This window comes from Maylandia zebra, linkage group LG3 (assembly GCF_041146795.1).
Source record: "Maylandia zebra isolate NMK-2024a linkage group LG3, Mzebra_GT3a, whole genome shotgun sequence".
Classification (NCBI taxonomy): Eukaryota; Metazoa; Chordata; class Actinopteri; order Cichliformes; family Cichlidae; genus Maylandia; species Maylandia zebra.
Window position 1 is genome coordinate 10,706,564 of NC_135169.1, and position 72,089 is coordinate 10,778,652.

The 72,089-nt window shown below is 42.7% G+C and overlaps 1 protein-coding gene, 2 long non-coding RNA genes and 1 pseudogene across 3 annotated transcripts; 3 read left to right on the top strand and 1 right to left on the bottom strand.

Annotated features, from left to right (window-relative positions):
- The first annotated feature begins 11,426 nt into the window (after nucleotides 1-11,426).
- LOC112431172 (uncharacterized) lies at nucleotides 11,427-12,170 on the top strand. The gene is made up of 3 exons (XR_003022390.2): nucleotides 11,427-11,607; nucleotides 11,838-12,000; nucleotides 12,081-12,170. It is a non-coding gene; the product is annotated as an uncharacterized LOC112431172 (long non-coding RNA).
- Nucleotides 12,171-19,709: 7,539 nt separating this feature from the next.
- Nucleotides 19,710-22,670, top strand: LOC112431176 (complement C1q tumor necrosis factor-related protein 3-like). Its single transcript, XM_024799731.2, has 4 exons — nucleotides 19,710-19,906; nucleotides 20,102-20,173; nucleotides 21,913-22,047; nucleotides 22,145-22,670. Exons 1-4 carry the CDS (start codon nucleotides 19,825-19,827, stop codon nucleotides 22,426-22,428), a joined length of 573 nt encoding a protein of 190 aa, XP_024655499.2. The 5' UTR covers nucleotides 19,710-19,824; the 3' UTR covers nucleotides 22,429-22,670.
- Nucleotides 22,671-50,077: 27,407 nt separating this feature from the next.
- LOC112434543 (histone H1 pseudogene) lies at nucleotides 50,078-56,207 on the bottom strand (annotated as a pseudogene).
- Nucleotides 56,208-64,083: 7,876 nt separating this feature from the next.
- On the top strand, nucleotides 64,084-64,791 carry LOC143416950 (uncharacterized). The gene is made up of 3 exons (XR_013097186.1): nucleotides 64,084-64,335; nucleotides 64,537-64,626; nucleotides 64,735-64,791. It is a non-coding gene; the product is annotated as an uncharacterized LOC143416950 (long non-coding RNA).
- Nucleotides 64,792-72,089: the final 7,298 nt, after the last annotated feature.

Here is a 72,089-nt window from a genome sequence, read left to right on the forward strand (position 1 = left end):
CAAAGGAGTGAAAGGGTCAGACCCTTACGAGCACACAGAGTGGACAAAAGACGTTAGCGTGCTGCCAACTTTCACCACGCTCAGATTTATAATCATACGGTTCTTGGAGTGAGTGCATACACTCATGAAGTTTAGTAACTTCAGGTCACTGCAACAAGCCCAGGTACAGTTTACCGACGGATGGGTACAGGACCTTGAAATGCACCGTGTAGAACAAAGACCATCGTACGAACAAAGGTAAGTTTACCAGTCTCACAAATCATCGTCATATTTTATTTATTACGGGCATATAATATGATAACGATATTTTAGCAGTTCAATGATAAATGTATAACATTAATTATGGTGGGGGTGAAAAATGGCTATTTCACTCGATGCACTCCAGCTGACTTACTTTGACGACGTACTCAGAGTTTGGCGGCTTGAAAATAGCCAAATCTTGCACCCAGCCATTTGTAAATTGGATGTGCGCCTCCAGTGACTTGTAATTGCGAAACTGGTTCGCAGTGTAAGCGCTTACTCCACAAACAAGATACGTGAAGATATCGGGGTAGGACAGTGGCGGTAAGTCGTCTGGGTCTTTACTCCACCGCCGTATTTCATATGGGTCCAGATTTGCGATGCACTCTATTTTTTTCAAGTACCGCTGCTTCGCCTCTGGACGCAATCGGTCTCTATACCGTCCGTTTTCTTTTGAGCTGCTTTTAAGCATGTTTCTTGTCGTCGTCGTTCCAACACAGTGTGTTTGTTTTGATTCGTAGACCCCGAAAATGGAGCTGCGCTTCCACAATGCATTGCGGCGTGATGTCAACTCCAAAGCCCTATTGTGTCAGGACAATTCACTATTTATGCACAATAAATAAAGGAGCATAGCGCGACCATTTCTGTTCAGCGCCAGACTTGCCTGTAACCTATATCACCAATTATGTTAAGAAAAATTACATATTAACTACAACAGCAGACTGACCTTTGTGGGAATGCTTGGAGCAGACTAACCTGTGAGCTGGAGTGTTCTGGGACGTTATATTTGGTATATCCAGACCATCCGTCGGCTCTTACTTCGGAAACATGGCTTAAAAAATTTCTCTTCAACGACGTAATCCGATAAAAAAAACGATCTCTTTACCCGTCGGCTTCCCGTGGCTGTCATGCGACCGGCTATTGCAGTTAATAATACAACAGCTTCTTGACATTTTTTGGGTTTCTTATTATCGCTGTGTAACTGAGTTCAATTGAAAGCCTGCGTGCGCTTGTACCTCTTGCCACAAGTTCCCAGAATCCTTTGCGGTTTTACCCCTGAATGACGTCACATTTTCAATCTTTATCCTGGTGGGCCGGTCTCTAGTCAAAATGCCCGGGCCGATTTTTTTGTCCCAGTCCAGCCTTGTTTATAACTTGCATAGTTCACATTTCTGTATAGCGGTATATCTCAGATTTCTGTATAGTTTTTATTTCATATTTATATCCTGTTCATAGCCTGTACATATAGTCAGTGTTGGGGAGTAACGGAATACATGTACCAGCGTTACGTATTTAAAATACAAAATATGAGTAACTGTATTCCGTTACAGTTACCATTTAAAAAGGTGGTATTTAGAATACAGTTACTTTGTTGAAATAAATGGATTACACTGCGGTACTTTCCTGTTTCATTTTGTCGCGGGTCAGGACTGTTTGGGTTTTGTTTGACAGCTACGTTCTGTTGTTCCAGGCGGCAGTGTTACAGTTGCCATGGTTACAGGGCGACGCTCTCTCTCTCTCTGCGACTGTGTGTTTCCTGGGTGAGAGAGCGCCTTTTCGTTGTTGTTGTTGTTGTGCTAAGCTAACAGGCAGAATGCTACAAGCATAGCTCTAAAGAATGTAGCATCATGGGCAGTGTAGTCCGTGCTGCAGGGAGAATGGACTGCCATACACGTTATGTGTCTGTGAGCGCGAGGAGGGAGAAAAAGGGGAGTGGAAAGGTACGAGTTGTCGAGGAAAAACGGGAGCTGGAAGCATGTAAATATAATAATAACCACTGCAGCCAAGAAGAGAGCCTGACGAGCCCAGCTGTAAGTAAGCTATTAAGACTCGACTGTACACCGTGTTCCTGTTTTCCTCCGAAAACAATAAGTTCCGTTGGAGCAGCCTTTCAACGCCTCTCTCTGTCTCTTGCAAGAAAAGTTGACCCACACAACAAAGTAAAGCTATTTTTCGGCTACGAGCCGACAGGGACCCCGCCGTATTAGTCAGAGGTCCCTTTACTACAGTTCGGAGTCGCGGACCTTCAGTAACAGTAATAAATCACACGGCAATAGTACATTCATGTTGTTGTAAAAAGCATGATAATATATTAAGTAATCCAAAGTATTCAGAATACGTTACTGTCATTGAGTAACGTAACGGAATACGTTACAGAATACATTTTGGGGCATGTATTCTGTATTCTGTAATGGAATACATTTTAAAAGTAACCTTCCCAACACTGCTTATAGTTATAGCATAGTCACAACATACTTCATACCGTGTACATTATAACTTACCATAATAGACCCATTTCTGTAATATACTCACATATCTATATTATTGCTAATATATATTGTAATATATCTATATCACTAAAGCACTTCTGGATGGATGCAAACTGCATTTCGTTGCCCTGTACCTGTGCATGTGCAATGACAATAAAGTTGAATTCTATTCTATTCTATTCTATAATAGTCCAGTAGACCAACTCCCTCTCTTGCAAGCTCCTCTTCCGTTCCCTGGATCCTGGAGACTCTCTTGTTCACAATCGTGAAACACTAAATCGCAGCTGCGCTACCTGGCTTAGCTCAACGTTCCAGCGCTGGCTGTCATCCAACCAATAGGTCTGCTTCGGGATGGCAAATGATTAGTAGCAGCTGGCGAAGTGATTAAGCACACATCTGGCGACTCCAGCGCGGGACACTCCTCCCGGGTCAGCTGCCGTTCCGTGCCACAGTACCCGGAAGTACATGTTCCCACATCACAACAAAGAACACACACACTGGGCGGAGAGGAGAAAACCGCACACAAAGTGCACACAAACACAACCCAAACTGGCAGATCGACCGGTGAGGACCTTCTGGCCATGACAAAATGAGCAGATGAAACAACAGCCGAGGGAAAGATGTATTGTCTGGTAGTAGTAATGTTTTCTAAGTGGGTAGAAGCATTCCCCACAAAAAGTGCAGACAGCAGTGCTGTGGCAAAAGGCCTCCTGTCAAAAATCATTCTCGGGTGGGGTATCCCGGGGAAAATCACAAGTGACAGTGGCACTCACGTTGTGAACCTGACATTAAAGAAAATCGGCGAGCGACTAGGTTTTATTGATCCCAGTTCTTTTATTCTTCTACTGGACAGAGAAGACGCGACTCAGTGTGGTCAAAGTATTTATAATCATTTTATTCAATCATTATCTTCCGGAAGACAGATGTGCACAGTGCTAAGCATCAGCAGATCTGAAGAGCCGTCCTTGTGTGGCAGCACGAGGTGGGAATAAAGTAAATACTGTTCACAGTTTAAAAGACAACGCCACCCTGGGAATTTCACCCAGAGAATACTGGAAGTAACACTAATCACCAAGAAGGCAGTTAGGTTCGCTATACTCAGTACAGAGTAGGGCTGAACGATTATGGAAAATAATCTAATTGCGATTTTTTGCCCCAATATTGCGATGCGATTATTTTTTAAGGTCTTTGTCTTCTGTATTATTAAACAAAGACAAGCAATACATCATATAGTATGGCCAATACTATATTACATTAATTTTAAACTGTTCTTTCCTGGAAGACAGACCTCTGTTATGATGACATGAGGTGATGCATGAATTGATGACTGACATTTTTATTTAACTTCTTCAATCACAACAGTATATTTGAACATACACAATAGTTTATTTTTAGCTTACAAACATCTGAGCATAAAGTGCTGACAAGGAACCCTGGTGTAAACATTAAAATGAAAGTCAGTACAATGTGCAGATTGCAGAAATATACATAAACAAAATCAGTGGCTTTACCACACTCAGTTTTTCGACATCTGTGAACTACTAGACAGTCATTCAATTAAAAAATAATATTAAATAAATAAAACTAATAAATAAAAAATACACACATCTTACTGATCTCTGCAGTCAGTAACATTACACATAAAGTGCAAACATAATAGCAATTGTATAAACACACACACAAACACGCCTTTAAATTAAAACTGGCTGAACATCTTGATTATCTGCAGTAAGTAACAGCAACACAGCACAAACTAAAGTGCACAATGAGTACGGCTCAGCTAGCCATAATCATCCTAGCTCACAGGTTTTTTGCTAGGAAGACCAGCATATCTACTTTTGCTGGCTTTAAGGATGAGCGAGTGCAGGTCACTATATTCCCTCCAGTGCTGAACAGACGCTCTGAGGGGGCACTTGTGGCTGGCACACACAGATATTTGCGGGCCATCTTGCACAGTCGTGGAAAGTGAATGTTGTGCACCTTCCACCAGGCTAAGGGATCATCCTCTCCGTCAATGACAGGGGTCAACAGGTAACTATTCAACTCTGCCTCTACGACATCTTCAAGTGGCAGAGGCAAAGCTGAAGAGGCCGCACTGGTTTTAAAAAGACTACCAATAGTCTTCTTTGCCTTTCCCCCAGAGGCCTGTGCACTTGGAGAATTTTGAGCAGTTTCAGTGCGAGACCTCTTCTCCTGCCAGATGGGAAGAGAGACATTAGTTTTGCAGTTAGCTTATATATAAATATTATGTGTTTGAGGAAATATAATTTTCAAGGATTTACCTGATTATGTGTACGTCTAGCCATTTCCACCATTCCTGTCTTCAGTCGGGCCTTAATGGCAGGAAGGTTGTCTGCGCTGATGTATTGCGTTTTGAACCTAGGGTCCATGAACGACGCAACATCCAAAAGCTCCTGGGTGTTGAGGTCACTATACTTGTCGTTGAGGTATGCCAGGACCTTGGTTTTAATTGATGTAGTCAGATCAGTGTCCTCAGCATCTTCAGCCAAGACTGATGTTGCCAGAAGATGGAGAACTGGCTTGAGGTAGGAGATGCTCACATACTCTTCTCCAGAAAGAGCATCAGTAAATTCGGAGAGAGGATGCAGTGCCTTATGAATGGACTCCAACACTTCAGCATCCTGCCAGGTTGGGATGAGGGAGCGTGCATGTCGGTCACCTGTCAATACCTGCGATATGGCTTTCATCACTGACTTCCTGACGGACAGGAAGCAGCATGTGAGGCTGGGAAAGAATGTCTCGGACTCCCGGACCATCAGCACCGGCTCCCCTCAGGGCTGTGTTCTTTCTCCTCTGCTCTTCTCCCTGTACACCAACTGCTGCACCTCCACCCACCAGTCTGTCAAGCTAATCAAGTTTGCAGATGACACCACCGTTATTGGGCTCATCTCTGACGGGGATGAGTCTGCCTACAGGAGGGAGGTTGAACGTCTGGTGTCCTGGTGCAGCCACAACAACCTGGTGCTGAATGCCCAGAAGACAGTGGAGATTATGGTGGACTTCAGGAAGCACACAGCCCCACTCCCCCCCATCATCCTGACTGACACCCCCATCACCTCTGTGGACTCATTCCGCTTCCTGGGTACCACCATCACCCAGGACCTGAAGTGGGACCCCACCATCACCTCCGTCATCAAGAAAGCCCAGCAGAGGATGTACTTCCTGAGGCAGCTGAAGAAATTCAACCTGCCAACACGGACGATGATGCAATTCTACACTGCAATCATCGAGTCCATCCTCACCTCCTCCATCACCGTGTGGTACGCTGGAGCCACTATCAGGGACAAACAGAGACTGCAGCGTGTTGTGCGCTCTGCTGAGAAGGTGATTGGCTGCAGACTCCCATCTCTGCAGGACCTGTACACCTCCAGGACACTGGGGCGTGCAGCTCGGATCTCAGCTGACCCTTCTCACCCTGGACACAGTCTGTTTGACCTGCTCCCCTCAGGCAGGAGGCTCCGGTCCATTCGCACCAGAACCTCTCGCCATAAGAACAGTTTCTTCCCCTCTGCTGTTGGACACATGAACAATAACCGTATGACTGTTCCCACCACTAACACATGACCCTACGCTGTGTCACTGCATCATTCCATGTTTGCACTGATCACCACCTGCACTCGTGTATATATCATGTATATATCTATCTACTTAGCACTTTAATTCTTATTCTTATTTTATATTTTATGACAGTATGTTTGCACTGAAGCACCGCAGCAATTTCCTAATGTTGTAAACCTGCTCAACATTTGGCAATAAACCCTTTCTGATTCTGATTCTGATCTGTTCCAGCACTCTGGCAATCATTTTCTCTTTGGACCTTCATCTTGTAGCGCACTCAGTAATGAGAGAGTGCTCAGGAAGCTTAAGCTCCTTCTGTGCCTCAGTGAGTGCTGCCTTTTTCTTCCAACTGTGCGAGAAGTGCCCCACCAACTTCTTGCACAGCACAATTGCTCTTGATACTCTACCATCTTTGATTGCATTTTCTGGAGGGAAAAAAAATAAAGTAAAAAGTAAAATTAGTGTTAGACATACAATTGCAGTTATGATGCAAGGTTTCACCATTTCTCTCTCTCTCTCAAATTCAAAGTTGCTTTATTAGCATGACTATGGGAACAGTGTTGCCAAAGCTATTGTTACATACATCATGACATACAAGAACATAAGACCATAAGACAAAAACAAAAAAGAAAATTCATAAGAAGAGGTGGGTACATCAGTGTGGGGTTGACGTAACATATCTAGAATTAACAGCAGTAAAGAACAAGATAAATAATAGTGTGGTGTGTTTGTGGGAGAGAGTGATACACAGGCTCGCACATACATGCATGCACACGCACACACTCCACGATCCTTGCCGAGTAACGTTACTAGGTTTATTCTGCGCACTACTAGATTTTTTAGCCATACATCTATCATACACTGTTTTGTGCTGAGTCTTAAGGTGCTGGTACAAATTCGTAGTGTTTCCCCGAGATGTAGAAACTCTACCAAGACAGGTTTTACACAGTACCTGACTCTGTGCGACATCATCTCTTTTAAACCCAAAATATTCCCACACGGCTGATGTGCAGTTCCTCTTTGGTACTAGCATCCCCGCAGGCTCTGGTTCTGTTGAACCTGAGGCCATTGTGTAGGCTACAGCTTTGCTTGCTAGTTCACTCTCGGTAGACTGTTTCAAAACTTTGCTCCCCGTGTCACGTGACCAGAGTGCAGCCTCTGTGGTTAGACAATCTCGTTTGATCATATCACATGTTTTACTCGCGCATGTCACGTAAACAGAGTATAATCGCAGCCTTTGCGGTTAGAAAATTGCACTTGATCATGTCGCGATATTATCGCAAATGCGACATATCGTTCAGCCCTAGTACAGAGACGAGGTTCAATGATAAAACAGTTTGACAACTTATTAATAATTATTTAAAACAACATATAAAAGCACAATCATAAACATCAATGTACAAATATGCTTAAAAAAAGGTATTCAGAGCTGAGGCTTACCAGTGGAGGGGCAGGGATGCCACGCACAAACTCAAAAAAAAGAAAAGAAAACACACCAATACACAAGTGCAGCACACTCTCACACACTCACACTAATAAAAGAAGACAGGTGTGTAACACTCAAAGGATCCCACCACCAAGGCGCCCCCAGTCTCCTCCACGTCAGCCCTCCGCATCTGAATAAAAGAAACAAAATTTTTTTTAATATATTACAACAAAACTAATATGCAGCGCTGGGGGATAACCCAACTGCAGGACCACACTGGTGATCTGCAGATAGAAAAAGGGCCTCCCACCAGTGGCGTAACAAAAATCCAAACTGCAAATCCAAACAACAGAAAAACAACATACAATCTAAATAAAACTTTAGAATCTGGAGCAGACGGAATCGCCGTATTGCTCCAACTTGCCGTCTGCCCGACTATAAGTTAATCGTCCAGTCAATCAATGTGCACGCCAGCCGACTCCCGTAGCCGGCATGCATATGGCCGCTGTCCACGCCGACGTCCACTTTAGGAGGCTGGCAGCAGCAGGAAAAGAAACCTCGAAACAGGAACAGACGGTAAAAGCAAAGCATCAGCACTTCAGTTAGCGTAGCGTTGTGTAAAACTAAGGCCCACACTTCTGAGTAAACAGCGTCATGAATCATGAGCAGAGTGGCTCATAGGAGGCTTCTACAGCTACGACCTAAAAACAACATCTGTTTACCATCAAGTAAGGTAATGTACACACTACAATGAGTAAACAGCCGCGATGGAGGCTTCAGAAGGGTAACCCGCAGATGATCTCTGCAACACCAAGGGAAGTCAGGTGACCAAAAAGGAGATCACAGGTAAGCGATCCAGGAATGGTCAAATGGCCACTATTTATACTAGTGCCCCCTAATGCGCCAGGCCGAAAGTGGGTTGAACCGAGACATAACATTCATGACTCCATGACACTCTCAGACCGTGTGCAGAGAGTTAGAGTGGGGCCTCATCTTTCCTCAGCCCTCAGCCTCAACACCGGCTCTCCACAAGGCTGTGTACTGAGTCCCCTACTGTACACTCTATACACACATGACTGTGTTAGTTCCCACCCAGACAACACAGTCATCAAGTTTGCAGATGATACCACTGTGGTGGGGCTCATCTCAGGGGGAGATGAGACTGCATACAGAGCTGAAGTTCAGAGGCTGTCAGATTGGTGTGCAGACAACAACCTGGACCTCAATACCACCAAGACAAAAGAACTGGTAGTTGACTTCAGAAGGAGGAAGTCCGAGCTGCAGCCTGTCAGCATCAACGAGGAGTGCGTGGAAAGGGTCTCCAGTTTCAAGTTTCTGGGTGTGCACATAGACACAGACCTCCAATGGAGCTCTAACACCTCTGCGGTCTTAAAGAAGGCCCAACAGCGTCTCCACTTTCTGAGAATCCTCAGAAAAATGGACCTGAAGAAGGAGCTGCTGACCGTCTTCTACCGCTGCTCCATTGAAAGTGTGCTGACATATTGCATCGGTGTGTGGTTCTCCAGCTGCACCACAGCACACAGAAAGGCACTCCAGAGGGTCATCAACATGGCCCAAAAAATCATTGGACATCCTCTTCCCTCCCTGAAGGACCTGTACAGCACTCGCTGTCTCAAGAGGGCACGCAGCATCCTACGGGACTGCACACACCCAGGACACCGGGTGTTTAAGCTGCTGCCGTCTGGCAGGAGGTTCAGGCTGCTGAGGTCCCGAACAAATAGACTCAAGGACAGCTTTTACAACAGGGCAATAGCCCTGATCAATGCAAACAGCTGACCTGACTGGATACCTCCCTGGACTTTTTAGGGGGGAGGTAACAATGTTTAAAACGATAACAATAATATTTATATTTATAACAAGGTGCAATAATAATTAATGTGCAATAATAACAGTGTGCAATACACATACACTTATTCTTCTTTTTTATACTAAGTTAATATACTGTGTTGTGTTGTTTGTGTTACGTTGTGATGTGTCATATCGTGTCGTGTTGTGTTATATGTAGTGCCGACGTAGGACAGTTTTCCAATTTCATTGTACTACTGTACTATGTATGACTGTGCAATGACAATAAAGAGTTATCTTATCTTATCTTATTTAATCTTTCTCCAAAAGACATTTCACTCGTCCATGACGAGGAGCTGCGACTTTCACTCGGGCTTCAAGATGTCGATTTTGGAACAGTTGCTTCTTTCTTAGTCAGCATGCTCACAGTCCATGGTTATATAACACTGGCTTCACTGTGGATGGTGATGCTCGAGTTGCAGCAGTTTCCAGTTCATGGCAGAGTTGAGCCTTTGTGATGGACACAAAGTACCTTTGCATTATTAACAGCTGGAAAGCTGATGAAACACATTTGATTTTGCTCCACAAAGTGAAATGAAACAGAAAATCACAACATGAAGAATAAAGAAATGAAACCAAAAGAGCAAGTTAGGTATGTTAAATTAGTCAAAACAGGTTTGACTCGCTGTGTCGGTGTGGGTGTGGACTCTAGTAGGTGTACAAATATCTGCAGACAGAAGGGCATTAGCACAAGAACCACCGCTCATCTTCATCCACACTTTAAGGAATCATGGAGGTTTCAACATTAAAGAAAATGATAGATGGTTTGTGTCTCTGCGAAGACGTTAAGGTAGAAAAAACAGGTCTCATCATTGATGGTAATGCTCTGTACTATTCTTTGTATTATACATCCGATCCAAAGCTGGACCAGCGCTGTGGAGGGGATTATCCTGGATTCAAACATGAGGTCTGCAAGTTCTTTAAGACTCTGCAGGACTGTGAAGTCAATCCGTACGTCATCCTGGATGGAGGCTCAGGGCCCGAGAAGCATGAACACAATGTGTCTCGTCTAAAATATAAACTGAAAAAAGCAAAGACAGTAGCAGAGACAGAGCCTGACGGCACTGTACCAGAGGCATGTAGTGTCTTACCACCTCTGGTCAAAGATGTCTTCATAGAAATCTTAAGGGAAAAAGGCATAGAGTTTAAAGTGTGTTTAGGAGAGGCAGACCCTGAGGTTGTTTCTGCTGCAAATCAGAAACAATGTGCTGTGCTGTCCATTGACAAAGATTTTTACATCTTTGATGTGCACAAAGGTTTCCTTTATCTCGACAACTTTGAGTGGAAAAAAGAAGAAGATGGAAAAATTCCTGCTAAGATCTACACACGTTCAACGTTTTGTGAGCATTTTGAATTGGACCCTGCTCTCATGCCAGTCTTTGCTTCAATAGCAGGAAATGATTATTCAAGATTAGAAGACTATGGCGCTTTTGCAAAGGAATCATCTTCACCTGGTGAGTGCAGCATTAAAAGACTGGATGGTATGCTCGGCTTTTTAAGTAAAGTGAACCTGGATGGCTTGGACGACTCACAGAAGAGAGAACGTGCTCTGAGTAAAGCTTTAAATCATGTTGGTAAAAAAGAGAACCAAACATTCAAACTCGCCATTCAAAAATATGTTAAACCAGAAAAAACAAGTTCTAAGTTGCCACCATGGGTGTGTGAAAAAGTTGAGCGTGGAGAACTCACCACTTTTGTCACAAGTGTTGTGGATTGGAAGACAATCCTGCTGACCCCACTTGTGGAGGACTTTTCACAGAGTAGTAGTTACACAGCTGCTTACCGCATCAGACAGTACTTCTATGGACTGTTAACAGGAGGTGAGGTTACTGAATATGGCAGGGATGGAGAAGAGATCAAATACTACCGTGTCCCATCAATACTTCCCAGCAGTGATGAACAGAAACAACTGAGACTACAGCGTCTGAATGAGGTACTGAGGTTAATCATTAAATATGTGTTTAATTACTCTGACAGGCAGACGTGTTTCTGTGGTACATGTGAGCATCTTATCTGTGCAGGCTCCTGAGCGTTTGCGTCGCAGGGTGTTTGAAGAAGCTCTGCAGGTTCAGACTTCAGACTTAGAAAACATCCCCGACCAGCTGAAGCTGCCAGTCTGTGTGACTGTTTTCTGGTTTAAGAAGCTACAGCACCACCCAAAGCCTGAAACTGTAAACTGCCTCCATGCTCTCCTGCTGTGGTTAGTGTGTGAGCCCGATGGTCCAGGTTAGTCTCACTGGGTAACATGATGGATATCTACAATGACATGCATTTATTGGTGTAAGAAGCAGTCAGCAGATGGACTGTAGTCAGAGTTCCTGTATTCAGAGTTCCTCTAAACAGATTTTGTGTGACAGCAGCAGCACTGATGCTTCCACATCAGTCTGAACAAGAAGAGAAACTGCTGCTGGTCTCTGGTTCTTGGGCACCAAAACTTTGTCTTACTTTGTCTGTAGAGGACGAGTTTGAGAGGAAGATGAAAGCTTTAAAGGATGAAGGTGTGCGTAACTGGCAGCCACGTGTGGCTCATGCTTTCAGCCAATGGCAGTGCTGCATGAGGCAGAGCCTCCACCTGAACCAGCTGCTGTGTTCCCCTCTACCAGAACCTCAGTGTGCACGGTAAACAGCAGACCAATGATGTGCTCCACAGATGTTTAACCCACTTCATTAACTTTAACTGTGGTTTTCTGCTTTGTCAGACTTTACTGTGGACCTCTCCTTCATCGGCTGGCAGATGAAGACACGATTAAACAACTACAGAAAACACTGAAAGGACAAAAGAAGGAAATATATAAAAATTTAAAGACCATTCTTAATCCAACAACTACTGAGGAGGGCTCCTCAAGTGAGGAAGGATGTTAACAACTGGTGTTATTGAGGAAGACGGCATCCATCCCACTTTGGATGGTGCAGCTCTCCTTTCTAGACATCTGGATGAATTTATCCAGAATTAAAACCAGAAAATAGAGTTAAGGGCTTACATGCAACTCTGAACAGTCCCTCGTCCTGTCACCTACCCCCAAAACCCTGTCCTCACAGAGGCTGTGACTCCATAACACCAAAGAGCCAAGACAGCTAAATGTGGTTCACTGAATATATTATTTTTACAGTAAAAGTTAAGAACACAAAGAAATGAGTGACGCAGTTTAAAGATCGATGGCTTCCTCTCCTCCTCCCTCCTTTTGTCTTTGGGTAAAGATGATAACATTTTAGAAACTAAAACTAATGCACAACTAAAACACAATCCTACTTCTAAATGAAATACAGGAAGTAGAAATAAAGTGAAATAAAGAGCTGTCGGTGTGGTTTTACGTTGTTTTACTCAGTAGTTGAACTGAACCGAATCAAATTTAGCTAATGAGCAGCAGGAACCTGAAGAAAGCAGCAACATGGATTCTAGTCAGGTGTTTAATGAGCAGCTGAGAGAGGAGAGAAGAATTTATCAGGGAAATGAGGCAGACATTAGTAGCCGGTGTTCATTAACCCCACATTGTCTGCACAGGATAACTCACATGCACAACAGCCAATAAGAGCTCAGGCCATAAGACGTCCACATGCAGGAAACACCTCGATTTCACCTTCTTGTTATTATTTTGTGTCTACAGTGTGACCATGCAGAGGCCCACAAATCTGGAATAATATTGAAAGCTCTTTAAAAACTGTTAACGCCTTTCTCTGTATTCAAACGGACGCAAGGATTGTGTGTTGCAAGGATTTTTCAAAACTTGTAATCGAAGTGCTATTATTTCCAGTTCTCACTGACTTCATGTATTGGAGTAGCATTTTATGTTAGAACTTCTAGTATAACTTTAGGGCGTTTAGTGATTTAGGTTAGTACGATAATGTACATTGGGTACTGATGGGTTTAGATTTTATTATTGTCATTTGTATTACGAAATATTTAACCACACATGCTTAGAGGTGTATAATCAATTGTGTAGTGGTAGGTTGTGTGATCTTTAACAGGCTGCAAAGGCTTGGTGTGTATTCCACACTGGAATGCACACCTACATCCTGGGAGCATGGGAAGAGGTCGTACCTTGTCTTATTGTTTTATGGTAGGATTATTGTAGCTATGTCTGTTTTAGTTTAAGTGCTTCTTTACATATAGATGAACTGCTGGACTTCCTCACCGTGTTATCTAGGGTGAACCATCTAGGGTGAGGGGGGGTCTACCCTCTTCCTGACCAAGGATGTTGCCTTTGTGCTTTTACGTATATGACCCTTTGATCAGCAGTACCACACACACACACACACACACACACACACACACACACACACACGTAGGAAAATATTTAGTATACACATCCAGGAATGCATACACTATTATATATTGTACATATATTTATTAGTTTCAGGTTGGCCATTCTTGTATTTTGCTCGTTTGTGTTGTTGTGTTTGCACATCTCTGTTGCTTGTGGGGCTCGCACACAAGAATTTCACTCGCATGTGCTGTGCCAGTGTGCCTGCACATGTGATGTGACAATAAAAGTGATTTGATTTGATTTGACACACACACACACAGTATTCTTTGTTCACATGTATAGCTATGTAAGATGCTATATGTTAATGACCCTATGCATATTCATGTAACCACAATAAAAGGAGTGCTGTGGGGAGCCTGGCTGAGAGTCTGACAGAGGTCAAGTGGTGGGACGACGCTTGGCTCCAGGCAGGTCTCCTCATGCATGGGTAAACCAGAGAACTTTGGTGCCTTGTGTCTTGCTTTTTGCTGCGTAGCAGATTGTCCTTAACGTTCCAGCGAATAGGTTTATGCTACAAACCTATCAGGTACTATATATGTATTGTCTGTATATAATCTGGCGTTTGGGCCAAATGACTATTACAACCAAATATGTTTTTTGCTAATCTTTTAGAGCACTTTGTAAAATGTTTTTGAATAAAGTTACACGTTAATAATCAAGACAGTTTGATCTTGATCCATGTGAACTATCCAGATGAAGCTGGAGGTGAAGAATAAAGCTGTGTGTCTGTGTGTGTCGGTGCTGATGTTTTCCCGTCATCTCAGTTTTCCTGGTTAAAAGTAAACAGAATCTCAGACAGGAGTCCTGACAGCCACTCACTTTCGTCTCAGTTATGTGATGACATGTGTCATCAGCTAAAAGCTCTGCAGGGAAATGTTTTCCCTTTAGTGTGCACAGCTCTGCACTGTGGAAGAACACAGCTATTACAACCAATAAGTTTTCATTTTCTAGTCTTCATGAGTCAGGTTATTGATTATCTGCAGCAAGGCTTGTCACGGGGCCGAGTGGCCTGTACTGAACAGGACTCAGGTGCAGAAACCCAGAGCAGAGACAGCAGATGATGTAACAATTTATTAGGTTTAAGTGCAAAAAAGAAAACGTAGCAAAGACAAAAAAAAAACAATAAGACGTGGAGTTTGACGAGGCGTGGCCTGGGGAACGTGGCTAGGGCGAGGGAATGAGGCCTGAGATGTGGAGTGGAGCTGAGCAGGGAACAGTCACACTGAAGAGAGAAGATAGAGTTAGGGAGGTAGTGGAGGCAGCTCTGAAGTGGCCAGTTGTAAGAGCAGCAATTCTTACTTGCAGTTAGGGACCTGGAGTGTTTGAGAGGGGGGGTGATGAGAATCCAGGGGAGGCTGAGTGGCATGGAAAGGCTGGCCTGAGATCCGGGGCTTCAGATGGAGTGTGATGGCAGGAGGGCAGGCAGGTGAGGCACAGAGAGATTTTCAGAATGATTGCTTGGTATCCTGAGTCCGGAGGTGGAGCGTGAGCCAAGGTGAATACAGCAACTGCAGCACAAGAGAGTCGTGTTAACAAGATAGATCACAGCAAGAACTTGAAGTATAAGGCCTGTTACCAACATGTGTTGATGACGAACTGGCAGTGAATGAACATCAACGTGTGGTTTAAATCCCTCTGGCTTGATTGCCTGCAATAGGCTCCAGATGTGCAGGAGCTGGAGTTGGCCCTGCCCAGGGGCGGATCCCAGGTTAGTTCAGGAGCCTTATGGAAATTCCAGCCACCCACCGCAGACCATGACAAGGCTACTGACAGGAAATTGAAAGAGAGAGCAGTGTGGTTCATCTGACAGAGAAACATGTTACATTGGACAAATATCACTGCTGGTTGTGAAAATTCGTCAGTAACCGAACAACATGTCACAGATTAAGTGATTGTGCAGGTGTGTGCTGTAATTTGTTTTCAGTTCTATCAGACATGTGCTGTAAAAGAAACCAGAAGAAAAACTGTGGAAAAGAGACACAATACAAAAGTATTTGTGATTATTTGTGACAATAGAAAATGTTATTGAAGGAAAATAACATTCTCATTTTTAAATACAACCTGACAAATTGTCATGTCTGTGTGTAGGCAGGCAGGAGGAGAGGACCCAAAATGCAGGACTCAAGGAAGCGGAAGAAACTCAAAATACACAGCTTTATTGCTGGGATGAAGCAGAACAGAAAAACACTAACTGTTCTGGATTCAAATATTGGGGATGGATACAAGAGGAAAAACCACAATAACAACACTGGTCCGGTCGGGTTGAGTCAAACGATGATTTTAATGATCACACGCGTGGGAGATGGACACTGATGCAGACAGCATCAGATCTCAAAATGGTGGAGCATTGCTCAAACTCTTATAGCCTCTGGTGCCTCCACCTTATCATAAAAGCCTAAACATTCACATGCTTTCTCTCACACAGCGCCTAAGCTACGACCTTGGCTCCCTGTTTATCTGCTCCTGCTGAGATGGGGCAGAAAACTCCAGCATGTTCTCTTCTAATCAGACAAATAAGGCGATGACTTTCTGCGAACAGTATTTCTTATAACTCAGCAGTATAATGCATCATAAACAATATCATTCATTCACAATAAATCAACAGTCTAATGTAATGCAAATCAGTTTAACTAATGCAATAGTTATCAGCTTCTTCTAATTCAGGAGAATAATGCAAACTAAAACTACATAATAATTCACCATCTTTAATTAGGGGTCTAACATGGCATAAAATAATATTATAATCCTACACCGTCTGGGGCGTTGTCCTGAATCAGCAGAAGTGTCTGGCAGAAAGTTTGAATGGGACTGCGAGAAGCATGAGGTGTGTGTGAGCCAGCCTCGAGGGGCGGGGTCACAGGCGGAACGAACGAGGAGTAAAATGTGTGTGTGAGAGAGAAAGGAAGGTGGGGGCGAGTGACCAGGCTGTGAGTGTGTGTGAGAGAGAAAGAAAGGTGGGGGCGAGTGACCAGCCTGTGAGTGTGTGTGAGAGAGAAAGGAAGGTGGGGGCGAGTGACCAGGCTGTGAGTGTGTGTGAGAGAGAAAGAAAGGTGGGGGCGAGTGACCAGGCTGTGAGTGTGTGTGAGAGAGAAAGAAAGGTGGGGGCGAGTGACCAGGCTGTGAGTGTGTGTGAGAGAGAAAGAAAGGTGGGGGCGAGTGACCAGCCTGTGAGTGTGTGTGAGAGAGAAAGAAAGGTGGGGGCGAGTGACCAGGCTGTGAGTGTGTGTGAATTCCTGGATGACAAAAGAGGGAGAAAAGTAGGTCAGTTGATGTTCTGTGAAATAATAATAGTCAAGAAATCAAAGTGATCAAATAGGAGAAAGTGAACTAAAGTAAATAAAGAAAACTAAAACAGTGGATTAGTGTTAAGGTAATGAAAATAAATTGCTAAAATTAACAGTGACATTTAAAGGTGATCAAGTATTCAAGGATGAATGGAGGATTTGATGGCTGACTGTTGACTGAGCTGTTGGGTGAAAGGACAAAGATTTGTGTTTGCGATTAAGACCAAATAAAAATTTCATTTTTGGGGTTTAAAGTCAGTAGAGTTCAAAACAAAATAAGCAGAGATGTGTTGCTTTAGGAGTGATGAAAACATATGCAGTCACAGTGAATAATGAAAGTCTCTCAGTCTGTCGTTTACAGGTGGGGAACGGACCTGGATCAATTCTCCACGGGCAGCAGTCGGAAGAAAAGGTTAAGATCATTAGAAAGAAAAAATAGAAACACTCAGCCAGAATTTTGGCTGAATTGTTTTGCAGCTCCCCGTCCTCATCCTGAACGAGCAAGCTCCAAGGAAGCTGATCTCTCCCTGAAGACACCGAGTGCAGTTCCAGAAGCACGAGCATGAACATCAACAGTGGACAGGAGGCCAAGAGACAATCTGAGCAGAGAGGTCCAGCAGCGCTGTGGGCAAACGGCATCAGGAAGAGAAGAACCACCATCTAGATTGGATGGATGGAGATGCGTTTCCAGCAAGCTGCAACCTCACTGTGTGTGAAGGACTTTTGAGAAGACTGTCTGAGTTTGGAGTGAGATGGCAATGAAAGAGACAGTGGGACAAAGAGAGACACGGGACAAAGAGGTCAAAGGAGCTTGCATAGAAAAGCGTCTGGACTTCTTTAAGTTGCTTGAAGACGTTTCACCTCTCATCCGAGAAGCTTCTTCAGTTCTAAGGTCAAATGGTGGAGAGTCCCAGATATAAACCTAGTGGGAGTTTCCCCCCACAGAGGGACAAAAGGACCCCCTGATGATCCTCTAATCGCCTGAGCCAAGGTGTGAAACTGGGCGTGGGTCCCAATCAGCCAGAGTTTCGGGTGAGCTCATTGTGAAACCTGGCCCCACCTTATCATGTGATTTCCTGAGGTCAGATGGCCCAGGATGTGAGTGGGCGTTAAGGCGTCTGGGAAGGATCTCAAAACTGGATTATAGATGGCAGAGAGAGGACTCCCACTCACAGACCAGTTCATACCTGAAACCAGTTTAGACCAGTCTAAATCTCAAACCACAGTATATGAGTCTACAACTCATATACTGATCGTGGCTCAAGAGTTGGGTGTTCGCCTTGTAATTGCAAGGTTGCCGGTTCGAGCCCCGGCTTGGACAGTCTCGGCCGTTGTGTCCTTGGGCAAGACACTTCACCCGTTGCCTACTGGTGGTGGTCAGAGGGCCCGGTGGCGCCAGTGTCCGGCAGCCTCGCCTCTGTCAGTGCGCCCCAGGGCAGCTGTGGCTACAATGTAGCTGCCATCACCAGTGTGTGAATGTGTGGATGACTGAATGTGTAAAGTGCTTTGGGGTCCTTAGGGACTAGAAAAGCACTATACACATGCAGACCATTTACTAACACACACACATGGAATGAAGCTCATTAGGATCAAACACAATTTTAAGTAGGTAACACTGTTACCATCATCCTGCCTGGTTTATCGAGTGGGGTGAGAACTGACACATAGACGACTGAATTAGTATTATTTTGGGGAACATGATAGCAGGGTGAACAGAGTCCTGCAGCCAGAGTTTGAATGAGTGAAACTGGCAGATTTTTGTTTGGTTTTGTTTTTGTTTCTGAAGTATGGGGAAGGTCTTACCATGGCACCAAGTTTTAGAGTTGGTGTTTTCTCACCTATAAGAGAAAGAATATTCTGTGACAAGTCCTAAGACCGGGCTTCGGTTTTTTCATCTACTTTTGTTTTGTAGTTTTATCTTTTATTTTTCATTTGTGCACTGATTTCTGTTTGTCAATTTCTTTTCTTTAAGCAGATCTGCACAACGGGAATTAAAAGTGCTATACGACCTGTCGAGAAAACCGTTGCAAGTGAGTTTCTCCACATTAAAATGGGCTCTGGAGAAAGCCACTTATCTGGGACAATTAGAAAATGAGAGTCGCTGCCTAAAAAGGATTCAGCGAGGTAATCCGATCTAAAGTTCTTTTTCTTTTTGAAATGACGTCATTTTGCTGAGGGCGGAGATCTAAATGCGACGATGGGTTCCACTATCAGCAAAGAAAGAAAGAAAGAATGGATGAATGGATGGAAATAAAAACAAACTGACTGACTGGTAAAAGCTGACAAGACTTGACCACGACTCAAGGTTAACCTCCACCTAGACAGGACGAAAGGGTGGATGAATTTATGTGTTTCCTTTTACAAGAGCAGAAAGATGACAGCAACATCCGAGGTTGATGGTTTAACCTTTTAAATGCCATTTTTATGTTTGTGAATCTACCAGGGGTGTGTTATTCATGGGGTTGTGTTGTGTGTTGCTCACAGAGGTAACTGTGACAAAGTGTGTATACACCTGCGCAGTGCTACCATTTGCATTTTCCCCATTTGGAAATTGTAGCATTAAATTCAACTGACCTGTTTTAACAGCAGTCAACCAAAACACAGAGGTTGATGAGTTCACTATTCCAGTCATGTTTGAGTACTTCCTCGTTTTTTAACAAACTGGGAGGAGTGGGGAAGTAACCTGATGATAGTCCTGCCTCTTGCTGCCATATCATAAAAAGGTCAGATTTGCAGATGAGACAGTTGAACTTCAGATTTCTGGAGACAGGATGGAGACCATCTTGGTTTTCTCTGTGTTGCTTCTGGCCTGCTCTATCTCAGCAGCTCAGACAGCTGAAGATGAGGTCATTCTTAAAAAAAAGATTGCGCTCCTACAGCCATTTACAAGTGACATGGAAGCTGTGCTGACAAGGATAGTCACCTCTTTGGCTGTACAGAAAGAGCAGATCACACTTCTTCAAAAGGAGAATCGAGGTACTAAATTGTGTTAGTTAGTGAGAGACAGCAGCATCAAGAAGCCTTCATATGATCCGCTGTTGTGTTCCAGTTATTTTAAAGAACAGAATTGTATTTCTTGATCATGTAAAGACAGAATCTTAATTACAGGAACACTAAAGCAATCTGAAGACAAGCTGTGCAATCATGTTCCATTTCCTTTTGTTTTGTCAGAACAAGAAGCAAAACTAAAAGAAGTGGAGACACAGAAGACTGAGATTGAGCAGCTGAAGCAGCGGCTACAAGGTACTGTGTGCAAATCCTCAAGGGCAGAATTTCTATAGAGATGTTGTAATATTTATGTTTATGACACAAGTTTGAACGTAAACTGTTGAAATAAAATTGTCTAATTGTCAGCACAAACAGATAAGCACTGCAAATATATTCACTGGGAAGTGATTTAGCATGACTTTTGTCATGCATTTGAATTGCATAGTTATTGGTTCCATCTTCAATAACTTGTCTTTTATATGGAGTGAGAGAAACAGACTGAAGAGACAGCAGGGATAACAACTTTGAAATAAAACTGCTTCATTTCTTCACATAAATCATGATATGAAGCAACATATAGAGCAGGCAATGCAGGACCACGGTCTGATGTCACGGGACCGAGTGGTCAGTACCAAAACTGGACTGAGGTGCAGAAACCCAGGACAGAGAAGGCAGGTAGCTTTACAATATACTCAGTCTTAGAAAATGTGTCAAGAACAAAAAGCAGTGAAAGGTAGAATTTGACATGGCGTGGCCTGGGTAACATGGCTAGGGGGACGTGGAACTAGAAAGGGGAAATGGGCCTGAGATGCAGCCTGGAACAGGGCAGTTAGCAGTCACTTTGCAGGAGGAGCAAAAGAGCCATGAGTGGAGGGTGAGCTGAGCAATGTGGAAAGGCTGACCTGAGGTGAGATCTAGAGGTTGCTGATAGAGTGGTGGCAGCGGGCAGGCAGGTGAGGCATCGAGTGATTTCAAAAATGGTGGTTTGTTATCCTGAGTCCGAGAGAGAACCGTGAGCCAGAGGTTTGAGAGAAGGTGAATCCAGGAACTACAGCATAAGAAAGTAAGGTTATCAAGATTATTCACAAAGGGAGCTTGAAACATGAGAGCCAGCTACCAACATGGATTGATGACAAACTGGCAGTGAATGAAGGTCAGTGGGAGGCTTAAATCAATCTGGGTTGATTGGCTGCAAATCTGCTCCAGGTGTGAGAAACTGGAGGTGGCCCTGCCCAGGGGCGGATCCCAGGTAGACTCAGGAGCCTGACTGAAAATTGCAGCCGCACACCCCGGACCATGACATCTGAAGTGTTTAATGGGAGCTGATGTCACATGCTGCTCCAAATATCCTCTCTAATCATGTTGATGAAGTATTGGTGATACTGGCACATCCTGATGTGCCCATGCTGGCAATAATCGGCTTCTAGTTTAGAATTCATTAGACAAATGTTTTATATATAAAGAATATTAACTGTTAATAGTGGTAAATACGATTGATAATCTAAGAAGGCTTACATAAGTTAATCGAATTATTAGTGAAGTACAGGAATTAAAATGGAGTCAGCGCCTTAAAAAAGGAGTGAAGGTGGAGCAGTGGTGACCCATCACACTGTTACTTTAATTTACTTTATTGATGTATATAGCACTCTTAACACGGTAAAAGCGTGCTTCACAATAATGTAAAACAGATAAACATGAAACAGCACAAAGCTCGTCTAAATATTAGACTATCACTCTCTGTATTTTCTGTGCTGCTGACAAACTGAAGAATCATTAACTTACAGTTTCACAACAGTCTGTTTTTAGTGCAGTGAACACGATGACATTTCTTCAACATGATATCTACATAAACTAATATTTCAAGACTATATCAAAGTAACGCATTTACCAAATGGGGTTTGTGTAACGTGTAGTATTTGAATTCACAGCCTGTACAAAGGAGGTATAACTGTAAAACAGGAAGTTTAAAATAATGACATTTCTCTCTCTCTCAGCCAAACAGGTGGCTTTCTCAGCCTCTCTGGTGGAGCATGGTGGTGGAACTTATACTGGACCATTTAACACAGAGACTACTCTGATCTTCAAACGCGTCGTCACAAACATTGGAAATGCCTACAACCCCTACACAGGTAATAACACTCAATGTCACTTCTCTGCTTTGCTGATGTTCCAGATGTTCTAACAGCTGATTTTTCATGTAATATGGCAAAAACAAATGTCCCACAGGTATTTTCACTGCACCAGTCAGAGGAGTCTACAACTTTGAGTTGACCCTGCATGGACACGGAGACATTGCATATCCTACAGCTGCTAGGTTGTTCATGAATAAAGAGCTCATTTTTACGGCATGGGAACATCAGACAACACTTTCTCCAAGTGCCTCTAATGGTGGCTCACTGCTTCTAGATGCTCAAGATCAGGTGTATGTGCGCCTCTGGGCTGGTGGAAGGATATTTGATGATTACAATTATCATACCAGCTTCAGAGGTCATCTGCTTTTCTCCATGTGAAAGGTGTACCAGCTGCAAACTTCCTGTTTGGGCTGTCTTGTAGCTTTTTCTTTATTTTTTCAGAAGTAAAACAGGAAGTTAATCACCTGCTGGGATTATTTTTCATCTGTCTGTAAATCCAAAATCCAGATACACTAAACAATAATGTCGTTTGGATCTCTCTCTCTTCTGATTTCAAAATTCAATGTGATTCCATTCTGTCATTTCATTCTAATAATATATCATAATAAATCGATGATTAAGCAGCAGAGTTAGTTTCTTTGTGTGTTTTAATTGCCATTATCTCATACTGACAGCAGAAAAGTCTTGTCACAGTTGTGTTTCCAGAACAGAGATCAAACCCGACACATGCTGGGAGTTTGGCCCGATTTAAAATTCTGTGCTGAATCGTTGTAGAGTCAATGATGTCGACGATGACCTACATCAGTACATCACCGCTATTACCTTGTGGTGGTGTCCTGGTGTTTTATATGCACTGCCAGCTGTTAGAAACAAAATACTGGACCCTTTGTTACAGTCAGTTTATTTGTGGGCGTAAGATATTTGTACTTCTAGTTTTACATCTTAGTACGTTCCTTCACATCCAATCTGATTTCAGTAATATCCTTCCTGGAATTTGTTCAAGTTTACCAGTTTTTATTTTGATGCTATGATTTTTTATTCTGTCACTGATAAATTAAAAAATTGCAACAAAAAAGTAGTTGAAAATCCACACTGTAAAACCCAATGCGTTAATTTAACTCAAAACTTTTGGCTAAACTGATTACATAAAATATTTTAAGTAACTAAAACAAACAAAAAAACAAGTTAAATAAACATAATTTATGTAGCTGATTTGGATAAAAAAAATTTAAGTTACACTGATAAATGTTTTTTTGTTATATCCACATTTTTGGTTTGGTACTGTCGCGGTCTGTGGAGGCAGGCCGTGCAGTGGTGTGTGTGGTGGACCCAGGTGCGAACACAGGTGAGGAGACGGAGTGAATTTAAATTGAAAGCGAGCCTTTATTATGGCCGACAACATAGAGGTTAAAGAAGGCAGAAGCACAGTGACTAAACTAAACTATAACTAAACTGGGAAACTAATACTGTGATAAATTATGGAGACTCAGAGAACTATGACCATGACTGCAAAGACTGCCCATGAAAACATGGAGGGTGGGAACACAGACGACGCGACACAGGCTGAATGAAACACAGAGGCTGTATCCCAATCCAGGGTCTGCAGCCTCAACGATCCTCAAGGGCCGCGTACTCAAAGACCGCTAAGGGCGGAAGTGCGAGGCTTGTGTAATGGGATGGTCTAGCCTCCGTTGCGCTGATACTGTTGTTTGTCAATAAAGTTTAAAAAAAAAAAGCCTCCGTCGCGCTGCCCAAGTTGCCTAGCAACCATGATACTAACAGCTGGAAACGTGTCATTCAGCTTTGTGTGACAGAGATGAAGGAGAAAATCTTTTGTTCATGTGTTTGTTTCTACATGAGCTTTGATCATTCTCTGTAAGATGAAGCTCAGCTATTGAACGGCGTGTATTTGAAAGTAAAGGCTTTAAAACCAAGTTAGTACAAACGTCACTAATGTCACATGACTTTGCCGACATGTGGCCAACAGCAATGTTTAATGTTCTTCGTTATTAAACATTTGCACATAAATAAGTGACATAATATTCAGTACTTAAAGTGCACTCTTCGGGCGCCCCTCATCTGCCGTTTTTTTCTGCAAATTTATCCACACCCACCGCCACGCTATGCATTCTGGGATATGTTGGGCCACAAAGTCTACACTGCCACAGCCTTAAAATTCAGGGAAATGAAGGACGCATTTGAGGGCCGCATTTCGAGCAGCCTTTGAATTGGGACAGCCTTCGTCGCGCCGCTGTGACGTAATCGGCCTTAAAATGCGGCCTTTAAGGCTGCAGACCCTGAATTGGGAGACAGCCAGAGACTAAATATACATGAGGGATGATCAAGGGATACATGATACACATGAACCTAAAGACAGGACAGGGAAAGTGAAACTACATACACTGACATTAGACACAGACTTTCAAAGTAAAACAGGAAACATGGGGATTAGACGTGAGCTGAACTGAACATAACCACGCAGACATGACGCATGACAGGTAGACGCACGGACCAGGGAGACTGAATACAGGAGGAGATGACATAAACAAATAAGAAACAAAGGACTAAACAGCAACCTCAGAATGAACTAGCTGAACTAAACTAGGACACAGATGAATACCAAAATATATAAACACTCAAACACTGGGTCACAGACCCCGCCCATGACGGGTACTCTCTACGTGATCTTTTGACTTTCAAGTACAAATCTACCTCAATACATTTTAGGAATTAATAATTAGTTTTAAAATGTTAAGCATCTTAAGCTAATAGGACTCAAAGCTTTAATACACCCAAACTCTTGTAATAGCCAAAACTACTGTGTTTTGAATTGGATATTAAAAGAAAATGTGTTAGAAATAAGCAATTACACTTGTAAAAACACAAGACAGACAACATAAATTTACTGAGTATTTTTAGCTTGCATTACAAAATGTCTTAACATTTGCACTTTTTCAGAGAACCAAAAAACTTGCAAGGGGATAGAGCTGAGATCCTCTATGACAAATGGAGTTCAGTAATAAATGACAAATTAAATTTCCTTGTGTGCATGTTCATAAAAGAAAAGAAATCTCTGGCAAGCCCAAAGAGATAAATTCAACAGTTTTATTGGAGAAAATGTCAGAAATGTCAAGTTTAGGCACAAGTTTACAATATTAGAAATAAAGAATTTCACAACATGTTTTAACAGTGTTCTGATTTGATTAACACATGAGTCATTTTATTAAACAAAGAAAGAAAGAAAAGGAAAAGAAAAAACCCTCAGATAAAATCCTGCATTATCAGGGGGGGAAACTGAACTTAAGTAAATAACAGTGCAGCTAATACACTGAAATATTATTGGGAACTCTTATAAAATACAATCCAATTGCCTATTTGATAAGTATATATTAAAGACTATATTAAAGCGTAATATTAAAGGGTAATATTAAAGGCCGGCTTTAAGGGTTTATATATATATAAAGTATACTGTGCTTTAGGTCATTAGATTTCCTGGCGAAATGAAACTGTGATAAACAGGAGCTTTAGTGCAGACTTTTCAGAGAATGTAGCTCATGTTTGTGCTGCTAGATGATGACCTGAAGGTCGTCTCCTGTTGTGTCCGTGAGGAGTGGGGGTGCAGAGTATATCACTCTCATCCTGTCAGTAATGCAGTAGATCTGCAGAAGGCTTTCACGCTGTGCACATCTCCCTTCCTGAAGGTGTTACTGAAGAAGACTGTATTGAATAAAGTGATTGCATATGTTTTGATTACACTGAGTTTGCGTCTTCTCTGAAAAGCCTGAGGACAAAGGAATTGGGGTCGATAATTGGTGCCTGTGACCCGGATCCAAAATGGCTGAGAGACACGAATTAGATCGTAATCATGGGGTCGTGAAACGAGGCGAACAGAGGACAGGTCTAACAGAATCTTAAAGGTAAGCACCACCTGTTGCATCCAAGTGTGCATTTGGATGAACCCTAATTCATCTGTTCGCTAATTTAAACGGCACTCATGCAAAATTCTTCCAGTGTCTGGGCACTAGAGCAAGAGACTTTTGTTAAGAACTGCAGGTCTAACGGGACAAATTTTGTCCTGGGGTTGGTTCCCCCACCGATGGCTGGACGCAGCGGCGGACCAGCAGCGTCTGGGGTCCTAGGCTGGTAACCTGAGAATTGAGGACCCCCAAACCACCCTAGAATAGCACAGAGCAAGAGACGTTCATTAAGAACTACAGCTTGATGTCTGGCATTCTAGTATTGTTAAAAGCAGTGTTGGGACTAATGCGTTATTAAGTAACGCGTTACAGTAACTACGTTATTGTGGTAACGAGCACGGTAACTAGTTATTATGCCAAAATCAGGAACGCGTTGATCCTTACTGGGATTTAGATTGGCTCGTTATTCGTTACTTCGTGTGTTGCGTTCGACTTACCTTGGAAATCGGAACACAGACCTGGGAATGATGTCACATGCGAGTAAACAGCGTTCTGGTTAGCAGATGTGTAAAATTGTTTGGTGGTGGCTGTGGCAGAGCTTCCACAGATTTAGTAACATTAGCAAGTGGTGGAGGCTGGCCTTTTTACCGTCCAGTACAAAAGGAATCATCTCGTATTCAGAGAAAATATTACGCGTTTCGTATTGAGCTGAAAAGGAACGCAGTTTGTCCCGGACTTCAGCTACAATGAAAAAGACACAAAGCTGGAGTTATTCCTGTGTCTTTACGCTGCACATCTGCATCTTCTTCTCCCTCTATCTGTTGAGAGGGAAACATGAAGATGAAACCAGGAGATGTCCTTACTGAATCATCAGAGCTGTGATGGAGAAACAGGTTTACCTTTTAGGTCACATGGATGAGTTGAAGTTATGAACTGTTTCTGAGAGACAAATAACACCAGGATCTGTTAGATTTGTATTGTTGATTGTCATTCATGCTTAGAAATATCTACTCATATATGCTTAGAGTTTTATAATCAATGTCATGTTGGTAGAGGGTTGATCCTTAGTTGTCTGCAAAGACTTTGTGTGCATTCCAGAGTGTTCTGGCATTCACACCCACATCCTGGGAGCATGGGAGAGGTCGTACCTGCTCTTATTGTTTTATGGTAGGATAAACGTAGCTGTGTCAGCTTTGGGCTAAGAGCCTTATGTTTAGATGGACCGCTAGACTCCTGGCACCAGCTTTGGGGAGTCTTCACAGGGTCACATCTTGACCCCCCCCCCCCCCCCCCCCACACACACACACACACACACACACACACTAGTTACTTCTATCAAAGGTTGTGTGTGTGTGTGTGTGTGTGGAGTGGAATGTGAAAGCCACCATGTCACATAGGAGAGGAGAAGGCAGTGGGCCGTGAAGGTGAGAGAGGAAGGGGAGATAGTGGCTCTGGGTGGAAGACAGCCACTAAAGAAATGGAGAAGCTAGGAGAGGCAGTCTCTGTGACTGCTTGGGGAAAAGTGCCAAAAACAGAGGGTGAAGAGGCAAAAAGGGAAGTAAAAGAAATGCTGAAAATACCAAAGGGAAAGAGTATCATTAAGTAAAATCATTATGACAATTGCACAAAATTTAGAGAAGAATTAAAGAAGAACAGGAGGAATTGGAAAAAGAAGGCATGGGAATATTTAAATTAGGATCAAAAGGAAATGCGAAAAAGAGGGGGTTAAAAGGACAAACTGGGGTGTAGAAAACTGAGGAACGCAGTGATGTGAAGAGTGTGTGTGTGTGTGTAAGAAGCGCTGTGTGTGTGTGTAGAACAGGAAGTGAGAGTGTGCAGGCAGCCTGAAGAAAATCAGCTGATGTGACTAGAATGAATGATGAAAGAGACGTGTTAAAATGTGGATAGATAAATCAGAATGAAAGTGTTATTGAGCAGTGATGACAATGATATTAAATAAATGTCTTAGTGTGTTAGTACAGGTGACACGAACCTGGATCAACCCCCACCACGAGCACAGCGGCTGGAGCAAAATGATAGATTAACATAACTGGAACCATAACCAGGCCATGTTTTGGCTGAAAATTTCACAGCTTCATCTCCATGTACATCTTATTCTGAAAAACAGGCCTTGAAGATAATCAACCTCTCTCTGAGGACAAAACACGGCTTCAGCGTAACAGTATCCACTCCAAGGCTCAGCAGCTGGGGACAGCAGCGATTAGAGAATTAGAGGCGACCATGGAGGAGAGAGGAAGGCTATGAAACTACATGAAAACTGGTTCGAAATTTGGGCTTAACTGACTCGTGGAGGTTGAGAAAGTGTCCGAAGCAGTGAAACAAAAGGTAAAACGAAATACACTCACATAAGCAGAGAGCCGCAAAAGAAAGGCACCTTTTAAGGAGATGCCTTTTTGGGGGAAAAAAAAGGAGCTAGGGGAGAGAGAGGCTTTGCCAAATCTGCAGCTCCACTGAACACACATACAATTAACCTTTCTCCTAACACACACACATGCAATGATGATCAGCGTACACTCATGAACACGTCAATATCTCTCAGCAACTAAAGCACGGAAACTGAACATACACTTATTATTAAATGTTACTAATATAATTAAATGTCTACTGCTGATAGATAACTCTCCAGGTTGCATGACAATAATAATAATAATAATAAATTTTATTTATGAGCGCCTTTCAAGTCACCCAAGGACACTTTACAATAGGATAAAAGACTTAGTAAAACAATGGCAGAATAAGAACAATAAAATTAAAGCACAAGATAAAATGAACAAACAGTGGATTCACAGTGAGTATGCAGATTTGAACAGATGAGTTTTGAGTTGGGATTTAAACTGGGGGAGAGAACCAATATTTCTTATTTCAGGGGGCAGAGAGTTCCACAGCCTGGGAGCAGAGCAGCTGAAAATACTCAGAATAAGATCTCTGACTGCAGACTGGATACATCTCGGAAGGGCTAGCTCGGAATAACATCTCTGAGCACAAATTGGATGACATCTCGGGGAGGCACACTGCCGTGAGTTCTCAGAAATTGGCTCCTTGAGCACAAGAAATGACAACATCACAGAACGCAAGTATGGCGAAGCTCGCGACTCTCCAACGGGAGATTGAGAGACCAGTGTTGGACTGTAGAACTGCTTTGAAATTCATATGAGCTGTTCGCACTAAAGTAAAAAGCACCATCACTTCATGTGGATACCCCTTTGGCGCCAGCGGCGGTCTCGAGGCTGGAGCCGAAAAACAACACCCTGATAATGACTGTGTTTACTTATTTTACTTATTTTCAAAAGTAATTAATTACTTAGTTACTTTTTAAAAACATGATTTACAACCTGAATAGGTGATAAAGTGATAGATCTTTCAGTCCAATTCTACTTTTTCTACATAATCCATCATACAAAATGTAATCAAATGGAAAAGTCTCTTTTTAACTTGTTTTATCAGTTTTAATCTTTTAACTTTATGCATCAAGCAAACATTAAATTATCTGCAACATTCTCTGACTTGAATAAATTAGTTTAACATTTAAACCTATTTTCTGCACATTCCAGCTCATAAAATAAAATATTTTTTGTGTTTACACTCAGTCTTTCAAATAGATGCAAGTAAAACACAGCAGAAAATAAATAAAGTCACAGACTCAGCGGTCCTGTTGCTCTATTTTCACCTGTAAAGCAGGAGTGGGGTAGGCGGAGGTTTACCCTGGTGCAGGTGTGCAGCGGTCAGTTGAAGAATCCGCGAGTTTTTCTGTGAATTTCCCATTACGTCGTAGCTACTCGGTGCTTGCTTTGAAGTTTAGGGGATTTTTTCGCTGTAAAAAGAAGTTTTCTTCCCACGCACGATGGACACTAATGTTTTTGTCACTTTTTATGGAATCAAACTCAAAGTAAGGTCAGTACTTCCACGCTTTAAACGCTGCACGCTCATACTCTCTCTGCACTCGATATATGATCCATTGTTGATCTGCACACAGCTGTTGTCACTAACGTCGCACTCGCTTACGTCACTGTCGTGAGACACTCTCGCAAAAAAATCACGGTTTTAGTAACGCAGTAACGCAGCGTTCCTACGGGAAAGTAACGGTAATCTAATTACCGTTTTTGCAATAGTAATCCCTTACTTTACGCGTTACTTGAAAAAAGTAATCGGATTACAGTAACTAACGCGTTACTGCCCATCTCTGGTTATAACACAAAATCTGTCTCTTTCACTCACACAGACACTCATCACCATCATCAACTTTGCTAAATTGCTAATGAAAAACATTGACCAGGCAGCTGTGACTGAGCAGCAACGTCCATCCAACTATTTTCACAGTTGTTGTGGTTGTGATGGCTGATCAATCAGTTTGATCTGTCTGATTATTGATCAGTGATGTCAGACTGGAGTCAGTGTGATGTTGTTGTTGTGTGTTTGAGACTTTTAGTCTCATGAAGGTCTCTGCTGCCGTAGATCCTCTGAACTGTGTCAGAGGTCTCACTCTGGAGGAAACTCTCAGCACTTTCCAGCAGCTCCTCCATCATGGAGGACGTTCCCTCACTGTAACAGGTGGAGGAGAGGAAGCACAGGTAGATCCTCTGAGGAAGAGGAGTGTTCCTACAAACCACATGATCACATGACCAGAGAGGCGTGGCCTTCAGTGGTAGTAATAAAGGAACAGTCCACATGTGACACTTTGAAGGCTCCAACAAAGCAGACCTGTGATCACTTTGACTCAGTATGATGGATTGTTTGGATTTGTCTTTGTTTCTCTGGCTTTTCTTGTGTGTCTGTGTGTCTTTGTGTGTTGGATGGAGTCATGTGACCTGCCCAGGGACGACACATGAGCAGCTCAAATCTGCAGGTTTCCATCTTCTGTTTTTATCCTGATGTCCATGAACATGAACTCTGTCCCTGTCAGATAAATCCAGATAAAAACAGCCAGTTACAGTAAATCTGATCCAGTGTTGTTCTTCTTCTGTGGTGTTTGTGATGGAGCAGCTGCTCCTGATGTGTGTGAAGATGAAACCTGGGCTCCTGCAGCTTTCTTTGCTACAGAAAGTTACATTTAAGATGTTTAATGTCACATACAATGAAGTTTAGGACTCATTTAAACCAGCATGAACTAACAGTTGTACAAGGAAAGGGAAATAAATGAGATGGAGACTTGGAGGGCCACACATCTGTACCCTCATACAGCTGCACTGAGAGTGTAACAACAACAAAGACTGTGAAAGTGTTCCCAAAGCAGAAGCCATGGCTCAACAGTGAGGTGCAAGCTCTACTGAGAGCAGCGCCTTCAGATCAGGAGACCAACAAACCTACAAAGAGGCGTCTAATCTAAAGGCATCAAAGAATCCAAACGCATATTCAAACAGCGCATCGAGGAACACTTTAACACAAACCACTCCAGAAACATGTGGCGGGGATCAAGACACTCACTGGCTACAAGGACAATCGCACACAAACAAACTCAAACACAAACAGTCTGTAGAAGGCAAACAGGTGGACAGAGGACGCCATAATTACAGCTCTTCACACAACCCTCACACATCTGGACAGTAGGAAACACGTACGTGAGAATGCTGTTTGTGGACTTTACCTCTGCCTTCAACACAGTTCAAGCCCACAAACTGGTTAATAAACTCAGCAACTTAGGACCCAGCAGCTCACTGTGCAGCTGGATACTGGACTTCCTGAGCAACACACCCCAGAACGTCAGGATGGGAGCCACACCTCCTCCACCCTCACTCTGAACATGTGTCCTCAGTGCCCTCTCATACTCACTTTTCACCCATGACTGTTCTCCAGTCCACACCAGTAACACCATTATAAATGTGCTGATGACACCACCATCATAGGACTGATGGACAACAGCGATGATTCAGCTACAGAGAGGAGGTTCAGCATCTGAAGCGATGGTGTGACGACAACAACCTGCATCTGAACACAGCCAAGACCAAGGACATGATAATCGACTTCAGCAGAACAAAGCCATCTGAGCACTCCACCCTCTACATTGATGGAGGAGGTAGAAAGGGTGGAGAGCTTCAAGTTCCTCGGAGTCCACATCTCGGCCGACCTCACCTGGTCCACAAACATCTCCCACCAGGTAGGGAAAGCACAACAAAGGCTGCACTTCCTCAGGAAGCAATGTCAAGCCCCAAAGCCTGCTAATTAATTTCTACTGCTCCACCATCGAGAGCCTTCTGACCTCCTGCTGCACACTCTGCTTCAACTGCTGCACTGTGGAGGACAAGAGGAAACTGCAGGTGAGGGCAGCAGAGCGGGCAATCGGCACCTCACTGACCCCCCACACAGACATCTGTACTGGCAGACTTCAGCAGGAAGCCAGCATCATCATCAAGGAGCCCTCGCACCCTGGACACTCACTTTCCCACCTTCCCTCTGGTAAACTCTACAGGTCCAACAGGTCAAAGACAAACAGTTAACACTCATGGACACTTGCACTATATTTATTTATAACTAGTATTCATTACAGTAGAATTCGTACCTCTATTTATAGAACTGTATTCTTCTACAGCAGCAACCAGCATTCCTACAGCTTACTCAATGTGCAATCCCACCAATCACACAGCACCTTATACTGAACTGATCCTCGTCTTTACACTGTACCTGCACATATATCTATAGATTTGTTTCTGTACGTGCAGATCCTTTTGTTTAGATATGTCATTTATTGTGCGTTACACACATTCCCTGTGTAGGTACCTCTGAAACTTGTTCTTGTTCTTATTTATCTTCTTCTATTATCCTAAGAATCTGAATGTAAACAGATACAAGCTGCCAATGGAGAGATGCCAAACTACTCATTGTTCTGGTAACAGTGACAATAAAGATCTTCTATCTTATCCTGATAGAATTTCTATGAATTTCTGTCAAACTGTGGACTCACGGGACGAGTCTTCAGATGACGTCTCCTGCTCATCGCAAGAACTCGAGCAACTAACCATAAACGTTCATCCTCTCTGTGTCTGACTTTAGCCTTCAAAATCACTTCATTTCATTTTCTTCTTTTCTTCTTAACATAGAAAATTCCATTATGAACATCTGGGTGCATATGAATATACTTCACTTTATGAAGCATCACTCAACCCATGCAGTTCATCTTCAGTTAGATTCACCATCAGCTCATTTTCACATGAACATCCACATCATGTCTTTTTGATTCAAATACACAGGAAAACTTTCTTCCCAGTAAAAATATATTCAGTATAATTTATTTGATTTCCATGTTAATGTTAGATTAGTTGCTCCTCCATCCTTTCCACACAGACTCCCAGTGTGGGGCCTACAGAGTTATTAACAGATTTTCTTATTCGTTGCTTTGGTTAAACTTGTACCTGATTGTGTTCTAAACAGTTTCAGTCAGTTAAGCAGGATTAACTATCAGCACAATCACATATGAATTATGACTCTGTTGTTAACTCTTAATATCCTGTCTTTTATCAGGATGGAGTTCTGGCACATTTCTTATCTTCCAACATTCCTGCAGCCACACACACACTAATCTCTCAAGGGCAAAGCTGAGGCACATCTACACACAACATCTACACATTTAAGTCATGTCAATTATCCTTCTTAATTAAACTTCTGATTCAGAATGAAGATGATTTACTAATAGCACTTCATATCATTGTAAACACAACAGCCTAAATGTTGATACCTTTCTATTTCTCTCAGAGCCAATAAGAGGTGGGGGGGGGGGGGGGGGGGGGGGGGGGGGGGGGCTTCTGCCTCTCTCTGTCCCACCTCTCTCAACAAGGGTCATTAAATCCATCCGACTTTCATCATTCAATAAAAAACATATTTATGCTGACTATGTGATGCAATGCAAGAAAAGTAGAGGTGAATGGATGATAATACAACACAATAATAAAATGTTATATAATAACTGCACCTGTCACAGGCGCAGAGCAGCTGAACTAGAACGGCAGTCGTACATTTATTTACCAAACCCCACGTGTACAGGGCAGGATGTGCAATGGTCCAGGGGGAAAGGGACAAAGTCCAACACATGCTCCGCTCACTCGCTCCTCTCGTATTTGTTTTCAGCACACTCACTCCACGCCACCAGGGAAACAGATCGGGGTCACGGACGAGTGCGAGAACCTGAGCACAAGAGAACTGCGGTGAGTATAAACAGAGTCATCACACAACAAACAGGGTTTATCGGGCTGTGCTGACGAGAGTAAGTCCACGACCCAGCGAAGAAGCCTTCTGAGCCTCAGCTTAAATTGCCCAGGAGTCCAGGTCATCAGGTAGATTCACGGCAGGTGCGTGGGCCAAGGGCGGAGCCCAGCTGAGCTCCGCCCAGGCAGACAGGTGAGAGACAGGAGAGGGAGACATATAACCATAGTATGCTAACAGCAAATTCTTTTGTCAGGTTTAAAGTGAGGTCCTGCTTTAAGGGCAGCTTCATCTGCTGGTGATGACAGATGTTTCTAGTATCTAAGGCTTGGTCAACATTACAGGGACTTACTTGCAGAGACCCACAAACTTGGTGCTTTTATGATTGATGCAGATGCTCTAAGCTACTATTAACTAATAAGAACCACGGGGTCAGGTGTCACTACAAGAACTTATCAGCCACCAACTTGTATATATAACTTTCCTCACACTTGTAAAACTCTGTAAGTAGAACTCAATGGGGCAGAGTGAGCTGAGCACAGGCCCACTCTGTGACACTCAGAGCTCTGTGGATATCATCTGCAGGTGCACGTACTGGGAGTATTGGACACAGTGCATGTACAGCCAGCTTGCAGCCACTTTAGGAGAATGTTTAGAGTAGACTGAGCCACACTGACTTTGAGCAGTCATTGTGCTGCTGCATGGCTGATGGCACTGTCCCTGCAGCTGTCAGGGACAACAAGAACCACTCAGCTACCTCAGCCAAGCCAAGACTGTGCTGATGTTGTGCCCTGAGACCAAGACACTAACCCAGGATGGTGATATGATGGTGTGAGAGTGGGTGGATGAGCCCATCCCACCTTAAATATAGAAATATCTGTAATGCAACACATGTTTTATGCATTTAGTTTACTGTAACTTTCATTTGTTTTTCCTTCAGCCTGCTAATCTTGGAGCTGTGTGCAGCTTCTTATTACCAGGTGACAACATGTAACAGTCTGTAGATGTGATGACACTATGGAGCGGGATCTCCTGTCTAGTGCTGCACAGAAAGCTGATGTCACTGCAGCTGCTAATATGTGCTGCAGCCAAGCCTACATGAGAGGGCTGTGCTGTGGAACAGGGTGGTGCAGGTGGTGTTATCTACATTTGAACATTAGACAACAGTCACATGAAGACACTTGATGTTGTTAGCTAACACTGACTGAGACTGAAATGGTTTTAACACTGGTTTCATGTTCAGATAGATTTGACATGCTGGTAAATGTCACATATTTCTGATATATGTATAATACATGATCATGCTCTGTTACCCACATTCATATTTGACTGTTACTGTATCATATTCAGTCCTCGTCTTACACTCAGGTGTTCGTCGCAGTCACAGACGTGTCTGTAGTTGTTGTTGTCAGCCACGTGTGTGTGTGTGTGTGTGTGTGTGTGTGTGTGTGTGTGTGTGACTTTTCCTGCTACCTTTCATTACATAATTACCAACAAGAACAAACTGTTGATTACCACCAAAGAACAGCTCACTTCCAGATGTCAGCTGCCAAAAGATTTTGTAAAATGTTTATTATCAACTTATTTTTTATTTGTCAACCTAAATATCACCTGCTTTAAAGCAGCCTGGTTGTCTAGCAGTACTAGTTTCTGTCACTAGATGGCAGTGTAGGCTTTGGTATGTGTTTGATCACTTTGTGTTTGTCTGTTTCTGGTGTGATCACAGCTGAGACGTGTTTGGTTCTGTGGGCCTTTCAGTTTCATCTAAAACCTCCTGAAAGTCTGAATAATCGTCTCCTTCGTTGAGATCAGACAAAAGCACTAACTAACAATAACGACTAGTGCCTCAGTTACCAGAAATTACAGTCAGAGATGAGTATTTATGAAACCTCAGAGAAATCAAATTCATAACATTTATAGAACCAGAATTATACTGTATGTTAATCATCTGAAACATTATTATTATCTAAATACTTCATTAATCATTTTCTAAGTAATAAACCTATAATTTACAACCATAACAGCTCCTAAATAACTGCTCTGTCTGTGATGTCATACTTTAGACATATAAAACTGCTGTCACTGATGATGTTCTGAACTTATTGATCCAGATCGTTTAAATCTGTCTTAATGTAACCGGCGTGTTCCTACGTTGTGTCTGACAATGAAAGGTCAAAGAAACAAAGAGCTCCAAGTCATTAACTTGCTCGCTGCAGCTCCCACAACCAAATGCAAACAGTAGGGAAGAAGGTTAGCTCCACCCACCACAACTTCCAAGCTAGCAAGAATGATCTATTCATGCTAGCATAGACTGTGCCTGTAACACATCTGTGGCACACACGTACTACACATTTACAGCATCTAGCAAAGACACAATGATGACAATGATTGAACTAAAAACACAATCAGAAACATCAGGGTGGCTAAATATACATTATATGTGTGTTGTACAGTGTTGGGAAAGAAATGACACCGACCTCTCCCACAGGGGAATTGTAGAAAAGGGGAGGGGCCAAAGGGGTACCCCAAAATTCACAGGGTTGCACCAAAGAAGAAGAATGAGGAGGGGCTCCAACTGATAATAAACATAAGTGCAGACTTGGAGGTCCTGAAAGTCAGGTATAACAGGAACAGTTTGGGTCTGGTTCCATTAATAAACTACATACTAATGCTCACTATTGTGTAGTTATTATAAGGTGCGACTAAATCCTCCCTCTGGATGGGAAGAGTCCATGTGTCAGTAGTCAGACACCTGGCTTGGGTTTCTGCAGCTAATTTGTCACCTGTGAGGACTCTGAGACAAACCCACAGCATGCAGGACATTTCTACATCTGTGGGTGTGTCCTCAGTTTCCCAGCATGCCTTGGCTGTGCTCATGGAAGTGAATGAGGGGGAAAGATCTGCCCTGCTGCCCTGTCAGTACTCGGATTTCATACCTGGTGATCTCAGAGGACAAAAGCAGTGTTACAGCGGCGCACCTCGATGAGAGCTGATGCTCTCAACACTTCAGACCTCCGCCTGTCTCTGAGAAAACCAACAATGGCTGTCAGCAGCAACTACACCTGCTCCACCAGTGCTGGGAGAGAAGAGCTGAGACTGACAGCTCTTTGTACAGGTCAGTACTGCAGAGGTCAGAGGTCATTTAAAAACATCTTTGAGCTAAAATCCATGGAAGTCACAGAGGAAAGAAGAGACACTGCAGAGAGGATCCAGAATATTTGATGTTTTCTGATGACAGTTAAAGTTTCCAGCTATCAAAAAGTGTCACAGCGCAGCCTTCATGTCCTTTCAGTTCTCCATCATTAATGATGACTGTCCGTTATAAATCATGTTGGCTAGTTTTCTAACTCAGTCCATGTCTCCAAAGCAAACTTCTGTCCCACACTTTCTGTGCTGAGTCTTCAGGGATTCTTTTCACTTGGTGCTGAACTAACTTTAATGAATTGGGGCTCCAAAGAAACCCAGCCCTCCCTAAACAAGGCTAACAAGCAATGCAACAACTCTGTGGGCACTCTGTAGTGTAGCTATTAATCACAATCAGCTTTACTGACCACAGATATGCACATGTGACACCTTCATGACAGACACTTACTATATGCACAGCATATGCATGAGGACTGACTATAAATATCTATAGAGCCACTTCCTCTTTCTGCTGCTGGTACAGACCTGTCCTTCCATCATGGCTGCTCTATTTGCTCCTCCTCTTCCTCTGGTTTCTGCTGTCTGAGGTTTTCACTAAGTACACCGTCAGTTGTGGCTGATGTCTGTTGTCTCGTCCTGAACAGTGGTTCTGCTGACACTCGCTGGTCCTCTGACTCGTTCCTTCCTCGTGTCAGTGCTTTCAGTCTTCTCCTTTGGCGAGCTCATCATCCCAGCTGGGTATCTGATCAGGGCGGCAAGGCGCAGGTGTTGATTGGCCACAGTCAGATCCACCTACAAGCATCTTTGAGGGAAACATCCTGGTGACAAAAGAAGTTGAGCTGAAAGTCACTGTAGAGTGTAGCTAGCATACAGCTAAAGCTAAGTCATTTCAAAGAGTTCTATTCAATTCTAGTTCTCAGTCACGTCTGAGCAACAACAGGAAGTGCTGTGGACTTTTGGAGGAAACAGAAAGTTCATGTTGATGTCACAGCTCATTGCTCGCCCAGATCTTTGCACATCTGTAGAACTTTGCTGCAGAATGCAAAGCACACGTGGCTACAGGAAGAGTTTTAGCTCAAACTTTGTTGGTTGGGAGCTGAACATGAGAAATCCTCAACACCAAGACTGATCACAAACACACAAACTGTACGTGTCTCATTACAACACAACGTGACCAAACAACTATGTTAATAAGGTGAAAGCTGGTCTGAAGTCATTAGTGACATCACCTCCTCTGTCTCCACCCCGGCCTGCAGGCCTTCACCTCCTCATTTATTGGATTCATTTGTCGGATCCACTTTTGCTCTGCGTGTTTTTAGTGTTTTTGTCACTTTTATTGAACCACTCTGACTCTCTACTGACCTACGATCGTGAAACTCTGTTAAATATTCGGACTAGCCTGTGCCTCAATTTTATCTTTATTTGTTATATCTTTGCAGGTGGTCTCCTCATTACAGGAGCTCACTCTGCAGGTGGGGGAAGAGATATAGGAGAGGTGGAGAATGAACTCAACCTGGGTGTCTATTGTCTTGTGTAGTCTGGGAGATGATTGGATGATGGGGTGGGTGTAGTTTTCTCTGGGGTGGAGTTGGGTGGGCTGCCCCGGACTCTGTGGGGCTGGGCGGTGCTGCTGCTGCGGGCCCCGGTCCGGATGGGCCTGGGCCCCCTTGCCCTGGTGGGTTCCAGAGTGTGGGGGTGCCTACTGGGGTCAGAGGGGGAGCTGGCCCCAAGCAGCCCCTCCCTTTCTTCCCTCCCCATCCTCAGCTGCCTCTCTCGACCACACCCACCCACACACGCAGGGCTTTGGGTGCAGGTATGTCACCAGGGTGCAGGGGAGACACTCCCCCTCTGTCCTCTTCTGGCCGCCTGTGCCTCAATTTTATTCTGCAACCTAGACATCCACATTACTCACACTCTTCCATAACACATACATATAGGGCCTTGGGGGTGGGCACGTTTTACAGCATCCAGAGGATGGTCGGTGTACTTCAACCCACCTCTGGCGCTGGTGCCCTACCCTCAATTTTAAATGCATTTAGACACTGAGGGTTTTCGGGAGGAGCCGTGCTGCTCTCTGAGAGGAAGCTAGTACCATGCTCTCCTGATTTTAAATGCACTTTAGAACAGTACACAGCAACACTACATATGAGCGGGCATAGGGAGGTTTGAGGTCTTCACTCACCCCGGTTCTGTTAGCCGTCAGGGCTGGGGGGCTGGGAGGAGGTGCTGGTCGTCAGACTGGGGTCTGGGATGCGGGGCCTCCCCGCTACTGCAGATAAGGAGGTGGTCCGCTTGCCTCCACCCCAGAGAGAAGGGTTACATCTCCTGGGTCTAGGTGCGGCTTGCCCCTCTGAGGGCGGGGGTACCTGGACCTGGGATATAGAGTATGTTTGGGGAGTGCGACTGTCTGTGCAGTGTCTATTTGTGTCTGTCTCCACGTTGGGTGAGTGCCGAGTATTTGGTTGTGTATATGGGGTGGGAATGCACGTCTGTGTCCACGTGTGCCTGTTTGTCTGTGTCTATATGTCAGGTTGGGTCTTAGACTCAACCTCTCTGGGTCCATCTCAGGCCCTCTAAAGTACGGAGGCCTATCTCCCCTCACCACACTCCCTGCCGGTGGCTGATGCCCTCAGACGTTGGTGTGTTGGTGGTCCTTGTCGTCTGGGGCTGGGCTCTCATGTATGTACTGGCTCACTCCTGGTGGCTGATTGGCGGGGCCGGGCGCCTGTGGCCCGGCTGGGCTCCTTCCGGGGGGTGGGATGCCTTTAGGCCTCTGGGCCTGAAGCTCGGTCCTCTCTGGCACAGCTGGCTGCTGGCAGAGCCCGCGGGCACGCCACTGCAACCCCCTCTGGCCTCTGCTCCGTAGCTGCGGGGTGACCTCTCCTTTGGGGCTCTACTCAGCTCTTCCCAGGAGGGTGGCACGGTCTCCCCCCCTTTGGTGGTCCTCCTCGGGTCCTTGTACTCTGGGGCCTCTGTATATCTGGGGCCTGGATCTCCTCCATACCTGCTTCATACCCTGGGGGACGGGGCTATGGCTCCCCACACTCCCTAGCAGATCGTTACATGGAGAAACCTTTGGAATGCAAGCATGCTGATCCACACAGGTATGCACACAGGTGTACACACGGGTGTTCACAGACGCGGCTACAGCTTTCTTGGCTGCTGCCTCAAAGCACATTGTGCGCTGTCTATCTTGCGTGTTGCACAATATCGTTTATTATTTAGTATCTACTGATATCTACTGCTAGCTAGTTTATTGTGATGGTGCTGTTTTTTTTATTATGTTGCTCTTTGTTGTTTGCTTTCTCTTCTGTTTTTTTTCTCCATACAGGTGATCCAGGTGTTTTGTTTTTTTTGTTTGTTTGTTTTTTCTCTCTTCCCCCCTTCTCACCGTCTCTTCTCCCCTTTGGTTTTCTTTCTCTCCCTCTCTTTCTTTCATTCTCTCTCCCTGTCCTATCCCCCAGTCATGTCTGTCCCATTTGTAGCAACCGAAAATAAAATAAATTCATAATTATAATAAAGGTCAATCAAATGGACCAATATGGCAAGGCCATGATGATCCACTTGGTAAAATAAATCCGCTTGGCATCTTTCTTGGCCTTAAGACAACAATTCTGATGGCTATAGATCCAAACGGGACACACAAAAAATAAAATAAATAAATAAATAAAATATTCGGACTAGCGCTGATGGACAGGACTTTTTTCCACCTCTGCTACTATCTGGAGTCTTGCATCACCTGGATTACAGCCCAACCCCATCTCATAAGAAGAAGCGCTTTAAACGTGGGAGAAAACGCAGCGGGCTGTTAATTAAACTGAAATCATATTTAGCTTTTTCATCTGGCACAGACAGAACAGGTTCCAATGCACTCTAGCAGAAATCCAACCTCTGCACCGGCGTTTCGTCTCACGTCGCTTCCTGGAACTTATTGGCACCTGGCTGGTACCTGTGGTCGGCTCGGCTGATCCAGCGTCCCTGCCTTCTCTCACCTCGTCTTCGCTGCGGTGGATCCGCGGAATCTGTGGCCACTGAAACCGGTTCCCTGGATGGCTGTCACCGGTCTGATGGACCAGGATGGCCCTTGTTAACGCTCGGTCGTTAGCAAATAAAACGTTCATATTGAAGGGGATAAATAAATAAATAAAACGTTCACACACACACACACACATATACGAATCCACATCCCAATGTAATGAACAAATGCACCCACCGATGTATATAAATAAAGACCAGGGCAGTGGCAGGGCGCGAGTCTCGGAACCCTCACTTCCGTGCGAGTGTTTCTGTCACCGCCCTTGCAGCAAGTAAAAACTGTGTTTCTCCTCTCTGATTCGAAGCTGAAGAAGTGTCTTAGAATACATCTCTTTCTCTTTATATCTGGGACTCTCCACCATTGACCCTTGGAACTGAAGAAGCTTCTCGGATGAGAGGTGAAACGTCTTCAAGCAACTTAAAGAAGTCCAGACGCTTTTCTTTCCAAGCTCCTTAGACTACTCTCTCTATTGTACACCCTGGGGCTGCCCTCCCCCAGGCTTGTACTTGTGGCTTCCTATCCTGGGGTGGGGGTTGGCTGTTCTCCTGCCCTGCACCCCAGCCCTTTGTTCATATTCCAAGACTATTTTTCTATATGTATTCTTACCCCCTAGCAACCGCCATTTTATAATGTTGCAAGCAATCACAAACTCTACAGTCTCTCTAAATCCAATGTATACCAAGCAATCTATGATTCTAAACACTGGGGAAGAATGCCTCAGACTCCCAGACCATCAGCACCGGCTCCCCTCAGGGCTGTGTTCTTTCTCCTCTGCTCTTCTCCCTGTACACCAACTGCTGCACCTCCACCCACCAGTCTGTCAAGCTAATTAAATTTGCAGATGACACCACCGTTATCTGATGCATCTTGGACGGGGATAAGTCAGTCCTACACGATGACCCCCCCCCATCATCCTGACTGACACCCTCATTACCACTGTGGACTCATTCCACTTCCTCGGTACCACCATCACCCAGGACCTCAAGTGGGAGCCCACCATTACCTCTGTCATAAAGAAGGCCCAGCAGAGGATGTACTTCCTGAGACAGCTGAAGAAATTCAACCTGCCAACAACCAAAACCCTATATACAGAAAAATAAAAACACAAAAGTACATGAACCCTGGGTCCCTAAGCCCAGGCCATGACAGTTTCCAGATTTTTTAAAGTTTCTTCTGAATAAAAATCCCTTCATAGAGATGATTTAAACAGTTTTATTTACAATGAACACATGTTGACCTGATTTACTGTCAGTTAACAATCATTGGCAGACTACAAGGAAAACAACGAGTAACTGTATTGAAGTCATAAAGATTACATTAGTCACTGATTTACTAGAATTACTTATGCCCTCAGTTATCATAGGATTACTGAATCGTACGATACAGTGACCTCCCCTTTGTACTGTGTAATATAAAAGTCAGTCAGGTTTGGAGATGACACAGATACTGTTGAGTTTTCACTGACAGAATGGAGATCATGGTGTTTTTCTCGCTGTTGCTTCTGGTCTGCTCTGTTTCCACAAATCAGACAGAGGCAGATAATGAAATTCTTGACCAGCAGATTTCAAACCAACAACCCTGTCCACAGGACATCCATGCTGTGCTCAGAGAGCTGACTGCATCAGAAAGTGAGGATCACATTTCTGGAAAATGAGAATCAAGGTACAGTATCATGTCACGTAGTGAGAGAAATAACAGCATTAGGAAACCTTCATATAATACACTGTTGTATTACAGAGATATCAATGTCACTAAATATTCAGAATGACAGAAATGAGGAAAGACAATCATTCATGATTCTGCGTTTTCTTTTGAAATTGAATAATTTTCAAAACTATTTCTTTTCAGAGAAATTAATAATCCAATCCAGAGTTCAATTTCAATTTCAATTTTCAATTTTATTTATATAGCTCCAAATCACAACAAAAGTCGCCTCAAGGCGCTTCATAGATACAGAGAAAAACCCAACAATCATATGACCCCCTATGAGCAGCACTTTGGCGACAGTGGGAAGGAAAAACTCCCTTTTAACAGGAAGAAACCTCCGACAGAACCAGGCTCAGGGAGGGGCGGGGCCATCTGCTGTGATTGGTTGGGGTGAGAGAAGGAAGACAGGATAAAGACATGAGACATGCTGTGGAAGAGAGACAGAGGTTAATAACAGATATGATTCAATGCAGAGAGGTCTGTTAACACATAGTGAGTGAGAAAGGTGACTGGAAAGGAAAAACTCAATGCATCATGGGAATCCCCCGGCAGCCTATGTCTATTGCAGCATAACTAAGGGAGGATTCAGGGTCACCTGGTCCAGCCCTAACTATATGTTTTAGCAAAAAGGAAAGTTTTAAGCCTAATCTTAAAAGTAGAGATAGTGTCTGTCTCCTGAATCCAAACTGGAAGCTGGTTCCACAGAAGAGGGGCCTGAAAACTGAAGGCTCTGCCTCCCATTCTACTTTTAAATACTCTAGGAACAACAAGTAGGCCTGCAGAGCGAGAGCGAAAGTGCTCTAATAGGGTGATATGGTACTACAAGGTCATTAAGATAAGATGGGCCAAAACAGGAGAAATCTGCTCTCTCTTTCTAGTCCCTGTCAGGACTCTTGCTGCAGCATTTTGGATCAGCTGAAGGCTTTTCAGGGAGTTTTTAGGACTTCCTGATAATAATGAATTACAGTTGGGACCAGGAAGCAGAGCTGCAGTCTTACACGCCTCTCTGCAGCTTCTCTCCTCCTGCTACCCCCCCCCCCCCCCCCAAAAAAAACCCATCTCCATAGAGACTGTGTAAGCTCCCAAACAGACAAAAAACAAACTACAAACCAGCAATAAACAACTTAAACAGAAAAAATCACAAAGAAAGAACAATACAGTATCTGTCACGGTTCGGGTCAGTGGCCGTGTGAGGAGTGGAAAGGAGTACTTATTTAGACGTGAGGGTGATTTATTAACAATACCAAACATAAAGTGGCAAATGGCAAAACAGAACTAAGGATGAACTAAACTGGGAGAAACTACACCAAGGATTAGCAAACCTGAACATGAAGGGAGAACAGCAGGGAGAGCACGCAGGGGATTTCACAGAGTATAAACACAGATGATTCATTTAACGAGGAACGACGAGGAACAGAGGCAAACACACACTATAAGTACACAGAGAGACACTGGTAAATCACACACAGGTGGGAGACACAGCTGGACCTGATTAACCTGACGAGACAGGGGAACACTAACACCAGGGACCAATAGAGGGAGCACAAACCCAGAACCCAGTATCTAAAATCCCAAAACACAAACCATCCCAAACAGCCCATGAATAATAATGAGAATAATAACAAAATCACTAAGTCATGGACGCAGGACCATGACAGTATCCACATCTGAACCAAAGAGTAAAACAGTGAAATGTGGATTATTAAATATTAGGTCTCTCTCCTCCAAGTCTCTGTTAGTACATGACTTATTAATTGATCAACAAATTGATTTACTCTGCCTTACAGAAACCTGGTTGCAGCAGGATGATTATGTTAGTTTAAATGAATCAACACCCCCGAGTCATTCTAACTACCAGAAACCTCGACGCACAGGCCGAGGGGGAGGTGTGGCAGCAACTTTTCACACCAGCCTATTAATTAATGAAAGACCAAGACAGACTTTTAATTCATTTGAAAGCCTGATGCTTAACATTGTCCACCCCAGCTGTGAAACTCAGAAACCAGTCTTACTTGTTATCATCTATCGTCCACCTGGGCCTTACACAGAGTTTCTGTCTGATTTCTCAGACTTTATATCTAATTTAGTTCTGAGCTCAGATAAAATAATTATTGTGGGTGATTTTAACATCCATGTAGATGCTAAAAATGACAGCCTCAACATGGCATTTAATCTGTTATTAGACTCAATTGGTTTCTCTCAAAATGTAAAAGAACCCACCCACCACTTTAATCACACTCTAGATCTTGTTTTAACATATGGCATAGAACCTGAACATTTAACAGTGTTTCCTGAAAACCCTCTCCTGTCTGATCATTTCCTGATAACATTTACATTTACAATACTTGATTACACAGCGGTGAAGAGTAGACTTTATCAAAGTAGATGTCTTTCTGAAAGCCAGAACATCTTACTATTCATCACTGATTGAAGAAAATAAGAACAACCCCAGGTTTCTCTTCAGCACTGTAGCCAGGCTGACAAAAAGTCAGAGCTCTACTGAGCCAACCATCCCTTTAACGTTAACTAGTAATGACTTCATCAACTTCTTCACAAATATCCAAAAGTTAATTTTGTTCATCTGGACGTAGCGTTTTTTGGGGGAACCGTTTCGACACTCATCCAAGTGACTTCTTCAGTCTCAGCTGACTGCAGGTTTCCCCAAATCTTATAAACAGTACATTTGCATAATGACTGAAACCAGCCCACTGAAGGAACAATGGGCTGTGAGGTCAGTTACTTGATCATAATTATGCAAATTCTCATGACCATTGACCAAAACCCACTGATCAAAGACCACTGATCAATGGCCATGAGTCCTATTCACAGACAGTTGGGGAATGGCTGCAATCACAGCATTGTAAGATGGCGACAGATGTACCCTTAGGCTCCTCCTCAATTCAGAGATGGTCTTTCCCTTTTCACGTAAATGGCCTCCTTGACTCCGCGCTCAAACCAGCGTTCTCTCCTGTCCAGGATGTGTACATCCTCATCCTTGAAAGAGTGTCCATTGGCCCGTAGGTGTAAATGGACTGCAGAGTCCTGGCCTGACGAGGTAGTTCTTCTGTGTTGTGCCATCCGCTTTGCTAGAGGTTGTTTGTTTCCCCGATGTATAAATGCTGCCAATCCTCCTGCACTTAACAGTGTATACTATGTTACTCTGTTTGTGTCGGGGGACCCGATCCTTGGCAATTTTTGGCACAGCATGTTTTGGGGTTTAAAAGCCACAGAGACCTGGTGTTTAGAAAAAATGTGTCTCAACTGTTCCGATACTCTTGACACATATGGGATCACTACAGGTTTTCGCTTAGGCAGCAGTTGTCCTTCTCTCTTGGATTGGCTGGAGCATTCTTTAGGTGCCTTTCCAGCTTTGACAAAAGTCCAGCTGGGATAATCGCATTTACTCAGGACCTTCTTGATGTGCTGTTCTTCTGCCTCCCTGGCCGCTGTGTCAGTGGGGATGGTGTTCGCTCTGTGTTGTAGCGTCCTGATGACACCCAGTTTGTGCTCCAGTGGATGATGAGAGTCAAACCTTAAATACTGATTATTAATTAATGCCATTAATTAATGCTTCAATCTTAAATATGAACAACCTATCTCTAACAATCGGCTATGTACCACAGGCCTTCAAGCTGGCTGTAGTTAAACCTTTACTTAAAAAGCATCTCTAGACCCAGCAGTCTTAGCTAATTATAGGCCAATCTCCAACCTTCCTTTCATATCAAACATCCTTGAAAGAGTAGTTGTCAAACAGCTAACAGATCATCTGCAGAGGTTTATTTGAAGAGTTTCAGTCAGGTTTCAGAGCTCATCACAGCACAGAAACAGCTTTAGTGAAGGTTACAAATGATCTTCTTATGGCCTCTGACAGTGGACTCATCTCTGTGCTTGTCCTGCTAGACCTCAGTGCAGCGTTCGATACTGTCGACCATAATATCCTATTAGAGCGATTAGAACATGCTGTAGGTATTACAGGTACTGCACTGCAGTGGTTTGTATCATATCTATCTAATAGACTCCAGTTTGTGCATGTAAATGGAGAGTCCTCTTCACACACTGAGGTTAATTATGGAGTTCCACAGGGTTCAGTGCTAGGACCAATTCTGTTTACATTATACATGCTTCCCTTAGGCAGAATCATTAGAAGACATAGCATACATTTTCACTGCTATGTAGATGACACCCAGCTCTATCTGTGCATGAAGCCAGATAACACACACCAATTAGTTAAACTGCAGGAATGTCTTAAAGACATTGTTAAAATCTCCCAATTCTTTTAATCTTTGGGCTGAAGGAAGGACAATACTCAGTGTATAAATGCTCAATCAACAATTATTTTATTCCATACAATTCAACACTATATGAGCATAAACCATCCGGATGGGGAGACATGCATGAAGAGGGTCACAGCAAATCTCAAAATGGTGGAGGGTTACTCAGCCTCTTATAGCCTCTAGTGGCCTCCACTTAGTCGTAAAAACCTAAACATTCACATTCTTTATCTCTTACGGTGCCTAGGTGACGGCCTTGGCTCCCTGTGTTTCTGTAAAGGTGGGGGTATGGAATGTGGTCTGTCTCTTCTACAACAAGGCCCTCTGCACCCAACATTCTCTTCATGATTAAGCAGTATGAAATGTCATGAAACAGTGTAACACATTCACAGCAGATCAATGGTACAGGATAATTCACACCTATCTAACAATAATAATTGTCTAATTATCTATAATCTAATAATTGTTACATTCTTTTAACTCAGAAGTATTATGGAAACTAAACTACATACACATCACACAATCTAGACTAAGGGAGCAGTATCATAATTCAAATACTTTGATTACAGATATAAGGTAATATATGATAGCATAATAATCTCACAACATAAAGACCTGGATGGCCGCTAACTTTCTGCTCCTCAATTCAGATAAAACTGAGGTTATTGTACTCGGCCCTGAAAATCTTAGAAATATGGTATCTAACCAGATTCTTACTCTGGATGGCATTACCTTGGCCTCCAGTAACACTGTGAGGAACCTTGGAGTCATTTTTGACCAGGACATGTGTTAGGTTTGTAGCTTGAACCCATCCGCTGGAACGTTGAAGACAATATAATTACACTGCTAAGCAAGACACAAGTAGGCAAAGTTCTTCATGTTACTCGTGCACGGGAGAGAACCGGACAACCGCTTGACTCCAGTTGGTCTCGTCCGTTCTCCCATACACTGTCCTTTTATTGAGGTTACATGAATATGCATAGGTTCATTAACATACGACGTCTACATACAAACAAAGAGTACCTTGCCTGTGTGTGTGTGTGTGTGTGTGTGTGTGTGTGTGTGTGTGTGTGTGTGGTGTGTGTGGTGTGTGTGTGTGTGGGGACTGCTGATCAAAGGGTCAAACATCCTTGGTCAGGAAGAGGGTAGCCTCCCCCTCACCCTAGATGGTTCATCCTAGATAACACGGTGAGGAAGTCCTGCAGTTCATCTAAACAAAGAGCACTTAGACTAGAACAGACGCAACTACGTTAATCCTACCATAAAATAATAAGACACGGTATGACCTCTCATGCTCCCAAAGTGCTGTCTAATACACACAAAGTTTGCAGACTATCAAGGATCAAAACCTCTACCAATCTACAACTAATTACAAAACTCTAAGCATATATAAGTAAATATTTCTAAGCATAAATGACAATCAACAATACAAATCTAACATTTCCCCCCTTTTTGACCTTTATGCCTGAAAAGTTCCCAGGTATGAATACGTCATGTCTGACAGTTTCAATGCAAACCTTTTTATACTCAGCATATGTCAAATCACCCTAAATTACTGAAAGGTACACAGTTTAATAAATGTATTAGCAGTTACCCCATTCATTGAGCTCATCTCATGGCAAACTGCATCTTACGAGCAACCAAAGAAATTGTTAATTTAATAGTGAAACTAAAAAAGTAACATTTTCAAAAACATCTCAACTTGGTGGTGCTTCCTCCGGGTGTGCACATCACATGTCTTTCTGCAGAGTGGTTTAAGCTCTGCAGGGCGTCATGAATGTCTCTTCCAGTTGTTTCCATCACTGTCCATAGGACCAGAGTCCAAATGTATGTAGAATAGACATTCAAACATACTAGTTGGTTTTGTGGTTCGTCAACATGGGTCTCAGCTATTTCCAAGCTGCAGACCTCTCAGCACTCTAGTTTTATGGCCTCTTACCAGCCCCCATCACCTGACTTCAGACCTTCGTCTTGTGAGGGGGATATTTATGACTCCTTAATTGTCCACGCTCTGCAGAAAAAGCTCTCTGTGGAAAGGGTGCTGGGTTCCGTCATCTTACTGCTGTTATGATCCCAGCAGCCTTCAGAGTGTCATCGTATGCACAGTATAGTGGCACAGCATTAGGTGATGTTCATAGGAAACTGCTGTCATCACCACCATAGCTTCTGGTTCCTGTGCTTTCACAGAATCATGATGTCATCCTCGAACTCCTTCTGCGCTGTCGATGGAGCTTGACACGCTCCCCTCATCCCACGAGTTTTCATGTTCCAACGCTGCTGAAGGTTTAAGGCAGAGCACGTCGTACACCTTAGTCGTCTTCCTCAGCGTCAATATTGAATCTTTCATTTTATTTAAAATCTTGCTGTGGGAAGTCTCCTCTTGATTTCCTGGAAGCTTAGTAGCACAGCTCTCTGTGTGATGTCTGCTGTGCTGAAGATGATCTCTGATCCTCCTGAAGCCTCTCTCCTATCTTGTGGACGATCCTCTCCTCTATTTTGCAGGCAGTTTCATGGTCCTTGCTGTGGCTCCAAGGTCTGATTTCATGATGGGCCCCAATCAGCTTGATCTTTGACCTCAACCACTGCCTGGGCTGTCAGTTATGCCTGGAATGGTTCTCGCTTCTCACTGGGCCTCTGAAGATTTCTCAGGAGATTACTGCTGCACCTGTATTTCATTGCTAGGAGGAAAAACTTCTATTTGGAGAGCATGTCAACAATCATCAAACCACATTCTTTAGTTCAGTGAACTTCACTTATAGGCCATCAAAGCCTCATCTGAACATGGGTTTAATACCTGTAAATAAACGGTTAATCACACAAATCGCTGCAAAAATTATATAAAACAAAATTTAATGTTAATTCCAAAATTTAATGTTAATTCATTGTTTCATATTAATCCTGGATCCCCCATCTTGACACATGGACACTCCCATGAGTCAACTCATCAAAATCAGATTCCTGTCTCAAAGAAAAAGATTAGCTAGATCATATCCCAGGTAACATCAGGGCATCTCCTCCTCTGGAGCAGCACCACCCTGGACCTATAATCCTGCAATAAAAATGTTAGTGTGCTTTGCATATTAAGTTTGCTTAACACCTGGCTCTCCCAGGAGCCTGCATACACACCATCATGGCCTGGAAAACAAAATCTGGAAGTAAAATCAAACTTCATACCTGTAAACAATTGTATCATAAGGACAAGAAGCATTCAACATCAGCAAGACAAGTGTCATGTGCAGGTTTTCTCAAATCAGTAAACTACAATTATTTTCATAAGTCGCCTCAGACATGGATCATCCCATGTACTCAGGCAACATTAATGTAATCGGTGACTGCTCTTAAGCAAAGTCACTCCACTTATATATTACTATGGGCTCAAAAGTGGCCAGCTAATGAGCCCATATCAAACTATCCCAGAAACACTGTATCTCTTATTAGTTTCACTCATGTCACTTGTCCGGTTCAGCTGAATCTTCCACAGCATTCTCAAAGAAACTAACATTAGCAATACACATTGACTGTAGTCAGACAGAGGTCAGACACAGGTCAACAGGTTCCAGAGGTGCCATAAAAACACCATAAAGTCAACCCTAGCTGTGGAAAGAAGTAACACCAGTTCTCAACACAGGAAATTTCACACAGGTTATTCACATTATCAAAGTAACCTTCACATTTTCCCATCAACACAATGCAACAGCATCACCACTCATAACCTGTAAACACAGTTTTCCTCACACATAAACCCAGAAATCCTGTAGTAGGAAAAAACATCAACCAGTTGTCCTGGTATAAATCGCATCATCAATTCACATGAAGAACTGGCATGCTGTAAGAAAAGAAAATGCAAATATTAGCGCTTGCGCAGGCGTATGCATACTTTGTCACAGATATCTCTGTGAGCAACTCAAGCCTATGAATAACACACCTGATAAATGCACAGACACAGAAAATGGCATTTAAAAGGTTAAATCATCATGCAACCTCGAGTGTTGCTGTCATCTTTCTGCTCCTGTAAAAGGAAACACATGGGTTCATCTGCACCTTTGTCAGGTGGGGGTTAGCTTCACACAATCATGTTCAGTCAGTCAGTCAGATATTTTAAAATTCTTACTCATTCACTCAGTGGTTCCTTCTTTTGCTAATTGTGGAAATTATCATCGCATTCGTTTCCACGCTCAGCAAAACGACGTTATTTCAAAAAGAAAAATAATTTAGACTGGATTTCCTCGTTGAATCCTTTTTGGGGGGGACTCTCATTTCCTAATTGTCCCAAATAAGTGGCTTTCTCCTGAACCCATTTTAAATGTGGAGAAACTCACTTGCAACAATTTTCTTGACGACGTGTAACGCTTTTAATTCCCGACTTGCAGATCTGCTCAAAGAAAAGAAATTCACAAGCAAAAATCAGTGCTTGTTCAAAAATGAAAAATAAAAAATAACAGAGATTATCAAACCAAACTCTCAGTGCACTGTGAAAGTATCAAAATAAAAAGGCCTTGTTAAGTCATGACACAAGCTCCTCATCTCAGGAGGGTAAATCATACCATTAGCATGGTTTATCATACCATCATACTAATCGGCAGGCTCAACTTCACAACAAAAGAAAAATCATCAGCTAGATTCACTCCAAATCAACCATCAGCTGCACAACACACAACATAATCCTAATGTCTTATTAGCTATGAGTTTAATTACCAGGTCTGTGCTCTTCACTCATTTAGGCCACAGATCTATTTTATTCAATTTTCCTTTTCCCTTCATCATAAAACATGTGACATGCTGTCATGCACTTCACAAAACAGTCTGCTCTGACGTATTCAGAGTTGTGTATCTAAATACAGGATTCACTCGCACATCAAAGCAGGAAACTCAGTGTTTTAGAGTCTCCACTCAACACACAACAACTCCAACACATCTCATTCACTCGTGCTAGAATTCAGTCACCTTTCATTAATCTAAAACCAATCAACTAATTTGCATATCAGCTATTAACCCACTAAGTTGACAGGACGACAGAAAAGCATGTTCAAAATAGTATCACAAAAGACAATTTCCCTCATACAGTAAATTACATGTGCTGCCTCAATCAAGCAGGAAGCTTCTCCCAATTTACCATTTTAACAACTAAATTTATTGTCTGATCACTGGTTGGTCAAACCAGGATCTTTTTTCCCACAAAAGTTAAACTGTTGTCCTGCAACCTGGAGAGTCAATTTTTTTTGCATTAGATAAATTCAGTATTTAATAACAAGTGTCTGCTAAATTGACACTATTTTAACACTGATGAAAGATAACAAGCTAATTTTCATTACATGTGTTTGTGTTATTAGGCAGGTCTAATGCATGTCTGTGGAGCTGCATCTCCAGCAGAGCATGTTCTTAAAGCTGCCTTTCCTACACACTTCTCTGCTATTATTTAATCATTTCTTAACTAATGTGCTATGAGTCTTCATGAGTCATTTTGTGTTTGGAATTGTTAGTAGGGTTAATGCATGTTCTGCTTGTGTGTGTGTGATTTTGTATATGTTTCTATTTTCGCAATGTTTCAGACTCCGTCTCAATTTTCCAACTTAAGCAGTCAGTTTTCTTTTCCCCAGGTTTGCTAACCCAAATTTTGATTTCCCACATTAAATAATTCCTATGTGTTCTCACCTAGTCTTCTCACTCTGTTGTCCTCTCCCACTTCAACAGTCCAACAGCCGGCAGTTCTCCTTCAGCTTTGTCCTGTGTCCCACTGTCTCTTCTTGCCATTTTACTCCACAGGTGGCAAATGTCAAACTCCAACTGTTCAGTTCTCCTCAAACGTTTTCTTCACATGCACAGTGAAGTCACAGCCACTCTCACTATTGTCCTCTGATGCGGTTGACTTCGTGCTAGTGGCTGAAGTGCTGCTGCTGCTGCCTTCCTGGGCGACTTCTTAGCAGCTGCTGCCGGTTTCTTGGCTTTGGCTGCGGCGGGCTTCTTGGCTTTGCTCTCAGTAGCCTTGTTCATCTTGAAGGATCCGGAGGTCCTGGTGCCCTTGGTCTGCACCAGAGTGCCCTTCGCCACCAGGCTCTTGATGGCGGTCTTGACACGGGCCTTGTTCTTGTCCACATCGTAGCCTCCGGCAGCCAGAGCCTTCTTGAGAGCGGCCACAGACAGGCCGTTGCGCTCCTTGGAAGCGGCCACGGCTTTCACAATCAGCTCGCCCACGCTGAGGCCGACCTTCTTGGGCTTGGAAGTCATCGTCTTCTTCTTCTTGGCCTGAACCTCGGCGCAGGGCGCAGGGCGTGTTTATGATGGAGCCTTTCCCACCACAGCGCTGGCACGTTGAACGCATCATGAAGGGTCCATTTCTTTCATGTCGCTAGCCAGCATGCTAGCTGCATGTGGCTTGCCCGAGTCACTCAGTCCTTTTTGAGCATTTCAACATGCTGCCACCGCCATCTTGCTCGCCCCTCCGTGGAATTCATCCAATCAGACAGGAAGATGGGTTTGCTTTCTTCTGCTGCTGTTTATCCACATTGCTGCTGCTTTGCTGGGACTTTTTGTGCTCAGGACTTGCTGCTGTCTCTTTATCATGGAGCTGCATTCCTTATCTTCAGGGAGGAGTGAGCTCGCTTGTGAGGTTGAGAAACACATGGCACTGTAAATAAGTCAGCCAGAAACTTGGCCTGCATGTTTCCAATGATGTTAAACTATAACTTTCTTCCGACCGCTGCATGTGGAAAATTGATTCAGGTCTGCTTTTCACCTGAAAGTGACAAACTAAGACATTTCATTATTATCATCACTGCTTAATCAACACATATCTCTCTCTCTCTCTCGCTCTGTGTTTTTGTGAACAGTCCTTTCTTAAAAGCAGAAAATGAAATTATAGTTGTTTTTTTTTGGTTGATCAACACAAAACCTTTTTCCTATGATTATTTTTTTCTACAATATAAATTCTCCCTCTTATTCACTCTTTTTTTTAATTTTTTATTTACAATAGCTGGTGACCTGCAAAATCACCGCTGTCACTCACAATCAAAGGCAATTACTCTTGCACAGTGCACAAAAACACTGTGATGTCAGACACATTCACACTCACTTTGTCATCTGCAAAAATAAATCACATGGCTGATGATATGTGCCATGGTGATCCGTAAATATGATCACCAGTTTATTTAACTATTTTTCAACCCAACAAACAAATAATCAAAAACATGATGCTGATGTTATGAACACTCTACACACAAGTCAAGATGCAGGAAAACTGCTCATGGAAACGTTGCACACTCCAGTTATCACAGTTATCATAGCGCTGTTTCCCTCTCTTAGAGTAGTTCTCAGACAGCTCTCGATCTGATAATGTGTAGCCTGCTCATCAGCTCAGAAGAAAAAAAAAAACTGCAACGCAACATCACACAGTAGTTGCTCTGCCCACAGTGCCAAAGTCTTACACTTTCATATTCAACTCAGCTTCTCCATCATGTACTTTTAGATGTTTCATACAGGGTTCAGCATATTAGTTGTTTTCACAGGTGTGCTCTACATCCCAACAATGGTTCATAATAAGACGAAAGTCTTCCACACAGGTCAAGTGCCTCTATGCACTTCATTAGTTTAAATATTTACCTATATCACTTCACCTCACATGTCATCGTACTGAATTTAAGCAACCACAAGCGTAATGTAGATTACTTTTAACAACTATCCACCTCAATTACGTCTATGGTCTGGCACACAGGCTGAAGAGTTAACGTTTTGTGTCAGCAAGGGGTGGGGGGACAGCCACCCACCAGAGCATAGCTGCTGATGTGGGCTGGCCTTCTCCACACGCTCTTCAAGGCTGGTGTGTTTTCTGAAAACTTCTAACATTTTAATCTCTTCCATTTTTAAGCCTGCGATTAACCGCACGGCTCAGGTCCGCGTGAAACCCGCGTGACCGCGCTCGCGTGAACCCGCGCAGCTGTGGAGCCATCGCTCTCTCTCTTTTTTACATAAATACTTTGTGCTGCCAGGAGCAAAGTCCAGCACAAACGTCTGTCTCCCTCCGACTCACTCTTGGTTGCTTAGAAACCCATGATAACAACAACAGTCGGTGTCACAGACCACATGTTCTGCTCCGCACACACTCACACAACAACAACAACAACGACGACGACGACAACAAAAACAACACAAAATAGGCCTATCGTCCAGCACAATCTGGACCCCGCGGAACTTCTCAACGCCCCACAAAGCGGCGGAGAACTCACCTCTAGCCACACAAAGTAGCGAGGAACCTCTTGCTCCACAAAGTAGCAAGGAACCCGGGTATCGCTACACAAAGTAGCGAACTTCTCAACGCCCCACACAGTGGCGGAGACTGCACAACGACACGGTTATAGAGTCGGCCTCTTCTCAACGCCTCACACAGTGGCGGAGACTGCACAACGACACGGTTATAGAGTCGGCCTCTTCTCAACGCCTCACACAGTGGCGGAGACTGCACAACGACACGGTTATAGAGTCGGCCTCTTTAAACTTACTTGGCGTTGCTTAGAGTGTAATATCAGCCCGAATCCCGCCGACCTTCATTCATCGAGGAGAAAAGACAGACCGCGAATCCACAGGAACTTCCTGGCTGACGTCAGGCTTTCAGCGTGCCTCTCCTCCCCTCGGTGAATGCGATTCCAGGGCTCCGGCATCGAAGGACCAATTAATGTTAGGTTTGTAGCTTGAACCCATCCGCTGGAACGTTGAAGACAATATAATTACACTGCTAAGCAAGACACAAGTAGGCAAAGTTCTTCATGTTACTCGTGCACGGGAGAGAACCGGACAACCGCTTGACTCCAGTTGGTCTCGTCCGTTCTCCCATACACTGTCCTTTTATTGAGGTTACATGAATATGCATAGGTTCATTAACATACGACGTCTACATACAAACAAAGAGTACCTTGCCTGTGTGTGTGTGTGTGTGTGTGTGTGTGTGGTGTGTGTGGTGTGTGTGTGTGTGGGGACTGCTGATCAAAGGGTCAAACATCCTTGGTCAGGAAGAGGGTAGCCTCCCCCTCACCCTAGATGGTTCATCCTAGATAACACGGTGAGGAAGTCCTGCAGTTCATCTAAACAAAGAGCACTTAGACTAGAACAGACGCAACTACGTTAATCCTACCATAAAATAATAAGACACGGTATGACCTCTCATGCTCCCAAAGTGCTGTCTAATACACACAAAGTTTGCAGACTATCAAGGATCAAAACCTCTACCAATCTACAACTAATTACAAAACTCTAAGCATATATAAGTAAATATTTCTAAGCATAAATGACAATCAACAATACAAATCTAACATTTCCCCCCTTTTTGACCTTTATGCCTGAAAAGTTCCCAGGTATGAATACGTCATGTCTGACAGTTTCAATGCAAACCTTTTTATACTCAGCATATGTCAAATCACCCTAAATTACTGAAAGGTACACAGTTTAATAAATGTATTAGCAGTTACCCCATTCATTGAGCTCATCTCATGGCAAACTGCATCTTACGAGCAACCAAAGAAATTGTTAATTTAATAGTGAAACTAAAAAAGTAACATTTTCAAAAACATCTCAACTTGGTGGTGCTTCCTCCGGGTGTGCACATCACATGTCTTTCTGCAGAGTGGTTTAAGCTCTGCAGGGCGTCATGAATGTCTCTTCCAGTTGTTTCCATCACTGTCCATAGGACCAGAGTCCAAATGTATGTAGAATAGACATTCAAACATACTAGTTGGTTTTGTGGTTCGTCAACATGGGTCTCAGCTATTTCCAAGCTGCAGACCTCTCAGCACTCTAGTTTTATGGCCTCTTACCAGCCCCCATCACCTGACTTCAGACCTTCGTCTTGTGAGGGGGATATTTATGACTCCTTAATTGTCCACGCTCTGCAGAAAAAGCTCTCTGTGGAAAGGGTGCTGGGTTCCGTCATCTTACTGCTGTTATGATCCCAGCAGCCTTCAGAGTGTCATCGTATGCACAGTATAGTGGCACAGCATTAGGTGATGTTCATAGGAAACTGCTGTCATCACCACCATAGCTTCTGGTTCCTGTGCTTTCACAGAATCATGATGTCATCCTCGAACTCCTTCTGCGCTGTCGATGGAGCTTGACACGCTCCCCTCATCCCACGAGTTTTCATGTTCCAACGCTGCTGAAGGTTTAAGGCAGAGCACGTCGTACACCTTAGTCGTCTTCCTCAGCGTCAATATTGAATCTTTCATTTTATTTAAAATCTTGCTGTGGGAAGTCTCCTCTTGATTTCCTGGAAGCTTAGTAGCACAGCTCTCTGTGTGATGTCTGCTGTGCTGAAGATGATCTCTGATCCTCCTGAAGCCTCTCTCCTATCTTGTGGACGATCCTCTCCTCTATTTTGCAGGCAGTTTCATGGTCCTTGCTGTGGCTCCAAGGTCTGATTTCATGATGGGCCCCAATCAGCTTGATCTTTGACCTCAACCACTGCCTGGGCTGTCAGTTATGCCTGGAATGGTTCTCGCTTCTCACTGGGCCTCTGAAGATTTCTCAGGAGATTACTGCTGCACCTGTATTTCATTGCTAGGAGGAAAAACTTCTATTTGGAGAGCATGTCAACAATCATCAAACCACATTCTTTAGTTCAGTGAACTTCACTTATAGGCCATCAAAGCCTCATCTGAACATGGGTTTAATACCTGTAAATAAACGGTTAATCACACAAATCGCTGCAAAAATTATATAAAACAAAATTTAATGTTAATTCCAAAATTTAATGTTAATTCATTGTTTCATATTAATCCTGGATCCCCCATCTTGACACATGGACACTCCCATGAGTCAACTCATCAAAATCAGATTCCTGTCTCAAAGAAAAAGATTAGCTAGATCATATCCCAGGTAACATCAGGGCATCTCCTCCTCTGGAGCAGCACCACCCTGGACCTATAATCCTGCAATAAAAATGTTAGTGTGCTTTGCATATTAAGTTTGCTTAATAGCACACACACTCACACAACAACAACAACAACGACGACGACGACAACAAAAACAACACAAAATAGGCCTATCGTCCAGCACAATCTGGACCCCGCGGAACTTCTCAACGCCCCACAAAGCGGCGGAGAACTCACCTCTAGCCACACAAAGTAGCGAGGAACCTCTTGCTCCACAAAGTAGCAAGGAACCCGGGTATCGCTACACAAAGTAGCGAACTTCTCAACGCCCCACACAGTGGCGGAGACTGCACAACGACACGGTTATAGAGTCGGCCTCTTCTCAACGCCTCACACAGTGGCGGAGACTGCACAACGACACGGTTATAGAGTCGGCCTCTTCTCAACGCCTCACACAGTGGCGGAGACTGCACAACGACACGGTTATAGAGTCGGCCTCTTTAAACTTACTTGGCGTTGCTTAGAGTGTAATATCAGCCCGAATCCCGCCGACCTTCATTCATCGAGGAGAAAAGACAGACCGCGAATCCACAGGAACTTCCTGGCTGACGTCAGGCTTTCAGCGTGCCTCTCCTCCCCTCGGTGAATGCGATTCCAGGGCTCCGGCATCGAAGGACCAATTAATGTTAGGTTTGTAGCTTGAACCCATCCGCTGGAACGTTGAAGACAATATAATTACACTGCTAAGCAAGACACAAGTAGGCAAAGTTCTTCATGTTACTCGTGCACGGGAGAGAACCGGACAACCGCTTGACTCCAGTTGGTCTCGTCCGTTCTCCCATACACTGTCCTTTTATTGAGGTTACATGAATATGCATAGGTTCATTAACATACGACGTCTACATACAAACAAAGAGTACCTTGCCTGTGTGTGTGTGTGTGTGTGTGTGTGTGTGGTGTGTGTGGTGTGTGTGTGTGTGGGGACTGCTGATCAAAGGGTCAAACATCCTTGGTCAGGAAGAGGGTAGCCTCCCCCTCACCCTAGATGGTTCATCCTAGATAACACGGTGAGGAAGTCCTGCAGTTCATCTAAACAAAGAGCACTTAGACTAGAACAGACGCAACTACGTTAATCCTACCATAAAATAATAAGACACGGTATGACCTCTCATGCTCCCAAAGTGCTGTCTAATACACACAAAGTTTGCAGACTATCAAGGATCAAAACCTCTACCAATCTACAACTAATTACAAAACTCTAAGCATATATAAGTAAATATTTCTAAGCATAAATGACAATCAACAATACAAATCTAACAACATGTCCTTCAATGCACATATTAAACAAATATGTAAGACTGCTTTCTGACATTTGTGCAACATCTCTAAAGTTAGAAATATCCTGTCTCAGAGTGACGCTGAAAAACTAGTTCATGCATTTATTACTTCCAGGCTGGACGACTGCAATTCATTATTATCAGGAAGTCCTAAAAACTCGCTGAAAAGCCTTCAGCTAATCCAAAATGCTGCAGCAAGAGTCCTGACAGGGACTAGAAAGAGAGAGCAGATTTCTCCTGTTGGCTTCCTGTTAAATCCAGAATTCAAAATCCTGCTCCTCACATACAAGGTCTTAAATAATCAGGCCCCATCTTATCTTAATGACCTTGTAGGACCATATCACCCTATTAGAGCACTTCGCTCTCGCTCTGCAGGCCTACTTGTTGTTCCTAGAGTATTTAAAAGTAGAATGGGAGGCAGAGCCTTCAGTTTTCTGGCCCCTCTTCTGTGGAACCAGCTTCCAGTTTGGATTCAGGAGACAGACACTATCTCTACTTTTAAGATTAGGCTTAAAACTTTCCTTTTTGCTAAAGCATATAGTTAGGGCTGGACCAGGTGACCCTGGATCCTCCCTTAGTTATGCTGCAATAGATGTAGGCTGCCGGGGATTCCCATGATGCATTGAGTTTTTCCTTTCCAGTCACCTTTCTCACTCACTGTGTATTAACAGACCTCTCTGCATTGAATCATATCTGTTATTAACCTCTGTCTCTCTTCCACAGCATGTCTTTATCCTGTCTTCCTTCTCTCACCCCAACCAATCACAGCAGATGGCCCCGCCCCTCCCTGAGCCTGGTTCTGTCGGAGGTTTCTTCCTGTTAAAAGGGAGTTTTTCCTTCCCACTGTCGCCAAAGTGCTGCTCATAGGGGGTCATATGATTGTTGGGTTTTTCTCTGTATCTATGAAGCGCCTTGAGGCGACTTTTGTTGTGATTTGGCGCTATATAAATAAAATTGAATTGAATCAATGAAATGAAAAAGTTATTTTGCATTTATTTCAGATCAGGCAGCAAATCTCGAGAGACAGAAGACTGAGACTGACCAACTGAAGCTGCAGTCCAAAGGTATGGTGTGGAAATCTGATCACTTCTATAGAAATGTTGCAATCTGTTTCTGGCACATTTTTGATGGTAAAGCATAAAATGTAATCTTCCAGATTTTTTTTCATTCTAAAACATCTTAATAACAGACACTGGAGCCAAAAATGTCTCTTTTTATCTCAGCATCTGGAAGTAAGTGGAATGTGTTTATAATGAAACAGCTTACAGCTCCTCTTCATTGCAAACACTTTCAAACCGAATACTTGCTGATACAACAATTCTAACCATCATTTAAAGTCTGTGTTTGTGATTTTTTTTTTTATCAGAACAAGCAGCAAAGCTGGAAACTGAGATTAACCAGCTGCAGCTGCAGTCAGAAGGTATTGAAATTAACTAAAAGTAATAAAGTAAAAGTTGCTCTTTGGTATTTGCTATTTTTGTGCAAAGCTAACTGAGCCTTGTGGTATTAATGTAACAATAAAATAACATTAGAAGGTGGGAATGTGAACTTTAGTCTGACTTTGAATTCTAATTGTAGCTTGAATCAGAAGAAAAAGACGTTGTGACTTTGCCACCAAACAGGTACAGTCGGGGGTTAAAGTGGATTCAGCAGGTGGAGGAACCCTAAAATTAGTTGTAGTAGCTCAGCGTGGGGAATAATCACAACTCAAAATAATTTCTATGGAGAGCTCAGATCTCAGCAGATGTTTAATTGTTCTGGTTGATTTCCATCCTCGACACTATACAGTTGGTATGAAGGTGGAATTCAGTGAATGAATCTCAGTATCATAAAATTCATGTTTTATGTATTATTATGTAGTCTTGTAATAACACTTAGTCTACCTCAGTTTCTTTTCTAGTATGTTTCACAATTTAAAAAAAAATTAATATCCCCTGTGCAGATCCCAAATCTGGTTTAAAAACATGAGAACTTACAGGTGAGCTTTAAATGAGCAGCACTTACCTTTTAATCTGAGCTCTCTTTTGCCTCTCCTCTCCTGTCTTTCTTATCTTTCTCCATCTCTGAGTGAAGTTAGCTCTTTCTTTTCTCTAGTGGTGAAATACTGCAGCTGGACCTTTAGCTACAACACACTGTGAGACAAACTGCACACAAACAGTATTTTTTCAAGCAGTTACTCCCTTTATGCTCGTTCATCATTTGTAGGGAAAGCTAGATGCTGAAATAACCCAGTTGCAACTTACGAACACCTGTAGTTCTTATGGTGTCAGGCAAAAAAAGGGGGGGAAAAGGCCCACTTTAAGTCTGTGAAGGTTCTCAGTCATCAAGGTCATCGTAGTCCAAGGAGCTTGGAAAGAAAAGCATCTGGACTTCTTTAAGTTTCTTGAAGATGTTTTTAACTCTCATCCGAGAAGCTTCTTCAGTTCTAGGGTCAAATGGTGGAGGGTCGCAGATTTAAACCCAGTGGGAGTGTCCCCGAAGAGGGACAATAGACCCCCTAATGATCATCTACCTAATCACAGGAGACAAGGTGTGAAAACGGGTTTAGGTCACAATCAGCAAAGGTTTCGGGTAAACTCATTGTGAAATCTAGCCCCACCCTGTTATGTGATTTCTTGAGGTCAAAAGGCCCAGGATGTGAGTGGGCTCACTTTAACCTCTGAGTTTGGCACACCTCATGATTTAAAAAAATAAAAGAAATAAACAAATAGGACTGCCTTTCATGTGTTTCTGTTTGGGCTTAGCTTTAGGCTTCTGTTTAATTGGTTTAATGTTTGAAGGGTCGCAGTGACGAAATAATAACTCTCTGAAAATGTAAGACGTAGAAAGAACAGATATGTATTTAAAAATGTAGGGAGTAAAAGTAAAAAGTTGTCAGAAAAAAAAATACTCAAGTAAAGTACAAATAGCAGTACAACAATGAAGTATTTGTAATTCATTACTTTCCGCCTGTCTTTAATCAGACACTGGAGCCAAAAACGTCTCTTTTCATCTCAGCATCAGTAACTGACTGGAATGTGTTTATAATGTAACAGCTCACAGCTCCTCTTCATGGCTCTTCAACATTTACTTAAACACCAGTTTCTGTGCTGATACAACAATTCTAACCATCATTTAAAGTCTGTGTTTGTGTCTGTGTTATATCTCTGCCTGCAGATATAAGTTCATGAAGTCTAAGATTTGGTGGATCAACATATGTCACGGCTATAAATCTGTCCACCAGGTGGCGCTACTGTGTTAGAACATCTGTAGTTCATTCACAGAGGCAACTTGACCACCAACAATGTTTTTATTTGTGGTAAAGCAGGTAGAGAGCGAGGGGTAATGTACGGTGGCCCTGAAGTGCAAATCACACCAACAAATTGCTAAACACAACAACAAAATTGAGAAACAAACAAAACTGAGAATCACAAAATCAAATTAAGAAGCACAAAAACAAAACTGAAAAGCACAAAAACAAAACTGAGAAGCACAAAAACAAAATTGAGAAGCACAAAAACAAAATTGAGAAGCACAAAAACAAAACTGAGAAGCACAAAAACAAAACACACACACACACACACACACACACACACACACACACACACACACACACCTACTGAAGTATAAATAAAGATCGGGGCAGTTTCTCAGCGCGAGTCTCAGTCTGGAGGCTGCCCTTGCTAGCAAGAAGTTCTGTGTGTTTCTCTTCTCTGAGTCTTTACTGAAAAAGTGTTTTAGAATATATTCCTTAACAGGTAGGTACCAGTCGGCAACAGGAGACATCACTGATTGGATGTCCGCGCTGTTCGTCTTTGGAACCGGAAGTTACTCTGCCTGTAGCGCATTTCGTTTGAAGAAGAACGGCGGAATGTTTTGTTTGGGAAAAAGCTGGTTGAGGAGTCACCGAACTTTTGCAGCGGCTGTGGCGAGAGGCTTTATCACGCATCTTGCATCGGAGACACTTCACTCCCATTGAGTAAGCTAATAAGAATAATAAAATGTTTGTTATTTATTGATTTATTAGCCTAGCGTTAGCTGTTTCCAGACCATAGCAGACCAGAGGGCTGTTCCACTAAGCAAGCTCAGAAAATCGAGGCTCATTTGAATATGCACGCAGCTGTCAAAATGACTGCTCAAGACCTTTCTAGTAGTGAGAGGTCTACTGCTAAAAAAAAAGGAGTCTATGAGCCAATAAAAATTATTTTCTGATCCCGTTTGATGTGTGCCATGGATTTAAAATATGATGTCCGTGAAGTATATAAACACATTTTGATGCCATAAAGTGCTTAAGCGACAGGTGGCAAAGGTTATTTTAGGTTTTGTTTGAAAAGACGTGGCGAAATGTAAATGTTCGTCTCACAAAATTGACATCATCGAACCAGACACAGAGAAGAGGAAAAGCTTAGTTTTGTTTAGCGAGCTTCGAATCCTTCTTCCAGGATGATGTGGAGAAAACCACTATAAATCTGGCCATGTGATAATTAGCAGCTACGCTGGGGGAGAAAAGCTTCTGAGGCGACGTCATATTTGCGACATCTGACTTGTAGTCATTTTAATGACGAATTTTTACAAGCTAACAAATCGAAACACGATTATTTATTATTTAAATTGAAGCACAACATATGTGTGATTCAGAGAGTAAGGCAAAGCAGACCAGAAAATAACTTTTATAGCTCCATTCACTTCCATTCATTTTTCTTTTGTTCAGGGACCCACGAGCAGACCAGAAGGGGAGGAGACTTAGGCTCCCTATATTAAAATAATTATCAATTGGTCAAATATGAATTTTCATTCATCCTCATTTCTGTATTTCCAGGTCATAGATTTGGAAGAAGAAAACGATACAGGCACTACTGAATGCCTCACTGTCGAGAGCTCCTGTTACAGGTGCATTGTATCTTGAATAATTATTCCAGAGGGTTGCACAAAATATATACACACAATTATTATAAATGTATGTAGTTTGACTCTTTTACATTAGATTCTTCAGAAAAAAAAATAGTAGAATCGTTCTATAAAACTGGAACTGCATGTTTATGCATTTGTCTTTTTGCATCTACACTTTGTGTACATGTTTTCACTCTGCAGAAACTACACACAGCTGTTTGAACCGATTGTGATTGATGATGAAGATCCTACTCCTAACGAAGCCAAAGCTGAGCCCCCAGAAGAACCTGTGTTAGTAATTTAAACATTTGAATCCAATTAACCGCCATCTTGTTCTGTACAAGACATCATGCAATCAGTATATACACCTTTAAAAAATAAGTTTCCCTTTTTTTTTAGAGACACCAATTTGCAGGCACATGAAATTATTGCAAATTTGGCACTGGAACTTGACCACAAGAAGGTCAGCAGGTTCAATATATCAAAGTCAGCTGTATGGGATGGAGCTGTTAGAGGATTTGGACGCAGCACATACTCTGACAACTACGACATGTTCATCAAGTTCAATGATGATGCTGGCAGCTTTGAAGACGGTTTGGATACAGGTGGCCCGAGGCGTGAATTCCTCACACTTCTTATGGGCAGTCTGAGAAATCGCCCCATCTTTGATGGACCTCCAGAGAGCCGTTATCTTGTATATAATTCAAGAGGTGGATGTTTTCTCCGTAATTATTACAATGGAAATTTTAATAAAAATTGGCTTATTTTTTTTCATTAGCATATTTAATAGCAATTAACCATGATAATTATGGGCCCTGTATAACAGCTGCCAGGCAAGATGAGTACTTTTTAGCAGGAAAGATGATCGCTGTATCCATTGTGCATGGGGGACCAGCACCACATTTCCTCTCCAAGAACCTGGTCAACCACATCACAGGGAATCAGAGTTTCAGCGCCACTGTAGAAGATGTGCAAGATGAGGAGATCACAAAAGTTCTACATGAGGTAGAAAATTACCTAGGCTCAGGGAATGGGTTTACTTAGAAGACACTTGGGGCCAGTTTAAAAGATTTAATCAGGATAAAAGTTATCCGGGTTGGATCATATCTTGAAAGTAGGTTCAAGGTAGATTCTGTAATCTGAAAGGACAGATTTCCACCTCCCAACAACACAAGTGAAATAACAAATTGATTATTTTTTTAATCCAATGTTTGAATGAATCGTAAAAGTAGTGAAAATTATATTTTTGTTTTTCTTACAGTAAACCTTTTTTTTTATAGGTCCTGAAAGCTGAATCAGAGGAGTCTTTGCATAATCTTATTTTGCAAAACAGCACAATCTTCCAAACTGCTGGATGCCTCAGAAACGTCAAGCCTTGTGAGAAACAAGCATTTGTGGAGGAGTGAAGGTTTGAATGGCCGTTTTTATTTGTTTATAGTTTTATGAAAGGAGAGGTAAGGAAATTAATTTTTTGTAATGTACTACAGTGTTTACTTTCTTCTTTCAGAGAAGGCAACAGCAGTGTGTCTGGGCTGACGGCAGTTCCACTGGCAGGAATGACACCACCACCATGCATCCAGTTTTTAAGTGATTCACCTTTTCCAGTTGCAAACACCTGTGCAAATACTCTGAAGCTACCCATCTGTGACTCATATGGCATCTTTAAGGCCAACATGGACTTTGGAATTCAAAATGCTCCAGGATTTGGATGTTCTTAAATCAGCAAGGTCATCAAGTTACAGTTACTGAGTTACCCTGTTAGGTTCAGCTGCCGTTGGCACACTACAAGCAACTTCCATATTGTTAAACATTTAGTTGTTTTAGTTGTTTTTTCTGAATATTGTGTATGTTGGGAAAGTGACAGAAATGCTGGACACTATTTGTAAATGGTTATTTAAAGAAAATTTTAAATGTTTCCTTGTGGTTAAATGTTAATATTTAAATCCATGCCAGTTGCTGTATATTATGAACAATATTATATTCAATTTAGCAAGAGGGAAAGGAAACACTACTAACATTAAAAAATGAAGGAAAAACAGAAGGGCTGGAGCACTCAAGTAAGTCCAAAGGTTTTATTAGGTGCCAAAAAAGGAAAGAAACTAACGTTTCGACACCGTGTGTGTCTTCGTCAGAGTAACTCTGACAAATGTCATTACAAACTGAAGTTCAGTTGGTATCTAAAACCCAGCTATGTCCTTCAGGGCCAAATACAGTTCTGTGGCCGATTCCCAGTCTTGTGGCTGCTGCAGTGTGTTTTGTTGTACAGCCTGTTGTAAATATTCCTCAATGTTTGGCTCACCACACAATCCAACGGGTAGCCCCTCCTCGGGAAACACATCCAGTTCCCTCTCCTCAACAGCAAACCCACAGTCTCTTGAACCATATCTGCAAAATGAAAATAGAACAGTGAAGGACTTTTGCTGACAATATGGAACTATATAAATCAGCACATGCAGTGACATGTTATAAACTGCTCTATCATACTTATCTGTAAAATTATGAATATATATTAACCAACTTAAGCAATAACAACACCTTGCATTTAGTTTGATGCAAAAGGTTAATTAATTTTGTTAAGAACTCAAATACCTGTGAGGCAAGAGAGAGTTCGTTTGGAATCCCCCCTGGACACGATGCAAGTCTGCTTGGCCGGATCCTGTGTTTGTTCCAGAGGTCTTTGCATTCATCCAGGTAGAACCCCTCTGAAGCAGAATCTCAGCAAGCATTGGTGTTCGTGGCTTCCATTTAAGTTTCCAGAGTCTCTTAGGTCTCCAAACAAGTCCATCCAAAACTGAGACCTGGGTATATAATTAATATTTAAGAATCAATTTAGCTTTGTTCTTGGTCATTTTATAGGGTTTGTTACATTTTGGTCCCATTTAAAACATGCCACAAATGGATGTCAAACAAAGTAATGCATATTAGTTTTCCATAAATATTGTAGCGACCCTGCAGTAATGTTCTTGTTAAAAATGCTGTATTCTTTTCACTCTGTTCTGTGTGTTGATTGTGAGGAGTGGAGAGTTTGGTCTGAGTTTTTCATTTTGTATTGGCGTTGTTAAATCTAGGCAAGCATGCTCATTTCGGCACAACAGCTGACGGTGACCATTTTGAGTTCCTGCAATAAAGTGACGGCTGTTAACGTCTATCTCATCCAACTTTTCAACAGCAGGACGCTACTCTATTTTCTTAAATGCATGTAAAAAAAAACAAAAACAATCTGATCAGCTTTCACTGTAGCTTACACCTACCAGACACAAATGTACCCACCTTCCTCTTCTGAAATAAGACCACCATGACTCGATGCGCTGATTCCCAGTAGATGATCCGTAACTGTGGCTTGACGATCCAGCATAATAGTCCGTGTGCGCGTGACGGAGGGTACAATGTATTGCTGCCATAGTCCCATTCTCAGGCCCGAAGTCTGTTCGTAATCTCATTGGTATCACACCAAGACTCTTTACACAGTTTATATAATTGTGAGTTATAACAGCCGGGTTGTTGTTTGTTGCTCCACACACAAGCCACATCAGTCTTCTTGAAAAGCCATCTATACATCCTGACAGGGCCAAGCCAAAGGGTTTCAGTTTATCATAGCCATCTACATGCCATATGTAATTGGGCCCCATGGAGTGATACGTGCGTGTTGTGAACCTCCTTCGAGTTCTCAAAGCGATTCCTTGAGGATTTAGTTGTCTCAACAGCCTCATAACTACATCACGCTTGACACGCAGCTTGTGTTTTTGTTTGAGAACTTGCCACGTGGTCCGATATCCAAACAATTGTCCTGGTCCTCGAAGCTCGGACAAAATGGCACGCCTCACCTCAGGAAGTGGAGAATAGTTGCCTCGTCTGTACAGTCCAGATTCTTTTAATTGCGTTTTCAGTGTACGCATACTAATTGAAATGTCACGATTACACTTGAGCATATCCAGTATCACCTCGTATGTATGTCCTGAATCAAAATATTCTCGAATAGCGACAGCTATGTTTGGGTCACCGCTAATGTTCATGTTTGAAAAAATGCGCTACAGGCAGAGTAACTTCCGGTTCCAAAGACGAACAGCGCGGACGTCCAATCAGTGATGTTTCCTGTTGCCGACTGGTACCTACTCTTTCCGGTTTTCTTAATGTAATTGTGCTTCTCAATTTGTTTTTGTGATTCTTCTTTTGTTTTTGTGCTTCTTAATTTGTTTTTGTGCTTCTCAATTTTGTTTTTGTGTTTAGCAATTTGTTGGTGTGATTTGCACTTCAGGGCCACCGTAGTAATGAGCTGCACTGCAGTTTTTCAGCATACAGGGCAGCTGTGGCTCAGGTGGTAGCAGCTCATCTACCAACTGGAAGTTTGGTGGATTACTCCCTGGCTCCAAATGCTGAAGCTTCTTTGGGCGAGATGCCTCCATCAGAGTGTGTATTAGACAAAGCACTCAGACATAGATAAAACAATTTGTGTGGATGTTTGAATGAGAGTTGTAAAAGAAAACACAACTGAATACAGTAATGTTATAAAAGTACTGGTCCATATGGGTCACATGCTCAACACATTGAGGTATAGTGTCACAACTTATGTCCATCTTTTAATACACTCTTTTGCTTCTCCACTCTGTATTTCCCCCTCTTCTTGTGCCAGAGTTCACAGATGTTGGATAAAGGTGACAGAGTTTAACTGCAAATATTACAAATGAGAATCAGTTTGTTTAGTAATGTAGTAAAATAAGTCTGCTTTTTCACCCATTAAAATGATTTTGTTTTAAAAAACAACAAAAACATGTGAATCACTCTGTCCTGTCATTAACTCTTTCAATTTTCTCAGAACAAGCAAGAAAGCTGGATACTGAGATTGACCAGCTGAAGTTGCAGTCAGAAGGTATTGTGTCGATTCCTTCTATAGAAATATTAATATATTTGTTATATATATTGTTTGAGCCACCTGTGCTAGAATGTTCACAGCAATTGCTGTTGGTTACCTTGGTGTCCTGCTCTAAAACATGAGCACACAAGTGGTTAGATCCAGCTTTTACATACAGTCTACTGTCAAGTCTAAGTGATGGAGAGAGGGAAACACAGAGTGGAGAGTACACACACTGGATAAAGATGACAGAGTTTAACTGCACAGATTTCAAATGAGAGTCAGTTTGTTTAGTGATGCAGTCAAACAAGTCTGCTTCTTCAACCATTCTCCACCCAGCACCTGTAGGAGGTGTGGTCCTGTGGCTCTGTAGTGTGTGAGGTGGAGGATGAGGGGACGTGGGGGAGACCACCGCTCAGTGTAGCATGAACAGAATGAGAGTCACAGTTACTTTCTGACTTACACATAAAAACATGTGAATCACTGTGTGAAAATAATTATTTCCTTTAATTTGCACCTTTTTCAGAACAAGTAGCAAAACTGGAGAGTCAGAAAGCTGAGATTGACCAGTTGAAGCACGAACTACAAGGTACTGTGTGGAAATATTTTCTATAAAAATGTGTTAAATCTCCAGATCTGACACGACCATATTTATATAATTAATGTTTGACATTAAATAAAAAATTACATTAATCATTTATGTTTAAATGTCCTAATGCTAGACACTGAAAGTAAAACCTGCTGTGATCAGCTCAACATCACGAGCTGACTAGAATGTGTTACAGTTAAAGACAAAGTGTTTGAAGACACAACGCTGATCAAACTCTCATTTCTGTGAACAATTGAAGCTGTATTTGTGCTGTAGCGCCACCTGCAGACAGAATTCAGCAACTCTGGTGAATCAACATATGTCAGTGCTATAAATCTGTCCACAAGGTGGCGCTACAGTGTTTGAATACCTTTATTTCATTCACAGGGGCAACTTTAGTACCAACAATGTTTTTTTTTCTTCCACATGATATCAGAGGGCAAAAGAGCGAGTAGAGGATTAGTGTGATTGTTATCTGTGAGTAACAGAGGTGTTGTTTACAGATGTATCCCCACTCTGTGCAGGTCATTAAAGTGAAAGTGCTTTTTAAGCTTCAGAACACACACTAAGTTGATTATTGGATCTAATTTACTGAATGACATTAAACTGAGTTCATGTCTCTCAGAAGCACAAACCAAGATGCAACTGAAACACTGAATAACACAGTTTGTTGTCTTGGCAGAAGCTACAAAATAACTTCCTGTCTGATCTAAAGGACGAGTTTGGGATCCTCAAAAATAGATTAAATCAAATTTCAGTTTCCAATCACAGAGTCTGATTTCTTCTGTGACAATGAAATGCTTTCAGGTGTCAAACATTTCTTTCATTGGAGTTTAAAGTTTTTGTCAAGGTCACTTTTTTGGGAAGAGTCTAAGTGTAAAACAGAAAGTTTAAAATAATGACATTTCTCTCTCTCAGCCCGACAGGTGGCTTTCTCAGCCTCTCTGGTGGAGCAAGTTGGTGGAACTTATACTGGACCATTTAACACAGAGACTACTCTGATCTTCAAACGCGTCGTCACAAACATTGGAAATGCCTACAACCCCTACACAGGTAATAACACTCAATGTCACTTCTCTGCTTTGTTGATGTTCCAGATGTTCTAACCACTGATTTTTCATGTAATATGGCAAAAACAAATGTCCCACAGGTATTTTCACTGCACCAGTCAGAGGAGTCTACAACTTTGAGTTGACCCTGCATGGACACGGAGACAATTCATATCCTACAGCTGCTAGGTTGTTCATGAATAAAGAGCTCATTTTTACGGCATGGGAACATCAGACAACACTTTCTCCAAGTGCCTCTAATGGTGGCTCACTGCTTCTAGATGCTCAAGATTAGGTGTATGTGCGCCTCTGGGCTGGTGCAAGGATATTTGATGATTACAATCATCATACCACCTTCAGAGGGCATCTGCTTTTCTCCATGTGAAAGGTGTACCAGCTGCAAACTTCCTGTTTGGGCTGTCTTGTAGCTTTTTCTTTATTTTTTCAGAAGTAAAACAGGAAGTTAATCACCTGCTGGGATTATTTTTCATCTGTCTGTAAATCCAAAATCCAGATACACTAAACAATAATGTTGTTTGGATCTCTCTCTCTTCTGATTTCAAAATTCAATGTGATTCCATTCTGTCATTTCATTCTAATAATATATCATAATAAATCGATGATTAAGCAGCAGAGTTAGTTTCTTTATGTGTTTTAATTCCCATTATCTCATACTGACAGCAGAAAAGTCTTGTCACAGTTGTGTTTCCAGAACAGAGATCAAACCCTACACATGCTGGGAGTTTGGCCCGATTTAAAATTCTGTGCTGAATCGTTGTAGAGTCAATAATGTCGACGATAACCTACATCAGTACATCACCGCTATTACCTTGTGGTGGTGTCCTGGTGTTTTATATGCACTGCTACCTGTTAGAAACAAAATACTGGACCCTTTGTTACAGTCAGTTTATTTGTGGGCGTAAGATATTTGTACTTCTAGTTTTACATCTTAGTACGTTCCTTCACATCCAATCTGATTTCAGTAATATCCTTCCTGGAATTTGATGCTATGATTTTTTATTCTGTCACTGTCACTCCAATATTAGAAATAAAGAATTTCACAACATGTTTTAACAGTATTCTGATTTGATTAACACATGAGTAATTTTATTAAACAAACAAACAAACAAACAAACAAACAAACAAACAAACAAAAGGAAAAGAAAAAACCCTCAGATAAAATCCTGCATTATCAGGGGGGAAACTGAATGTAAGTAAATTACAGTCTCGGTCGTTGTGTCCTTGGGCAAGACGCTTCACCTACCAC

Bases quoted from the DNA above. Each gene is read 5' to 3' on its own strand.
- LOC112431176 (XM_024799731.2), top strand. From the start codon at position 19,825: ATGGAAGCTGTGCTGACAAGGATAGTCACCTCTTTGGCTGTACAGAAA. The intron at 20,174-21,912 runs GTACTGTGTGCA...TCTCTCTCTCAG, and splicing joins GCTGAAGCAGCGGCTACAAG to CCAAACAGGTGGCTTTCTCA. The intron at 22,048-22,144 runs GTAATAACACTC...AATGTCCCACAG, and splicing joins TGCCTACAACCCCTACACAG to GTATTTTCACTGCACCAGTC.